The sequence below is a fragment of the Zootermopsis nevadensis genome, unplaced genomic scaffold, assembly GCF_977971745.1.
Source record: "Zootermopsis nevadensis isolate Lab colony 2312 unplaced genomic scaffold, Znev_1.0 Znev_ptg000006l, whole genome shotgun sequence".
Taxonomy (NCBI): domain Eukaryota; kingdom Metazoa; phylum Arthropoda; class Insecta; order Blattodea; family Termopsidae; genus Zootermopsis; species Zootermopsis nevadensis.
The window spans coordinates 4,631,048-4,703,136 of record NW_028259138.1 but is presented as its reverse complement, the minus strand read 5'-3'; the positions used below and the strand labels follow the sequence as shown (position 1 = coordinate 4,703,136).

Here is a 72,089-nt window from a genome sequence, read left to right as displayed (position 1 = left end):
AGATGCTCACATTTTTCGGAGATTATTTAACAATATCGTATCAACAGTCATTGCCAAATGAAAGCAGATGATTGGAAACGTAAAATAATCTGCCTTGGTTCATTTCGAAGTAGGCCTACTATCTCGATCTTCACCCGGAGGGAAATCTTCAGAATAGCCGTTTAGATGACCGCGGTTAGAAAAGAGGCCTCTCCCGAATACAATTAAAAATTGTGACATTTTTTATTTGTTCGGTGTGATCACAGAAGTACAAAGCTTAACATCGATTGGGAAACGTTTGGTTTTATAAAAGAAACTGAGAGAACGCTGAGCTAGCTAAAACAAAGCTTCAGCGCTGACTGTGGTCATCAGAAGGAACCAAATGTGAACTTCATATATTGACGATACTGGCATTTTCGTATTTGAACACCAGATAGCAGCACTAACCATAAAATCCTACTGAGCGTAGAACTGCAAAACAGAGATAACTTCTATTGTCATGAGGCACTATTCCATTGCGGCCTTGTTTGACATCGATAGGCTATGTTCTGTAAAATGCATTGCACATATAATGCTAACACAAAATAAAAATTAATTGAAACACATTTGTTGAAAAAATGTTTCGGATGATGAAATCTTTCTCAAACCATTTATCTTCCTCAAGAATACCTTCAGATAGAGTTAAGTATCAGTTGACACACTTTATTAATTTACGTATTTAGATTTTATTTATTTATCAAGCTCTCAGATGTAATTTATATAATTTTTGTTACATTAGATATAAATCTACATGTTTGGTTTCAGTGTTTATGCACTTTCATATTCTAAATCGTACACTTTGGTTTCTTACATGTGTGAGGTTTTATGCTATCGCATTTAATAATTTAAGTTGCTCATCTTCTTCAGTTGCTAAGTTCGCCCCCTTTTCTACGTGAGTTAGAAAAGAATGTAAGAATTTACTTGTTCTGCAGTTGTTTAGAAATTAATGATTTTTCTAAATTTCTTTTTATTGCATTGTTTAACACTTGGGGAATTGGTAGACGGACAGATTAAGGGACGAAATGTTCGCACATGTAATGAATTTGTATCTGTCCTTAAAGGAAATGGGCGGCTTTTGTCACCGAACCCTGGGCGTAGACCAATAACGGATTTGATTCCGTATTACTTGGTTAATTCTTGTAATTTTGTTAACCAATCAGGAGTAAGAAATTTACTAAGAATGTGTCATGTTCCTAAATTGTGAGGTTAGCACGGGACATTCACGAACTAAATTTATTCTTGTTATTTCGATCTCCGAAGTAGTCGCAATGACATCGCGGCTCCGTTTAGCTGTATTTAAGTAGAAAATATTCCAAGTTTATAATCTCAGGAAACTAGGTGTAGCGAGGTGTAAGAGATATACACATACATGGCGAAACTGTAACAAATTGAAATAGACTCTGTGATCGTAGAGAGTGTTCCTATGTGTGTGTGATTTATTAAAAATTCAGTAACATCCTCCACACTCCCAGAGAGAAGGTTTTATGCTACCGGACCGACAGACGTCCGACCTGATAAATAGACTGGGAGCTAAGGAAAACTCTGTGTAAGTATAAAGTAAAGCTGTTGTAATAGTCCATTATCGCTTTATCCGCCATCCGTAATTGTTTGCTGTACGTAACAATCCTTCATTCATGTAACATAAGCATTATAGCTCATATAAATCCATTATTTTACTATTAAGAAAATAATAAAATTACATATTGATGGGAATATGCTAGCACGGCTTGAGGTACTGCGAGTTTGTGTCTTGTAAAGCGTTTCGTAATCGGAAGAATGTATTCTATTCAATTGTTTTGATAATACTGTCCAAACCCTCCGTATGCTTCATACAAAAATATGGACTATGATTGTTACAGAAATGTGAAGAATCAATAGCAAGTTTGAGGCACATATGAAATTCGCATGACTAACATAAATAAGGCATATTTACACTCCTCAAACGGAATCCGCTGGTGTTACAACTCAAACAAATTAAACAATTGGGAGGGGGGTCAAGTTTGCGTTACAGATTCACCAGGAAAACTGTCTTAAAGGGTTCAAAACACAACAAAAGATGAAACGTCGGATCGGAGAACGCAAGTAAGTGACAGAGTAAACCACAGTGTAATCGATCATTCGCCTCTACTGCTCTTGAATTCCGTAGACAGAGAAACAAAATAAATAAAACATTTCTAGGCCCAAATGAGTACTTACCTGTATTTATTAAAATAATTATTAGGAAACGGTTTAAAATTTAAAATGAATGTAAGAAATGTCCAGGAGTACCCATGAAATCGTTCAGTGGGTGCCTGAGCCCCAGGGAACTCATGTAGTTGGCTCCTATTATTCCTGACTTTTCCATTTTCATAGTTTATGATTATTTTCCGATATGTCTCCACTACATCACTTTCCAACTCATATGCATGTTTGTTTTTATTTTTTGTGTATGCATAAAATCTCCAACTTTAACCCCCTCACCTACTCTATTGCTCTCTCCAGTTGCAAAGCAATTCTGTCCTCATTTATCGGTGTTAGCTTTTGCACTTTTTTCGTACGTTGTCTACTACTACTACTACTACTACTACTACTACTACTACTACCACCACCACCACCACCACCACCACCACCACCACCACCACCACCACCACCACCACCACCACCACCACCATCACCACCACCACCACCACCACCACCACCGCCGCCGCCGCCGCCGCCACCGCCGCCGCCACCGCCGCCACCGCCGCCGCCACCGCCGCCGCCACCACCGCCACCGCCACCACCACCACCGCCACCACCACCACCACCACCACCACCGCCACCACCACCACCACCACCCAGATCTACCGATCAACGCAACACAAACTCTCCGTTCCCTTACCTGTTTGGTATGACAAGTTGGATACAATGTAACAACTTCTGTTCTACTTCATCGTCTTATGATTTACTCCGTGTAGGCCTACTGGTGTATGGCCGAATATTAATTTGGCAATACACGGAGCCAGTCTGACCATAGCCTTTCTGAGTCTAAACTAATCGAAAGGCGCTATGAAATTTTTTCAACCACCACCACCACCACCACCCAGATCTACCGATCAACGCAACACAAACTCTCCGTTCCCTTACCTGTTTGGTATGACAAGTTGGATACAATGTAACAACTTCTGTTCTACTTCATCGTCTTATGATTTACTCCGTGTAGGCCTACTGGTGTATGGCCGAATATTAATTTGGCAATACACGGAGCCAGTCTGACCATAGCCTTTCTGAGTCTAAACTAATCGAAAGGCGCTATGAAATTTTTTCAACCACCACCACCACCACCACCCAGATCTACCGATCAACGCAACACAAACTCTCCGTTCCCTTACCTGTTTGGTATGACAAGTTGGATACAATGTAACAACTTCTGTTCTACTTCATCGTCTTATGATTTACTCCGTGTAGGCCTACTGGTGTATGGCCGAATATTAATTTGGCAATACACGGAGCCAGTCTGACCATAGCCTTTCTGAGTCTAAACTAATCGAAAGGCGCTATGAAATTTTTTCAACTGTATTGCCCCCTACATAGCGGGTGGAATAAAACTTTTTGCAAGCTTGAAAGAGCTTCATTAGAAGTTCCGGAAAAATAACTTTGGCTCCTCGATTATCGGCTGACTAATTACTTTCGCGTATCTCTCACCCACATTTGGATGTCAGCCACTTCTCTGGCTGCAGGCAATGATTGATTGATCGTGAATCCCTGGTGGGAAATAGCAGCTGCTTGCAGTAAGTGCTGCTATCTTGGGTATTATAATCGCGTCGTCAGTCTGAGGCAAATGGAGGAGGAACACAACTCCTCATTTCCAGTACTGAACAGTGATAAAAAAACTGTTATGAGAGGCTAAGACGCACACTACGCGTAATGCTATATCTTTGTGAATGTTGTTACAGAACGCTTTACTATACTCAGACAGCAGTATCAGAGGTAGCCGTCAATTTCAGTACAAACCTGCCACTTGGAACTCAAAATAATTAAACTGTTGAGCCGAGGAAAAGAGTTTTGTTTCTTCAATTAAGCACCACGCCGTATGTAGTAGTAGAGCTCTGGCTCCACGTATTCTTAACCTCGGCACTAGATGGAGGGCCTCCGCTTGATGGGCCACGATCGTCCAGCCATTAGCCCAGTCACTGTCCTGACTGAGCCGATCCAGCTCCTGTAATTAAGTCAATGAAGAGTTTAATAATGTGCCTTTGTGTAATTTACTTGCATTGTCATATCAAATAATTTACACAATATTATAATTTCCTTCCTTACTTACTTACCTCATGGAGCTGAGTCATTTCTGACAAGCCAACAGTCGCTCAACCATTCAATAAGTTCCCAAGACTTTATGGAACCCGAAGGTTCGTTACCGTGATCACAAGAGCCTGCCACTGATCCCTATCACAGGCCAAATAAGTTCAGTCCATACCAACCCATACTATTTCTAAGACCCATTTAATATTATCATCCCACTTGCGTCTAGGTCTTCTTACTGATCTCTTTTCTTCTGGCTTGCCCTCCAAAACCCAGTATGCTTTCCTCTTCTCTTCCACGCTGTCTGCATGCCCTGTCCATCTGATTAGTAGTTGACCTATTACGTCGAAACCCACACTGACGGTCCCCAATAATTTCGTCTACGTAAGGACTTAATTGAGAGAAGGATCTTGGATAAAATTTGGTATGAAGTTGATGACAGTGATATACCTCGATAATTACTAGTCAGTTTTATCTCTTTCCGCCTAGCACTGTTATGGATATCGGCAAGATTGTTGGTTGCTTAAACTAAACGAGGACAAAGAAAACTACTGTGGTGTCAGTTCATAAGAAAAACCTGACATTGCAAGACGTACTTTGTGCAGTTATGTAAAATTGATTCGTACCTTGTAAAACAATATAAAAGTGTTGGAAGTGATACCTGTGTATTGGGAGCAACCAGTTCTACAGAAAATGGTTCTCCTGTAGAAAAAAGGTAAGAAAATATCAAATGAACTTCCCTACATTGGTTTTACTTATTAACTCGTACACGAGAAAGAGCGTTTCCAGTATGGTGAAGTTCTCGCAAACAATAGTTTCAATCCAAGAAATTTGCACTTAGCAACAAAATGCACATCTCTTACGAATAAACTATTACAAGTTTTTGAAGAAAGCTACTACAAATTTGTAAATATACTCAATGAGAACTAAAATCACTACTTCGACAAAAACGCAGAATCATTTGAGTTTTTATATTTAATAGTCGATAATAAGAAGCTTCATATCATCGGGGAGATATTACTTCAAGCATTCATAAAAATGTGGAAACTTAGGTATAGTAAAAGTATGGCAAAGCTCGAAAAAAGTTCCTCTCGCAAATAATAACAGTAAAGCGACACAATGAGTCAGTGTCAGAAGACATCAAGGAACTGCTGCTGACCAGGATTAAATGAGTCCAAAATCGATTAATCAACAGACGTTGCAGGATTAACCCGACTACTTGTATTTGTCAGATACTGTTTCGAAGAAAACATCTGAAGAAAATTAATTCGAAGAAAAGAGTTCATGTTCCGTGTATCGCTTTCAGAGATATATGTAGAGATTAATATAAACTATTCAGCGCATTAAATTACTGTTTCACAACAGAAAATATTTCTTGGGCAAAATTAGTCGGCATCTGTACAAACGAAGCAGCGACACAAGAAAGAAATTGGTTCCCACGTGAACTTCATATATATTGTATCATTCATAAACGGGTTTAAGCATCATGTGACCTTGAACCAAAATTGCATTCTGTGCTACATGAGGTGGTGGAAGTCATTAAATTTGCGGAAGTTCGCCCTTTACATTCTCGCTTATTTTCAGTTTTGTTAGGAAATGCAGCCACAAGTCCTTTCTCCTGCATTCGGGGGAATAGTGGTTATCAAGGGGTAACTTTCAAAACCGATTAGTTGAGCTAAAAAAAATTATAGGCAGTGTCGGACACTGCCGCAGTTATTTTTGTGAAAAGGTCAATCGTGTATAGTATATTGAAATTAAATAAAATTTTCGTTTGGAATCGTTTAATTCATTTGCAACTTACATTTATTGAATACAGGGTAGTGGTATGAGAAGTAGGATACAGATGGCTTTGAAATTATTTGAATACCTCTTGCAAATGTCAAATCTATACAAGTTTTCCCTTGCGTGGTTGGTTTGTCCAAATCATTCACTAGTACAAGTTTAAAGAATTTCTAAAGGTATGCACGTATGAGTTCTAAATTTTCGTCACTAGTGTTGAAATCGCCCATCAATACGAGCGGTAATTCAAAATTTCATCTATCGAACTATACCTTTCTATTACATATGAAGAAAAAATTCATAAATCTTATTTTATATTATTTTTTCTTAAGGAAAATATTAGTTAATAATTAATAGTTTAACTTAGGGATATTGTAAATATAATCATTTTTATAAATGATTATTTCTTAATTGGTACACATCCATACTTGACCCAGGCTCGTCAGATGCCGCCTGAGTTGTCCGAGCGCGCTTACGTTGCCTATATTCGCGGCAGTACTGCGCGTTGGTTTTGGGTCCGGGCCCGGCGTTTTCGGTGTCATTCTCTTTGGAATTTTATGCTCTACACATTCGTGCCCGATTTTTGTAATTCTGCCTTTACTTTGCCCTCATATATCGCGACATTTTAAGAAAATTGGGAAATTTTCAAACTTTTTCAAATCCACAGCCACGTATCTTTTTGAGTTTTGAGATACCCACTTGGAGGCCTGGAAGAGTTGTAAAATATACACTTCTCTTCAAAACAACACTTGGTTCACTCGGATCGGATAATTAGTCTCTGAGGTATGATCCCGTTTATGGACACGTGTCGAATCCGGAAAGTTGAAAATCGTGGGTTCATTTTGCGCGTGCGCAGTTCGTGACTTCCGGTCGCCACGAATGTCGGAGCAATACTGGCACAAACTTTCATCCTTCCTCTTTAAAACGACACTAAGATGGCGGCGCTATGTCTATTTTTAGCCGAGTTATTACAGTTTGAAATTACTTCGACAGAAACTGTCGCTCATTTGGGCGCGATTGCCTCCCCACACCCGGCATCGATTTTAAAGACGTTTTCACGTCAAAAGGAAGTACGCAGATTTTTACAGGACTTTGGTTCTCCACAGCATCAACACTTTTTAGATAAGAAGTAGCTTTTTCTTCTGCTATCTCTACGAGGGGTTTTCAGAAACCTGATGTCACGAGGAATTTTCTGTCATGCGACAACAGAAAACACGGACAAGAAGGTCTATTCACTTCTAGAGTACGATTCAGATCTTCAATCCGATTGCCGGTCATGTTTGGTTCAGGGTCATATGACCACAGCAGTTAAAATGCTCTCATTTAACAGCCTTCCAGTGCACTCAGACATCAAAGGTTCTGTTATTATGTTATTAGCCCCACTGCTGAATAGCCTTTGCTCGTGCTGCATGCCTACTACATGCCTACTTACTTAGAGGCTGATTGTCACTCAGCTAGCCATAACATTATGATTCTCTCTTATGGAACCCGAAGGTTAATTACCGTGTCCACAAGCATCCTCTACTAGTCCCTATACTGAACCAATTAAATTCCTTCCACATCCTCTTATCTTACTTCTGTAATATGAATGATAGTGTATTCTCTTATCTACGCCTAGGTTTTACAACCGGTCACTTTCCTTCAGGTTTTCTGACTAAAATGTTGAATGCATTGCCATTTGTACAACATTTCAGGCTCATCGCATCCTCCTTGGTTTGGTCGTCCTACTATTTAAATATTAAATAAAAGAAACCGTTTGCATTCATTTTATCAGTCTGGAAAACTACAATATATAGGGAACGCCTATGCTAACCGCAAATCTGAACAATGTATGGATCTAATTGTGAATGGTAACAGAGTACAACTGTACTCATCCCAATCGAGTAATGTTTATATTAGTAGCAGCTATCACACCCTTCAATTACTATCCAATTACACGGTAATCACAATGTGTCTGTGACATTCTCATTTTGTACCCTTCATAAACACTGCCACGCGACGCAATAGTAGTCACTGGCACGCACAGTGGAGAGTGTTGCCAAAAACAAGGCCTCCGTCACTTGCCAACTTAAATACTGATATAATTACACGCATCATGGAATTAGGTAATCGAAAATGTTTTCAGGAAGAGTAATGAGTAGGGTTCGGATGTTCATGGCATGTCATATTTTTATTTGGGCTTCTATTTTGATTCTAAACTGAAATTAAACACTAACTGAGTCATTCTCATCACAATTATGCTGTTTTTATTTTGCATATAAATGCATATTTCGGCCATGTTTATATTTCTGGTCATATTTGTAGTTAAATGCATATTTTGGTTATATTTTGAGGTTAAATGCATATTTTGGTTATATTTTTAGTATAAAATTCTTACTGGAAACTACATTCCTCAGGCATTTACAGGACGTTTGTGAAATGATGCCGTCTGCCAACTGAACAAATTGAACAATGAGCAGTTCAAATTTTTCTTGGAGAAATACATGACTCAGTTAATTCCAGACGAATCAACACTACGAAGAAACTATGTGCCTGCCGGTTATGTCGTTATTGGCACGCTCTATGCTGACCGCCCTGGTGTCTTATTCCTTCTTGATGCAGTAAACCACTCCTCTATCGCTGTAATTTTCGATAACGCCATGAAACGTTTGTGATGTCTCAAGTTACAAGACCATATTGTGCGACAATCGAAGAAGATTTTCATTTGAGACCTTGAAAATACACATCGTTATATATTGCAATGCTGTCAAGAAAGGAGAGTGAAGAAAGGTACTTAATATTTTGAATTTTGTTTATTTATTTATTTGTAATTAATGAATTTGAAATGCATGAAAGTCTCTTTCTTAAAATTTATATTATTTTTCAAGGAGCGCTTATTGTTAACATCTGATGCTGATCCAAAACGAGGCATTTACAACTTAAAGCGACTGAGAGTTTTGATTAAAATTGCTAGGAAATCAAGTAATGTAATAGTTGTACATGCATATGTAAATAAATAACATGACTGAAATACAAAACGCCTTTTTTAATTTTAGCGAATATTTTTTCATAACAAATTAGGTCATACTTTGCCTTTTGGGTCATATTTCGATATTTTTTGGGCATATTTGCATGCATATTTCTCGGTTTTTTAGGTCATAAACATCCGAACCCTAGTAATGAGTAATGAAGGGTAATAATACTCCACTGTTATAATTTACTGTTATTGGCTGTGTTTTACACAAAATGGCGTATCTTTACGTTCGAGTGAATTGGTGTTTTTAAAGATGCAACTTTAGCCGTCACCAGTACATTTTTTTAAAAATTTCTTTATCTGTCATGGATTAAACCCCATGGAATTTTGTGTAATGGACAGTCCTGCTAGCTACAATTTCTCACCACATTTATGAAAAATGAATCTAAAAAACAAAAATTAATTTTCGTCGAAGTTTAGATAATTTATTTCAGAGTATGCAAGATCCAATAGTGACCAGAGGTTCCCAACCTGCTAACCGTACGTGGCCCACCGATGTTTTTGTGCGGCCTGCTTACATTTGTTATAACAAGCCTACTTTGACAATCTGTATGGTGACAAATACTTCCCTTTTATCAGGAATCACGCTTCTTAAAAATGTCGTCAGTATAAGGCAGTAACTATAGCTGTGAGCAGGTATGAGCTACCGCTCAGTGATGAGCATCAAATTATGACTTGGGATGCGTTTGACTGATGAATACTTGGACAGATGCATGAGAATCTCGAGGACAGGATCAAACCTGATATTGAAACATTACTCAACAAAAGTAGTGTCGAACACCTCTCTGACTGGTTTTGTTAAAAAAAATGTGAGTGAAAAGTGAACCTGTCAGCATGTTTTTATTGAACTGGCATAAAGAATTTTAATAAAGTTATAATTTATAAACTTATTGCCCGCGAATGAATGTTTATCAAGTGTGAATTTGGCCCTCGATCTGTAAGAGGTTGATTACTCCTGGTCTACACCATGTCCGTCAAGCTAACCGACCTGAGTGGCATTGCTTTGGTCTACATAATGAGGTTTTCACGGCTGTGAGTCTGAAGATGGCTGTCTTCAAATAATTTGTTCTTTAAGCACGGGAATGGAAAAGAATTTAACAGAAAATAGGAACGGAGTCAACGGGACATAAAAATATCAATACTGGCCTCATATCAGTTAACATTACCCATTCGGTCGCTACAGGAATGTTAATACAACAAAGAATGAAGTCATGAAGTATAAGTAGTTAGGAAATAATTTTCAAAGTGGACTCATTCTTGAAAAAGGAAACGGGACAAGAAATAAGAGAAAATTTTCAATCTACCTGCTATGGGTCTTAGTGAAGGACTTTATTGCTTTAACGTTAATGATGTTTGAAAATAGCGGAAGAAACATTTAGATTTATAAACAAAGGGGATTGGACAGCCCGTGGATGCACGTGAAGAAGAAGAATTTCTGAAACTGGAATTGGCCGTTCATGAACAGTTGATTGTTAGCCTAAAGAATATATTTTATGTAAATCTGGTGACAGGAAGAAGGGACAAACCCATTCTCGGGAGTAGCGTAATTAGGATACATTTCGTGTGTATATGCAATACATATATGATTTGAAGCTTTCGCGGTGACATAAACTCAGGAATATATATATATATATATATATATATATATATATATATACATATATAAAGCGTTGTAAATTAATTAGATGAGAAGGCAATGCAAGAGACTGAATAGCGCTTTCGATTGCTCACACATAATTAGTATTACGAGATGTGATATTCTGAAATATGACAGTGTAATTCTTGTATATGGCCACTATATTTCAAAGGAACGTATCTTCATCGTACATCATTACCTTAATGATGAAGGTAGTATATTCTTCCGTAACTTTGGTGAAAACCCACAAGAATACACGACGCAAAATTCCAAGAAACCATAATCCACACTTTTCCTACCATGAAAAATGTAACTGGTACTGTTATTATTTACGTAATTTAATATATATCAGTAGGACATAACAACAGAAATATTTAGTACAAGCACAGTCCAGTGGCTACAGCGTTAATAGCATTACATAACTTTATGTGCACAATCTGTATTGTAATTGACGGTCTTGTGACTAATTGGACGTACGATAAATTAGGCGTGTGTTATGAATGACGTTATAGATTATAAATATGTTACAGTTTTAGTTACCAGTTTCTTGTTGAATCTGCATCATAAAAGCGTTGCTCCGTAAATTTATTTTCTCTTTGATCATTAATGAAGACAATGCGTATTATTAATCTTAATTGTGAGCATCTTGCTGTGTAATATACTTCAATAATATTAATGATAAAAGATGTTAAAAAACATGTTTTTCAATACTCGTTGTTTTAATGTATTTAATTTTAGACATGACAGAAAACACTGTATATGTGAGAGGCTAATCGCGTTAAAGTTTAAAGTTTTATTCTTTAACCATAGACATAATGCGTAGCATAAAAATAATTTATGTATGTATATATATTAACCATAGAAGATAATAAGTCACGCAACGGTCACTAGCAAATGATTCGAAATCTCTATTTAATTATAATTAAAATAATATTTAATTATAAATTTAATATTTTTTTTTTAATTATAATCGAATATCGTCTGTTCCTTAAAGAAGCTCCTCACCATCTAATAATTAGTAGCCTTCGAGGCATAAAATACATCCTACAGAACTGCATAACATAGGTCTACCACAAATATTTGAGGCATATGTCGATTTAATTAAGGTTGAAACATATATAAGGGAACTGATTTTTCACATTAAAATATATAATAAAATTCAGGTCAATACACAAACTTTATTTAGATGTTAAAATTTAAAATTTAAATGTTAAAATTTAAAATTTAAATTTGCGCCATTCATCGCTATAACGATGTTACAATAGAGCGCCTTCATTCATTTCACTACATGTTTCGATGCTAGCGATAAAAAAAAATAACCTTAAACTGATTTTTCACAGTTCATTGCGATTCCTTTCTAACGATACATCTGCTTCTGAAACAAATTGACAACAATGCAAAGACCTCTGGAAAATGTAATACAGCCTGTATTAATAAATATCATCTGCCTAAACAGCTTTATTATTTCCAGTGTCTTATCATTACAACGTGTCTCCATCAATTTCAACCATTAGTTGGTATATAAAGGCTTTTATTGAGCTGCGTTCGAGTGTATAATACTCCTGCTTTGTCTCCGGGAGTTCCTGGTTTAATATTTATGTCCAGAGAGCGACTGCACTTACACAGATTGTTCGCGGTCTTCTTCGGTTCCTCCAGGAAAATGCCAATATAGAAAAATCAAACCCCGTTAGAGCCATCATTTTTTCACCAACAGTATTCTTTTCAGAGCGGAGTTGGCGATAAATTTAAACTTCTTTCACACAAAATATCTCCAGCACAGCGCCTACTGATGGGTTTACTCCACAAAAGGGAAAAATTGTTGGCAATATTTTGCCGGCTTGCACCGAGGTATCGTACTTTGTAGTTACACACTTTCTTTGTCCACCAACAATCAACACTGACCATTTCTCCACTTCATACGAAAACAACTGACGGTAATTATAGAGTACGCTCCTTCTCTGTATAGAACTCACCTGCTTTAGTGGATTTCAGTTTCTCACGGCTGTGACTAAGAAGATGCCTGTCTTCTAGATTATAGGGCCTTGTATTCTGGTAGAAGTTAACCAGCGTTTCAGAGGTTCTTACTGCCTCCTCCAACAGGGTGCCTAATTTTGGAGACAACAAAGACTTCCAAAACGTCGGTAAATTTGCACTAGAGTACACGGCGCCTCAACCCAGAAGACAGCCATCTTCGTACTTGCCGCCGTAAAAAACTCAAATCGTACTTATGATACTCTGGCTAACAAATAAGTTTCAATATTCACTACGGATAATTTTAACGCATATGTAGATTGCTATAAAGCCGTTCTTTTAGAGGAAATAGAATATTCTCAAAACACGTTTCTAAAATTGTTAATGCATTCAATTATCTTATCGGTACATTCTGTAAATTTATGGAACAGTTTTCATTTGCAATTCATTATCTCCAAAATCTTTGGATGGTTGTTGATATATTACCTACGTCTTACAAATAAGATGGACCAGACGGGGGATAGAAATGCCTTGAGGGACGTTTCTTACGTAGGAATTTATGTAAATAGATACATGTTAAAACAACTTTGGTGAGGTGCAGGACAACTGATTAATAAAACTCTGAATTCAGCTAATAAGATACCAGATATGTTTTCAACAATTCTGTGTATATTGCTTAATCTGTAATTAAAAATTGTCTCAGACATGAACTGCCATATGTGTGTCCAGTATACGGTTTCATGATATTAACTGACAAGATAAATGCATCGTCGGCCTCAAATATGATTTTAACCGGCACTGCTCTTCCGGATAAAGGTTTAGCCGACGGTAGACACAACTCTTTAATTCCATCTCCTTGTAAGAGGGTGTATGTTGTAAAATACCACTGTCAGAAACGCAGCCTTGACAACCAACTTACTGCATACATTACATTATAATGCACATCCACTACTGTGAATACTACTATAGTGGCTGTCATCAAATTGCATGCTGCAAGGTCACAGCAAAATTGTATTACGTTTGCACTAAAAGAAGAACCGAGGAAAGTGAACATAGCTCAAAACTTGCAGCGTAGCAAAAATAGAACCTCCATACTGGTGATCTACAGCCACGTGGTGAGGATAGGTGAAGTCCTTCCTTGGCCTTGCAATTTTGTGACGACTGTGATTTCAATTTAATGTACTCACATGAATGATTGTTCTCAGTCTTTTCAGGCAAATTCTGGCATAGTACCTTGAGAAGGTCATGAACATCTCCTTCAAAATCAGTATGTACTAACCCATAGGTTCCCAAACTTTTATACCTTGCGCCCCCCATAAAACATTTCATAAATTTCACGCCCCCTTCCAGACCAAGTGCAAGCAAACAGATTTGACATAAAATTTAGCTGTGAGTAGACATTTTTTATAATTTAGTATATATTATTTAATTAATTTAATTTAAAAAAACTGTAATAAAATATACGCTTCATACCTGGATTAATAGGACGGATGTGGTTGCTTCTGTGAACATATCTTATCATACCGAGTTTGGAGTTTTGAAATGGCCGCTCTAAGGTCCTTTTCCAGGTTAATCGTAGGTATAATTAGACTTATATTGTCGTTTACTTCCTAAAACCGCCGATGGTCTACGAGTCTGAATTCTACAGCACTATAAGACAACTAAACTGCCTCAATCAAGCAAAGGATATTAAAAATGTTTCTCCATATTTCGTTAAATAAAGTTTTTCATACAAACAACACGCCCCACCAGAAAACCACTTATGCTGCCTCGGGGGGGGGGGGGGGGCACACTTTGGGAACCTCTGTACTAACCATTTATGATCATATAATTTCATGCTATATAAACTCTGAAGAAGAAATAAAGAACATGTGGATAAATTAACCAGTCAATTAATAAGAATAAATTTTACTTTTTTTCCCCCCATAACTTCTCCTACCAAATTTTCTCTGGTCTGTTCCTTCTGTCTGCATGATTTTCTTCATTACACCATATTATTACGACATTTACGCATAATCTAAATCTTATAGTTTCACATTCAAAGTGGCCTCCAAAACAAAATACATATTTTTATTTCATTTATATCATTTTATAATTAATTCCTTAAAACTTAAATGACAAGTTAGTCAGCTATGCAATGCAGATTTGCACATATGTTAGGCACAGTTATGAAATACTGTGAACCTTTTGTGAAGAGCAGCAATTCTTTGCAGAGAATATTTGAAACTTAGCTTTAGTATTAGACATTTATACAGAGGGTTGCTAAAAGTGAAAAGGTCTTTGAACGATGGATGCGGATGAAATAAATGCCAAATGTTTATATAATTCCTCTATAATAAGAGAGGAATCTGAAATTTAAAAGAATTATCCAAATTACTGCAATCATAAGCACTGTTATCTTTCACTGCAAAAGCATTCAGTTCCCATGTAACTGAATTGTTTCACACGCTGTCATTTTTTGTATTTCATTTGGTTATCTTCTGTTCCCCTCCATATGTTCTCATGCATCATCAAGTCGAACAGCATAGAAGATAAAGACTTCCCCAACTATCACCTTTGTATGTTTGTAAACATAATTACACTCATTTCACATTTTTTATAAACAATCTTTATTCTGTCTGTTAGTCCTTTGGATACATTTGCCTTGTGTAGTGGTTTCTAAATTTCCAGTCTGCTTATTTTGTTGATGCCTTTTCAATATTAATAAAAGCCAAACATGTATGTCTGTCAAATTCCCACCTTTTTTCTGATATCTGCCTCATTATGAAAATTTAAGCAGCCATTGATCTGTTTTCTCTTAAACCATACTGTTCTTCTCTCAATTTACTTCCATCTGTCCTCTCATAAAGCACAACCCTTCATCCATGTTGCAAGAATATGACAATGTTGAAGCATGGAAATGTTTCTCAGAGTGATACACAGCAGCAGTCTAATCTGTGGCACTTTCAGTGTAGCTGAGAAGGTTTGGTAAGAACTCTGAGAATAGGGCTATAGTAAAACTACATTAGGTCCAGCAAACTTAAACCGAATTTAGAAGACCTAGCAATGTTGGTCTCCCAAAACTTATTATTGTCCAAATGTCAGACCAAACTATGGTTTTCTGAAGAATGATGACAATTAACAATTCTTAACGACATCATATTTTACTTCTCATGCAAATTCCACAGCTCATAAAACAGTTAGGCTAAATTAGTAATGGAAGGCAGTAGACATGACTGAAACCATCTACACATCATTAAAACTAAAACTACGGGTTGTTTCCCTGAAAGTTTGTAGTTTTGAACTTGTACAAAACGTGTAAGTGCCTCTCATAAGATTATTTCCTTCAAACATCTAATCTGCCTAGGGACTGTCCTATCTCAGTCATTGCCAAAACATTTACCACAAAAGTAGATACAATTATGCAAGAAGAGATTTCTCACTTCTTAAGAAGCCTTGAAGCACTGTTTGTATAAAGAAGACACTTCTGGAACCTTGGTTCAAACTTCTTCTTTTTTTAATTAATTCCATTCAGTTCATTCAAAACCCAAGATGACTCCTTAAGTAGAACTCTTTACATACAGATATTGTATTCAGATAAATCAATCACATGGAGTTTCTTTCAAACTCAATGAAAATGTTATTTAAAAAGTGTGACACTTATCTATTTTTCAAACTTTATAATTAAAAGGCCCATACATGATACCAGTCTGCAATGTAAACAAGTGACAGTACAAATTAGGCTAGCTTACACACTACAGCAGCCACTTGCAATATTCATTTTCTAAAGAATTTCAAAGAGTTAAGTTTGGTGTTTTTATGTGAGTGATTCAGCATGCTTAACTATAATTTCTCTATTTATATCTAGAGTTTCATAACCTTCAACCTTTGAATTGTTTGTTTTTGTATAATTCACTTTTTACGTGCTAAAGAACTGACTATATTCAGGAAAGATCGATAAATTTCGACTAATGGTCTTTGTTACTACTTGGTGATGCCATGATAATTGTTATTTCACGTTCCACCTATTGATGTTACATAAGTTACAACATATATAACACAAATATGGATGCACAGGTTCATGATTGCACGAACAATATCAAAACCTTTTGATATTTTTCAAGCTGCAACAACTTGTGCATACAGGCTGGTTCCGTGTGTGGGATCATTTAGGAAAATCCCTAATCTGAAATATGGAAAACGAATACAGGACACGAAGTTTATCTTAATAAAACAACTAAGAATCGAACGGGTATTTACACAAAAAATGTGGCACAAAGGTTATTATAAAAAATCACTAGGATTTTGTGGACTGTTTTTAGTTTTGCGTCAACAGCAAATTCAATTTTCGCGCGCCTCCTGGATATGCATTGTGTTTATCTACTAGTCCGGTGATTCTACCAGTTTGTCTGAATCAGCTGTTGGTGCGTTGGTTTCGTAGTTGTTGCAGACATGTAAAATGAGTTTCATTAATAGAGTTTATGTTACTTACCGAGCCTTTGTCGAAAATGCGAAACAAATTCCAGTCAGTGTTATGCAAAATTAAACATAAGATTTGCCTTTAATCTGAATCTGCATATAATCGGAATCCATTAATTGAATGTTTTGCAGGTTTGTAATTTCATTATATTTGTTCGTTTGTCACGTGGGCTTTTGCAGTCACATACTGGTTTGCTGTATTGTATTTATTATATTTCATGAGGGAGAGACGATTATAAAATCAGGTTCTTAAAGCATGGTAATTGCAGAGAATTACGAAAAATCCATAATCGTTTTCTCTGATAATTCATTCGTGATTCGTGAGGTTAGATGTGACATACATACACATACCATACACACACATCAGTGTATTAAGTTCTAACTGGTGAGATATTTTTTTATTATGAATAATGTTTGTTATGTTTATCTCATTCTAAACCTATACTCTTTGGTGGCGATACTAATATTATTATTTCACATCCAGAAATTGACTGTCTTCAAAATTGCATAAATGGTGTCTTTGCTAGATTGAACAAATGGCTTAAAGCCAATAAACTCACATTAGTTTCTCACAAAACAAATTTCATGAAATTGTGTACTAACAACAGAACTTATGTGAATCTAAATATAGGGTATGATGATAAAATAATCAAGGAAATAGAAACAACTAAATTCCTTGGCCTACAAATTGACAACTTAAACTGGAAAACACATATTCAATACATTATCCCTAAACTAAGCTCAGCATGTTTCGCTATGAGGACAGTTGCAGCACATGAAAATAGAAACTCTAAAATTAGTTTATTTTGCTTACTTCCATTCCATGATGTCATATAGAATCATTTTCTGGGGAAATTTAATGGACAGCAAAAGAGTATTGTACATTCAAAAGAGGATCATTAGAATAATGGCAGGCACTAAAAGGAGAGACTCTTGTAGGGAATTATTTAAGAAGTTTAATATTCTTTCGTTACCCAGTGAATTCTTGCCCTCACTATTATCATTTATAGTGGATAAAATGGAAAAATTTCATACAAATACAGATATCCACATTATAAGAACAAGATACAACTTTCATGTGCCAATTTCTAGCCTCAGTAAATATCAAAAAGGAGTTTGCTATACTGGAATTAAGTTATTCAATAATCTTCCACCTACTATAAAAAGTTTAAACCACGATATAAAAATGTTTAAGCCAGCGTTAAAAGAGGATCTCCTATCTCACCCCTTCTACTCAGTAGAAAAATTTATAAGTACATGTAGATAATAATAGTGATGGTTCTCATCATAATTATTTTCCTGTGATAATGTAGTTCCAAAAATCTGTGAATAGCTATTATAACTATGTATTTATATTTCTACTAGAAACAAGTATTGTATTTGTGCTATGACCTGTTTTACATCCTTGGCTTAGGCCTATAAAGGATCTATGGAATGTAAATAAATTCTATTCTATTCTATGACCTTAGCCCAGTTTTGCACACCAGTCCTGTCACATGAATGCTCACCAAGAGTTGATTAAATTCCTTAGATGCCTTGGGAGTCGGTAGGGTACAGTGTGGGATGTAGGAAAAATCCAGGGACAGTAATATGACCTGCTGAATTGAATTTATTAAAGGTTAGAAATACTGCGCTGGCGCAGTGTCATGGACCAAGTGGAGATCCTTTAGTGTTGTGTGTAGAGTTCATATGCTCCTAGTGCAAGCTTTATTACATTTGAAATATCAGACTCCTCCAGTGCAATTTCTGTGAAGTTAAGGGTAAGTGAAGACTGTTTTGTTCTATTCATGTTGGGGAAGAAGGTTGGTGAACGTACAGAAACATGTCATTTGTAAATTATCTGCATAACTGTAGACTTCCATAATCTTTATATTTACCAAATTATTCAGATGTGTATGTGTAGACATAATATATTCACTCAAAGTAAATTATTTATTAGATTTGCATGTGTCTGTTATTCACAATTCTATTATATCATAACTTGGAACCTGTAGTCATATTTAATATGTGATAATGATATGGCAGTTCATCATCAAAAATTGATGTGTATACAGACTGTCAACCTAACAATCAACATACAATAAGATGTATCCCTTAAAACTAATTTGCTAGAAATTATGACATGTCATCAGCAAATATGAAATTATATATGATATTTATTGTTGGAGGAATGTTATTTGTGTATACAACGAAGAGCAATTGCCATAGAATTGGCCTTTGGGGAAGTCCATATTTTATTCTTCCCCAGTTTAAGAACAAATTCTGAGTGTTATTAGATGATTTTATTTCAACCTTTTGTTTTATGTGTGTTAGATAGGATATGAACCAGTTATTGCTGAAAATTCTACAGTAATTTGCTGTATAATGTTTGTTGCAAGTTCAAAAATTGTTGTAAGTTTTGTGTCACTGAATCTTAATTGTCAAGACTGAAACTGCCTTTGTTTTACTTCACTCAAACTAATATTCTGTTTTGCTGACATGGCCAATAATGTTTTTCATGAATAGAGAAAATTTTAAGATAGTCACATTTATTAGGTTGTAGTCTGTATCTGTTTATTGGTAAAGAATCATGATTTTGAGTTTTACTTTAAATTTATAATTGAAGAACAAACTTGTATGAACTTGCATAACAGATTAAGTAGTATTTATTTCTACCATGAACACATATAATATTGTAATAATATGTTTATACATTTAAATTTGTAAATTTTTTTCAGCCAACATTGGCTTCCATTTAATGACATTTTATCTTATTATCCTATCTTTCATGTAATATCTATTTCTCTTCAGAGACAGTATAATAACAAAATGGGCCTTAGAAAGTTGGTTATGAGAATATCAGATTGAACTAGCAGAGCATAGTATCCAGTGTCATGATCTTGTTTCATTTGTGTAAAATCTTTAGATTCCAGTGTCAGAGATCCACTTTACATTTTATGGCTGTCTTCTGTCATTATCAGGGTGATCATCACCCTGATGATGGAGGCAGCAAGGACTTTTGAAATGTTGGTAAATGTCTACCAGGCTGCATGGCACTACAGCTCAGAAGACAGCCATCTTCGAACACACTGCCATGAAAACCTCAAATACCACTTCACATTTCTCCATTCGAAGAAATGCATTAGATCACCATATGTTCACATTTTCTTGAGTGTTACTGGGCTAAGGAAAAATTACATGTTTACTCTTGGTACTTAAGACATATATTCTTGTCTGTAAGACCGTAATGCATGTAATAAAATTATCAACAAACTTAGAAAGCTTTTGAAATTGTTGCAGACCTGTTACAACATGGAAAATATCACTCTCCTCTCTGTAAATGCTGTACAGCCTCAACCTTCTGGTGACATTGCTGTGGATAACCTGTATCCAGCATTAATAGAATGTTTCGCAGTTATCCTTTGTGGGTAAGAAGTTTCATACAAGTTGTTCTTGATTGTGTGTGGGTGTATTGCACACATTTATCAGTGATATTCATGGAATAATAAATTGTTGAATGTTCTTGTTTCATTAATGTGTTACAGTCTTTCATTATTGATCAAATTTGTGCTGTACTGGTACTTGTTTTTGTACAAGAATTTTTACTGATGACTTGACAATTAGTACTTAAATTTTAGGATTTTATATAGTATAGTTGCTTCTGAGTTATTGGTTACGTGGCTAACACAGTATACAACTTTGATACAGTGAGAATAAAGGAGGTTAGGTTGTCTGATGACAGTAATTTTGATAGATTTCATTACTAAACATTGACAGAGGATATTATCAAACCCAGTAAGTAAAATTAGAGGTTACATGGAAATATTACTGATATTGGGGTGTCATTTGCCACTGCAAGAATTCTGATTATTATGTACTTGTACTTCTGTTGGAATGGCACATTTTTAACTTCATATTTTGTTTGACAGGTACGATTGATACCTAATCTTACAGAGGAACTGACAGACACTGGCCACTATTTAATGATTGAAAAACTATGAGAAAGACTCTCAATCAAAAGAAACATGCAGAAATTGTTTGGGATGGGTGCATTTATGTAAATGACTAGTGATAGTGGGTAGTCAGTATAGTAACTGTGCTTTGAGCAGGATGACCAGGGTTAGATTCCTGGCTCGGCAGAGCTTTTTTCTACTATGTCCAGCCCATCTCTGACTGTACCCATCTCATCCACTGGGTACCAAAGCAATTTGAGAATGAAGCTGGTCATTCATGGCAATTGGCCCTGAGGTTAAGAATGCATATTGCAATGCCTTCACTCCCTCTTACATCTTCATAGCATGGTGCTTGATTAAGCACCAGGGAAGACTTTACCTTACCTTAACAGAATTTAAATAAGAATACCAAGTCTCTTGTTTAACTGCTGTTATTATTTGTTGATTACTATATTTTTGCTGCTATGATTTTGGAAGGTATTATTTGAACTTAATTTTTTGGGGGCTCATTGATAAAGTATTTCCAAACAGATATGATAATGCTTTTATATTGCTTCATTATGGGTGTCTGTTTTATCTCCATTTCACTTTAGAAATATTGCTTTACATAATAAGTCCCATTTTCAGACACTTTCTGTAACTTCTATTAAACATTGCTGACCATTATATTAATGTAGGTATACCATCAATTCAGTGCCATTATTATTATTCTTAGACATAGTTGTTACCATAACAATGTATTGTATTCAGTTTCTACTGTAATCTTTCTTTTGGTATGCCTGCTTCTTAGAACAATTAAGAATAGCTGTTGTGTTTCTAACTAATATAACTAATAACACGTTTATCTTATTAAAACACCTGACTGACAAACTCATTTCAAAAAATATCTTGTGCCAGTAATGGATTTAGCAGAAATTTGATGTTTGCCTTCTTGTTGCAGATATGTGGCTGGACGAATGAGACTTGTTTCTCAAGCAGAATCAAAGGGTCTCAACACTTTTGTTGGCTCATTCTCCCTGCCAGCACTTATCTTTCTTTCTCTTGCTGAACTGGATCTTACCTCTGTCAACTGGATGTTCTTGTTATCTGTTCTGGTGGCAAAGACTGTCGTGTTTCTTATAGTAGTGGCCGTTACCCTGCTTGTCAGTCGTCCCGTCAACACAGGACGTGCAGGGCTATTTGCTATTTTCTGCACACAAAGCAATGATTTTGCTATTGGTTATCCTATAGGTAAGTGGTAAGGAATGGTAGGTTTACCTTCTCTGAGAATGATATTCCCTTTTATAGTAAGCAGGAGACATTTATCAAGATGTTTCCATATACTGTTGATTCCAAAGTGTGGACAAAATTCTGCCACCAGAAATGTGAATGTTAGAAGAAGTCAGTAGTTATTTTATTTAAGGTATTATCAAATGTCATTTCTGTTTTAAGATTTCTTTCTGCATACCCTGAACAGATCCAGTCTCTGGTGGGTTTTTTGCATGCAAAATGGCTAGTATTTTATATTTTCAAACATTAAATTAATATGTTACTATATTTGCTAGTTTCCTCTGTCATATAATTTTATTATTACTAGTTGCAACATTTCAGAAAGAATGGATTTTCCTTTATGTTCAGGAGGTCTATACAGGACACCAGAAGACAGGAAAATCTATCCTTTGAAATGTTGTAATTAGTAATAACAGTAATCAACTGATGGTGATAAGGTCCAAAACAAGTAAATTACTAATTACTACTATTTATGTTACATACAAGTGAATCTATATATATAATAAAAATATCAACATAATATATGTTTGGGTCAATTTTTAGGTCTCATTTTGACATAGTACTTGAGAGTTTCATTTAACCTGCTGATGGTGGTTTCACTGAATCCTTTAATAGTTACTTGGACATTACTGCTCTGTAGTAAGTCTAACTGACTGTGTGAGACCAGGGAAGCTAATTGTGATCTCAATCAAGAAATTCCACATTTTGTACAGAACCTGGAGGTTCATAACTGTGTTCAAAAGGCCTATTAAATAAATCTTAATTGTATTATATATTTAAACAAAAAGGAGTTTGTGTTTTCCAAATTTTGAAGTTATTTTTATTTGTTCATTTATATACACATTCATTCCTTTTGAGTCAGGGTTTTTTAATTATAATTGGGCATATTATAAACTGCTGAGTGGTACAAACATTGAAACTAAATTAGAATGGCCCCTAATACTGATGGGATAACTGCATTCAGCAGGGTTTTTAATCACCTAGTCAAATTCTGTACCTTGTATGGAACTGTTTGTGGACCTTAGGAAGGCATAAGACTCAGTTAGAAGAGAGGTACTGTATGACATTTTTGGCATTTTGGAATACCAAAGAAACTTGTTAGGCTAATTAAGATGTGTATGGATGGGGTATCTAGTAGAATTCATATGAGTAACCTTCTGTTGGATCCCTTCCCATTGCTTTTAATTTTGCTCCAGAATATGTCATCAGGAAGGTCAGAGGGAATCAGGAATGGCTCAAATTGAATGGTTTGCACCAAGTACTTGCCTATGCTGATATGTCAATTTGCTGGGGGATGATGTGGTTACCGTAACCAAGAATGCAAAAACTCTCCTATAGGCTAGTATTTGAAATAGGTCTGGAAGTAAATGTGTACAGTACTAAATACATGGGCATAATACTGGATCAACATAAGCAACAGTGACAGAACGTAATTATAAGTAACACATTATTTGAAAATGTTTCAAAATTTAAGTATCTGGGAATGACAATAACAAATAGAAATGATGAAATTAACAGTAGAATACATTTGGGAAATGCTTGTTTTTATTCAATTCAAAAACTGTTATCATCTCATTTGCTATCCAGAACACTAAAGATCAGGATATATAAAAAATAATTTTGCCATTTGTCATATTTGGTTGTGAAACATGGTCTCTTACCTTGAATGAAGAACATAAATTAAAAGTGTTTGGAAACAAAGTGCTCAGGAAGATATTTGGACTTAGGAAGGATGAAATAAGTGGGTAATTTAGGATATTGCATAGCAAGGTGCTGCATGAATTGTACAGGTCACCTAGCGTAGTGAGGATAGTGAAATTTAGGAGGCATCAATAGGCTGGGCATGTAGCACACATGGGTGGGAAGCAATGGGTGCATACAGAATTTTGGTAGGGAACCCTTCTGGAAAACGACCACTGGGCAGACCAAGAAGGAGATGGGAGGATAATATCAAGATTGATCTTAGGGAGGTGGGATGTGAGGATGGTAATGTTATGGAGTTGGTTCAGGATCATGGCTGGTGGTGGGCTTTGGTGTTGTTCGTGTTGGACCTAACAGTTCTGCTACCAGGGAGTTAGTATGGAACATGAAGGCTCATTACCAGGTTTACAAGAGCTTGCTATTAGTGATGAGACATAAAGGAAAAGTTAATGCACCAGGATAGCTTAGTCATTGAAGTGACTGGTTATAGGCTGGAAAACAGGATTTGATACCCAGCAGGATCAGGGATTTTTCTCATTTCTGCTGCACCCAGACCAGGTCTGATGTCCACCCAACCTCCTGATTGGGACTGGGGTTCTTTTCATGGGGTAAGATGGTTAGATCATGAAGCTGGTCACTTTCCTCTGTCCAGTGCTCAGGTTAAGAATATGTGAAATTTTGCCTCCACTTTCCACCTTCATGGTGAGGTGTTTAGGCACCTTCACATTTACCTGTAAGATTTGAGGTTTTCACAGCGGTGAGTATGAAGATTTCTGTCTTCTGGGTTGTTGTGCTATGTAGTCTGGTCAATGTTTACCAACGTTTCAGAGGTCATACTGCCTCCGTCATCATTACGATGAATCACCCTGATGACGGAGGCAGTATCTCTGAAATGTTGGTAAACATTGACCAGACTACACAGCGCAACAACCCGGAAGACAGAAATCTTCACATTTAATATTTTAAGAACAGAACGTATTAAAATAAAGGCTACATGTAATCTATCGTAGCTTTCATGAAAAGTAGAATTGTATTTTATAAGTGTTTACATGTTCATGGGAGCAATGCTTAGCCTTTTAAGATAATTTTTGTTTTGTTTACAGTGGTAGCACTGTATCAGAAGACTCATCCTGATTATGCAAGTTACCTGTATTTGATGGCTCCCATTTCTCTTGTGATTCTGAACCCTATTGGCTTCATTCTCATGGAGCTTAGCAAATGTAACAACAGTATTAATCAACCAGGTAGTCATGAAAACATTGGTGGGACAGAATTGTCAAGGAGTAACAGCAAGCTGCAAGTGACTGGTGCTGTAATAAAAAGTATAATCCTCAATCCAATTGTGTTGATGACAGCACTTGGCGTTATTGGAAACCTGGTGTTCAACCACAGGCTGCCAGTAGCTCTATCTGGAATTCTCAAGGTATGCTGAAACTAAGATATACAATGCAGTTAATTTTGTCAGTATAGTAAGTGGAATATAAATAATACTTTTTGAAATGGAAACTTTTAAAAACTGTTTTTATTGTATTGAACTGAAACTAGAATTTTTAGAATAGATTCATCTGAAATCGTATCAGGAATATGTGATTTTTGGCAGTCGTCTAAGATTGTGTCTTGGGAGTTTTAGAGGCTGCGTCAGGTATCATGTATTTGTCTGTTGCCACTAACAGTGAACTACTGACCCTTATATGTGTGACACTTGACCACTCCTGCTTTGTAATGCTATGCTGAGAAACTTTATACAAAATTAAATGAGAAGTAACAAATATAATGAATGTGTTGTTTATGTGGTTTATACCTCCCGTTATGTTCTTTGGTCATTCTGACCTCTGCATGCCTGTTTAAAGTGAAGGCATGAATCTAAATTGCAGATGCGGAGAACCCAGCGAAGTGGTACTTTTATACTTCATATTGTTGGCAGGTCTTTGGCTCAGCATTTTCTGCCACAGCTCTGTTCCTTCTGGGACTTTGTATGGTGGGGAAAGTTCATACACTGCAAGGAGCAGCTCTAGTTGTTCCAGGAATACTTATTGCTGTCAAACTGCAAGTTTCATAGGATTTATCTTGTACTCAAACATATTTCATTTAGGATTGTGTTTAAAAATCTCTGTTTGTGGAAATTTCATTTTATTACAGGGATCAAATTTAGATTGGTATTAATATTGGTTCCTTCATCACAAAATATTCTTTTAATTATATTTAGAACATATGTTAGTTTAGTACATTTATATTATATTAAATTATGATAAATATATAAGGCATAACTTCAGGGTGTGGCATAAATGTAATGGTGAGTTCTGCACACCATAACACTAAAGGACTTCATATGTTCATGCATCTGAAAAAGCCTTCTTTCCAAGTTATAGCATTCTTTTACTTTCTGAAATTTCTGAGGTGCTGTCAGATTTTTGTTTCTTCCCCCATCCTTGCAGCGAAAACTTCATAGCAGGTGTTCAAAGTACCTGTTTGGGACATTACAGAAGTATGTATAATGTAACTTGTAGTCTTTTGTCACACACAACAGTAATATTTATTTGTTTATTAACTTAGAAAATATTTCTGATGATTGCATTTTGGTCTAGTAGACCGTCTTCAGGCTCTTATATTACAATGTACAAAATTCATGAAACATTAGGTTAACTAAATTTTTTTGATTATATTGCAGACATGACTTCCTATGTGCATGCATCTGAGAAAGTGTTAAAGTATTATAAATGCACAGTCTAGAAGTATTTTGTTGGATCCAACATTACAAAGTTATTCTCTCATTCAGTGTATGGATAAAATATGTCACTGTTTAAAATCACATGTGTTGATGTCATTGTGATGGGGGGGTGTGTGTGTGTGTGTGTGTGAAACTAATGCATTTCAACACATAGGGAGGAGCATTCATGGCATTTGACATTTTTGATCCTGTGTTGATTGTTTCAAGATTGAGGTGGTAATTGTGGCCAGTTGTTTTAACTTATAGAATGGAAATGTAATATTAAACAAATTTTCTAAATTTTCTGCATTAATGAATGAAATATATAATGTATGAAGTGAAGCTTTCGCGGCGACTGAAGTTGTTGAAAGACTCTAAGGTTCCAAGCTTTGTCAGATGTTTGAATGGTGAATAAACCATATCTTTTGCCAACGTTTCAAGAACAACCTCTGCTCTCATCTTCAGGGCTGCTGCATAACAAATTGAAATATAATGTGTTATTTTCTCAATTAAAGATGGTATATATCTTGAGTAAGCTGTGTTAACTTCAACATACTTAGAAACATCTGGACTTGAACTGAAACCACTTAGGAAACATTTTGTAATGTCTCCATTATTTCCAAAAAATTAGGAATTTGTTATCAGTAAAATAATTTCTGAATGCCAATATATTATAAGATATCAAAAGATGAATATAAAGTAAGAAACTGCAGTTATGGTTATGGCTTCCAAGCAACCAGGCAGATGGAAACATAATGAAACCAATGAACAAAATAATTCTCTATGATATAAAATAATTAATGGAACTGCATTTCAGTCCATTTTTCTGCCATCAAAATTTACAGGTATCCAATGGCAGATATATGAATTGCTCATAATTTTCTGAAATCTGTCTAGCCCCCCCCCCCAAGTACTTTTGCAAGCATATTTTTACAGTACTATTTGCACACTTTCTCTTTATTTTCCTCAATTCTCTGCTATTAGAGAAATTTTAGTGATCAAATTTAGCAGTAGGCCTGTAGATTTTTTATACTAAATCTCATGTCATGATGAGTAGTTTGATGCAATGTTTAATCTCCCTCTCATGATAGGGTCACCCAAGTCGGACAGGTCTAAGGCGATGCGCTAGACTAAGAGTGATACCCTGGTCCTCCAGGCTGGGGCTTGGGCGTAAGGCTAACAACCTTTCACCTTTAAAAGAAAGCATTGTTACGAAAAAATCAACCGAACTTCGGATCAGGATGGACCCTTTGGCACGACCATGGCAATTGAAAAGGGATATGAGATTTGGTACTTGGAACATTAGGAGCCTCTATAGGGCTGGGGCACTGAAATCAGTGAGTAGGGAATTAGAGAATTATAAGTTAGACTTAGTGGAAGTGCGATGGGAGGGGGAGGGCACGATCCCAGTGGACAATTTTACATTTTTCTGTGGAAAAGGGAATGACAATCATCAGTTAGGGACAGGTTTTCTTGTTCATAGCAGAATTAGGGCAGCAGTTAATAGAGTATAATTTGTGAGTGACAGATTGGCTTACGTAATTTTGGAAGGACGTTGGTGCGACATCATTGTCCTTAATGTTCATGCCCCAACTGAGGACAAAAGCGATGATATCAAGGATAGCTTTTATGAAGAATTGGAATCAGTATTTGATACATTTGGCAAGTATCACATGAAAATTCTGCTAGGAGATTTCAATGCCAAAATTGGGAGGAGGGTATTTTCAAACCCAAAATAGGCAGGGAGAGTCTGCATGCACTTAGTAATGATAACGGTGTTAGAGCAGTAAACTTCGCTACGTTAAACGATTTAATTATAAAAGGAAAAAATTTCCATATCGCGATATTCTTAAATACACTTGGGCTTCTCTAGATGGTAGCACACACAATCAAATAGATCATGTTTTAGTAGATAAGAGAAGGCAGACAAATGTAATTGATGTGAGATCATTCAGAGGAGCAGATTGTGACACTGATCATTATCTGCTGGTACCAAAGGTGAGGGAGCGACTTTCAGTAAGTAGACGAACTAAACAAAATTTTGACACAGAAAGATTTTATTTGAAAAAATTAAGTGAGGGAGATGTGAAGGAAAAATATCAAGTGGAAATTTTGAATAGGTTTCAAATTTTAGAGACAAATGAAGGTAATGAAAGTGTGGACATCAACAGGGAGTGGGGAAATGTCAGAAACTGCATCAAAATTTCAGCCAAAGAGAAACTAGGATACTACAGGAGAAAGCAAAATAAACCGTGGTTTGATGAAGAATGTTCCAAATTAATAGATCGAAGGAAGCAAACAAAATTTCAATGGTTTCAGGACCCAAACAAAACAAATGCGGATAATCTATGTAATGTGAGACGTGAAGCTAGTAGAACCTTTAGGAATAAGAAAAGGGAATAACTGAAGGGCAAAATTGCTGAACATGAGATAAATAATAAGGAAAAAAATATCAGAGACCTGTACAGAGGCATTAATAACTTTAAGAAAGGATATCAACCCCAGACCAATTTGGTAAAGGATGATAATGGCAATTTGCTTGCAGATCCAATAAAAATTGTGAATAGGTGGAAAAATTTCTTTAGCGAGCTCTTAAATGTTCATGAGACTGGTGATATTAGACAGATTAAAATACATACAGCTGAACTGTTGGTGCCAGAACCTAGTTTAGATTAAGTTGAACTAGCCATTTGGAAGTTGAAAAGTTATGAATCTCCAGGTATTGATCAGATTCCAGCACAATTAATTAAAGCAGGTGGCAAAGGGTTGCATATGAGGATCCATAAGCTTATTCAGTTAATTTGGGATAAGGAAGAGATGCCACAACAATGGAAGGAATCCATAATTATTCCTATTCATAAGAAGGGGGACAAGACTGAGTGTGGTAATTACTGAGGAATTTCTCTGCTATCAACCTCATACAAAATTCTATCAAAGATTCTTTTGGCAAGATTAATCCCATATGCGAATGAAATTATTGGGGATCATCAGTGTGGGTTCAGACGAAACAGATACACAAATTGATCAGATCTTTTGTATTCATCAGATACTAGAGAAAAAATGGGAGTGCGGTGGGACCGTACATTAATTATTTATAGATTTCAAAAAAGCCTATGACTCTGTGAAGAGAGAAGTGTTATATAATATTCTTACTGAATTTGTTATACCAAAGAAGCTAGTGAGTCTAATAAAAATGTGCTTAAATGAAACCTGTGGCAAAATTTGAGTAGATAAATATGTATCTGAAACATTCTTCATCAAGAACGGTCTGAAACAAGGAGATGCTTTGTCTCCCTTGCTCTTTAACTTTGTGCTAGAATATGCCATCAGGAAAGTTGAAGATAGGCAGGAGGGTTTGCAATTGAATGGGACACATCAGCTATTGGCATATGCTGATGATGTTAATTTATTGGGGGACGACAAATACAATAAAGAGGAATGCAGAAGTTTTACTAGAGGCTAGTAGACAGGTGGGGCTAGAAGTAAATTCAGAAGAAACTAAGTACATGTTAGTATCTCGTCGTCAGCAGACAGGCAGACAAAATTATCTTAGGGTAGCTAATAAGTCCTTTGAAAGGGTTACAAAGTTCAAATATCAGGGAACAACAATAACAAATCAAAATGACACTCATGAGGAAGTTAGGAGGAGATTAATATTTTGTATTCCCGTCTGATTTCTAAGAACCTGAAAATTAAAGTATACAAAACAATAATCTTGCCTGTTGTTTTGTATGGGTGCGAAACATGGTCTCTCACTCAGAGGGAGGAACACAGATTGCAGGTGTTTGAGAACAGGGTGTTGAGGAGGATATTTGGGCCTAAGAGGGAAGACGATGGGGCATGGAGAACACTGCGTAATGATGAGCTTAAAAATCTGTACTCCTCCCCCAGTATTGTCAGGGTGATTAAGTCGAGAAGAATGAGATGGGCTGGGCATGTAGCGCGCATAGATGGGACAAGAGGTGTGCACCGGGTACTGGTTGGGAAACCTGAGGGGAAGAGACTGCTGGGGAGACCTGGACGTAGATGGGAGGATAATCTCAGGCAGGATCTATGGGAGATAGGAGGCGAAGGAGACTGGATTTTGTTGGCCCATGACAGGGTCCGATGGAGGGCCTTGGTTAATTCGGTGTTGAACCTTCGGGTTCGGTAAGCCATCTAGTTAGTTAGTTAGTTTAATCTCCCACTTGAGAAATGTCTCCAGAGTAAAATTTAAAACAAACTGTTATAAGTATTGGTAGTTTTTGTAGAAACCAAACACTATAAATCATGCAGATCTGTTCACAGTACCTAAGTACATCATATTTTCATCAACCCAAGTATCTGGGTCAGTTATGGAGACTGAAAGAAAATGTTTGTATACCATTTTATTTGTGTGTCTTGAGGATATTTAGATTTTTATGACTCATGAAGATGAAATAGAAGACATTCTCATTGAAATTTTAAGTATTATAAATATATTAATGTTTATGTCATTCTAATATTGAAGTAGAAAATTAAAAGTAGAACACAGATAAAATTTAATCTCAGTTTAAGAAAAAGTGTGTATCACATACAGTCTTTATTTATAATTTATGAGGGTGGTCGTGATTGATCTGGACTTTTTTTTTTACATAAATCTCATACATATCGTAACACTAGACAACAAGTTTTAATGAGTTGTATTTATCAGAAATGAAACTAATCAATTCTTATGTATTTTCGTCCGCTAAATTAGAAAATGACAGTAAAAAAGCTTAGTTAGTTCGTGTTTTGAAGATATTTAGTGCTTTTGTAAAATATCACCAATAAATTCGTCAATATGATATGCAAATGTTTAAAAAATTTCACCTACCTTATAGACGTTGTCTTTTGGCCTTTCTTCTGTATTTTACCTCAGGGGCATCTCTTACCACCGACCAGCAGTAATCAGCTATCATTGATGCACTCCATTTCCCCTGATAACGCCTTTCAAGAGTACAAATATCTTGGTGAAATTGTTCGCCATGTTCATCACTAACCGATCCAAGATTATCAAGGAAAAAGTCCAAGTGAGAGTGGAGGAAATGCATTTTAAGAGACATATTGCACCCCATTTTACTGTATGCTTTCAACAATTTGTCTACTAATTCCCTATAGTTTGGCGCCCTGTTGTTTCCAAGAAAATTCCTAACAACTGACTTGAAGGATTCCCATGCAATTTTATCCTCTCCCGTTAAAATGTCAACAAAATGTTTATCAACAATCAGGTTTCTTATTAGGGGGCCTACGAAAACTCCTTTGATTTTAGCCTCACTTAGGAGGGGAAATTTGTGAAAGAGGTACCTAAAGGCTTCTCCATTTCGGTCCATTCCTTTTACAAAATTTTTCATCAGACCCAATTTAATGTGCAATGCTGGCAGTATTATTTTACTTTGATCTACCAGTGGTTCACGGACAATATTTTTATTACCTGGTTCCAAGTTCTGTCGAAGGGGCCACTGTTTAGTTTCATAATGCATGACTGTCCCACTCACACAGGAAGCAGCAATATTTTGTGCAACCCTGCTGAAGGCCTAGTATGATAGCTATCACTTTTAAATCTGCACTTATACACCACTTATATTTGTCATAATTCACCCTGTTAATTAATTGTTTAATGTTATCGTATGTCTCTTTCATATGAACCGCATGAGCTATAGGAATACTGGGTATAAAAAGCCGCCACTCATTTCGGTTATGTTCTATATGCAGGGCATCCATAAGACCATCTACGTCATCACAAAATACAAGATCATCTTGCATGGAAAACATTTTTGTAAAGGAATCTGATGAACGCGATAACAGGATATTTTAACATTTTCTTCAAGTACATTCCATTGCTTAATTCGTGATCCTAGCAACTCTGCCTTATACTTAGGCAATTCTATCTCTCTCGCTAGATCATTCAGTTTACTTTGAATTACTCTGTGAGATGTAGAAGGTAACATTTCTGGCACAAACTCCTTATCTTGAGATGCCGATGATCTTGGAATGGCGTCATCTGATGGTGGTGATGGTGAGCATTCTTTGCTGCAATCAGCTGTGTAGGAGATAGGAGGGACAGGTACAGGTAGTTCATGATTGTGGGGTATAGGACGAATAGCTGAGGGAATGTTTGGATAGATCAAAGCATGTTTTTTCTTATTGTTTATGCCGATGACAGGAGGAATCATGCATCGCTGTTCCACACTTAGAATAACAGGGTCTGATGCCATCTTGTAGTGCTTCTATTATGATATAGAGCAGTGGTATTCAACCTGAGGTACGCGTACCCCCGGGGGTACGTGAAATTTAAAAAATATATTATTTTATGATAAACACTGAATAATCAGTATTGTAATTTATTTAATTTATTTTAGATGTAGATTATATACTATGTATAACTTGAATTATACACCAACAACTTTGGGGGTACAAAGTTGAAGAGAAATTAACAAAAAAGGTTGAATACCACTGATGTAGAGCTTATGGCTATGATTTTGGGAGTGAGAGCATTGTTCCAACCATTTACCATGAATAATATTTTGTCACTCTGGTGCAGACACCTTTTATGAAGAAAAGTTCACATCAACCTTGAACCACCCTCAGTTATTGGTGACATGGTAGAAAAGTGATAGAATACCTTAGAAATAACTATAAAAATTCTGCTTCAGTAACAACTTTTATTACACTGGAGCATATTTGAATTGTTCAAGATCCACAAGTGTTTTATGTGGAAATATCAACTGCAAAGACAAAGGTTCTGGCAGTCCAAGGTATGTCATCTAACACACAAAATCTGTTGAATTTTAAATCAATTGAACAAGTCATTACTTGTAAGTACCTGCATGAAAGCATGTTTGCTAAAATATTTTACTACTGTACACCAAAAAGCAAGAGGAGAGTAGTACATACAAAAGGTAAACATAGGAGCTGGAACAGTCTCGTAAAACTTCCTTTTGACTGATGACCACTATGTAAATCTTGTGATTTTAAACAGTCTTTTAATTGGATTTTCTAGGTGTCACTGAATAAAATCTTCCAAATCTGTATAAACTTGGTGAGATTCATCACCCTGATGATGACAGTAACCTCATCTGAAATATCACACTTCAAGTACACAAATATTACTATCACTCTTGGAATGAAAATTAAAGACTATTCTTATTCCCGAATTTTCTGTTGAAGGTGTTAGTTTCAATTTCTTGGATTTGCTCCATTATCTTATGTCCTTAAAATGTGTTAGAGACAGGTTCAATTTCAGAGAATTTCAGAACCAGTTTCTGAAACATTTTGTTTATAAACAATTAAGATGATGGATAAGATCCAAAGAATTGAAACTAATTAAAATCCTTTTGTTGTTGTGAGACCCTACATACTTTCAGAGTACTTAAAAGAAATTTACATTGTCACTTAACTGGTTATTACATGCAGATGATTGAAAATTCATTGCACCCACAAATGTACATAAGCATTTTATATTGCAGTAGTGAAGCAACGATTTAGGAATAGCGTAAAGGATGTGACAACAGTGCCATCAGCGGACATCGACTCAGATCATAATATGTTAGTTGCAAACGTCAGCACCAGAATGAAGAAAATCAGGAGTAGGGGGTGAGGAAGAAGAGATGGGACCTGGAGAACCTGAAGAGCGCACGAGACGAAGTAAGAGCAGAATTGGAAGGAAAATTAAGTGAAAGTGAAGGCGAAAGCATTGAAGAGGAATGGACGAATGTCAAGAAGTGCCTAACAGTGGCACTAGAAGAAAAGGTTGGTAGGATGAAAAGGATACCAAGGAAGGCATGGATTACACAGGCTATGCTCGATAAGATGGATGAGAGGAGGAGATGGAAGAATATCAACAGTGAAGAGGGAAGACAGAAATACCGAAGACTGAACAACGAACTGAGAAGAGAAACAGACAAGGCAAGAGAAGATTACATCAATGAAGTATGTGATGAGATAATGACACTCCAGAGAATTGGCAGATATGCAAAGGCGAAAGAACTAGGATGGAAAGAGAACATCGGAATTCGAACACAGGAAATAGAAGACTCATCAGGAAAGATAGTCAGTGATCAGAATGAAGTTAAAGCTGTGTGGGAAAATTATATTGAAGAGCTCTATGACAAGGCCATTCGACAGGATGAGATGGAGATGGAATTGGAGCCAGAAGAAGAAGTAGAGGAGGACGACAAAGGTCCAGAGATACTGAAGAGCGAGGTAGAGAGGGCCATAAAGGATATGAGAAGAAGAAAAGCTATGGGAGATGATGAAATCCCATCGGACTTATTGAAAGAACTTGGAGAGAAAGGAGTGAAGGTTCTTACTAAACTCGCTAACAAGGTATACACCTCCGGTGAGTGGCCCAAGGACTTTCTGGAAGTAACAATGATTCCATTACAGAAGAAAAAGAATTCCAAGAAGTGCGGCGATTACAGGACCATCAGCTTAATCTCACATGCGGCTAAGAAAATGACTAGAATACTGACTAAAAGACTAGAAAAGAAGATAGAGGAAGTGATGGGAGATGACCAATTTGGATTCAGGAGAGGAAGAGGAACCAGAGATGCCATCGGAGTTATGAGCATAATTTCAGAGAGAGTTCTTGATGTCAAGGAAGAAGTATGTGCCTGCTTCATCGACTGGAAGAAGGCTTTCGATCGAGTAAAATGGAAGAAATTAATGAGGATCCTACAGAGAATTGGAATTGATTGGAGAGATAGAAGACTAATCGAAAACCTGTACATGCAGCAAAAAGTCAAAGTGAGACTGGACTCAGGAGACACCAACAGCGTTGAGATAGGTAGAGGTGTAAGACAGGGATGCTGCTTATCACCAATTCTTTTTAACCTGTACGGGGCATGGCTTGCCAAGGAAGCTCTGGAGGGAACAGGAGACTTCAAAATTGGAGGAAGAGTGATAAAGACTGTAAAGTATGCAGACGACTTAGTAGTATTGGCGAAGGAAGAGGAGGAATTACAGAACATGATGGACAAGTTAGTGGAAACAGGTAGAGAGTATGGAATGGAAATCAACATTGAAAAATCAAAGGTAATGAGGATAGCACCGAGAGCAGAACCATTGAACATTGTAATTGGAAACCAACAGATGGAGAATGTGGAGCATTTCAAGTACTTGGGAAGCATAGTCACGACGGACGCCCTATGCACCAAGGAAGTAAAAGCAAGGATAGCCATGGCCAAGGCAGCTTTCGTCAAGAAGAGGATACTTCTCAGTAGCAAGTTGGGCTTGGAGATGAAGAAGAAACTAGTGAAGTGTTACGTATGGAGTGTCGCGCTGTATGGAGCAGAGACTTGGACACTCAGGAAGAAGGAACAGAAATACCTGGAGAGTTTTGAAATGTGGTGTTGGAGAAGAATAGAGAAGATCAGGTGGACGGATCGAGTGACCAACGAAGAAGTATTGAGGAGAGTCAACGAGCAAAGAAACATTCTGCAGGCGATTACACGAAGGAAAGCTAACTGGCTGGGACATATTATGAGAAGGAATGGATTACTGAGTGACATCACCAAAGGCCAGGTTGAAGGAAAGAGAGGACTAGGAAGAAGATTGATACAGCTAACCGACGATCTTAAACAAGGAAAGAAGATGACGTTCCAGGAATTAAAACGAGAAGCCAAGAATATGGAAAACTGGAGAGCTCTTTTTGGGCAGAGCAATGGACCTGTCGTAAGACAGAACACTAAATAATAATAATAATAAGATGAATACCTGAATGTGGCTGTCTTCTGGGTTGTTCTGCCATGTAGTCTGGTAGAAGTTTACCGACGTTTAAGAGGTGGTTGCTGCCTCCACCATCAGAACCTCTGAAATGTCGGTAAACTTCTACCAGACTACAGACCACAACAACCCAGGAGGCAGCCATCTTCAGACTCACCGCTATGATAACCTCAAATCCTACAGATAAATGCCTGCAGTATTAAAGTATCATGACTCACAATTTCCAGTAGAATGTAATTTTTGAGCCTTCATTTTTTGTTATAGGCTAGTTCTTCCCCTAGTGATACATGAAGTTGTGAGCTTATTTCATCCTGGCACTAACGTGAGTGAAACTCTAGACCTCAGTACATACGGGTTTCTGTATGGAGTGTTTCCAGCTGCTCCAGGTGTGTTTGTGTTTGCCACACAGTATTCAATTGACATAGATCTGGTAAGTGAATATCCCTGTTTTTTAATTCATTATCACATAATTTTGTACCAATTTCTTAGAATTTATTGATTATATACAGTTTATTATACAGTATTTTATTTGTTAGGAAGGAAACCTGTTTAACTGCATAGCTAATTGTATTTGTTACTTATACTGTTAATTGCTGTGTTTCAAATACATTTCTACTTTTTTGAGTATTTTCTTGTATGGTAATCACTGAGCTGTCCCAGTTTTAATGACTATGTTTTATTATAATTATAGTGTGTGTGAAAAGTTTTAAAGTGCATGAGAAATATGATGCTTTTTGGTAACATCCTTTAATTCTATCAGTATATTCTTCAACATTTAAAGATATTTACCTCCTTGTTTGTGGCACAATTTGACTCAACATCAGGTCTAGTTATTAACATTTTCTATTTTATGAAAACAATCAATAGAATGCATACCGTCAATTTATTTGGAACTGGAGAGCCTGTATATATGCATTTTGGCTGTCTGTATAAGATTAATTGGTTAACATAATACTTTAACAATGAACATGTGCTGTTGTTACAAATAACTCATCATTCCTGATGATGGTGTTTTACTGGGTTGTGATGCCATGTGGACTCATAGGTAAATACCAACAGTTTAGATAAACATACTCTCTCCATCTTCAGGCTGAAAATGCTATCACAGTCCAGCAGAACAATGTCATATTGACACCTTGGGAACCTCAAATCTCTAAGCTCATTATTACTGTTAAGTATTTTATATATAAATGAAACTGGTAGACAGCTGAAGTTTGTGCACCCAGCCTACTCTTTATGTTTCAGAATACCAGTACTGATCTTACATTTATTGTATAAATACTTTGTGTCTTTTTCTTTCTTTCCTTTCTTTTCTTGTTTTTGTTTTGTTTTGTGAAAGTGTTTTGTAACTTTTTGGTGAACCTGTTTCCCTAGACAACTATGGACATAATTCTGTTATTTTTTTTACCAGATTGCAAGCTCAATGGTAGCATGCACATTCATATCAGCTCCACTGATGTTCATATCAGCCAAAATGATCACAATCAACAAGCTGAAACCCTCAGATTATCTTCAGGAATTAGATTCATTTTCTCTGGATACCAGCATTGCTGGTATTGTTGCCTGTGTAAGTATAATTTAATGGCAAATACAAACCCTTTCATGGTTATGATTCAGATTTCTGCATCTAGTTAGATATACAGAGTGATTCATCGTTAAATTTAAATTTTATTGGTGAGTTGTACATTCAAAAGCAATGATATACTTGTATATAAATATGGGTTTGCAAACCTTAATATTATTGTTATGGCCCTTCTTACATGGTGCAATTGGACATGCAAAGCATGTGATTAGTATAAGTAATAATTATACACATATTGCACAGGTAAAAAAAAAGTAAAGTTTGTCCCACTACACGCCATGTAGGCGTTTGGGGTGAGCGGAGGTATAGCTCCTCTCTTCCTTGACCTCGGCACTAGATGGGGGTGAGTGGTCAGCATCACGCCCCGGCCGGCTTTACCCCCGGGAAAGGTCCCCGGTACCCATTGTAGAAGAGGCTGGGTGGGTCCCAGAGCCGGTCTGGACGCAGAGGCTAGAGGAAAAATCCTCTGCCCCCATCGGGGATCGAACCCCGGTCGTCCAGCCCGTAGATAGTCACTATACTGACTGAGCTATCCTGGCTCATATTGCACAGGAGTATGTCAAATTAGCTACTGTATAATGATGGTAAAATGATGTACGCAAACAACATCATAAGTGTATCAGATGGCACTAATCACAATCACCAAGTAAGTGCACTAACTTCCAATCTGTGTATGGCAAAGTCAGAGACCTGTCAAATGTACAGATGAAAACTGGTTAGGGTAAACGTAGTTATTGACACAGTAGTGCTAGACAGACAGTACTGCACATAATAGTGCAGTTAGAGGCTGAGTGTAACAGTGCAATCTGTTACACTTTTGATGTGCTATTTGCATATGAAGTGTCGATAATATTAGTAATTGCCAACACTGTGCCATGTAATTTGATGCAGCATGTTTTTGGCTACTACTTATGCTCACCAGAAGCTTTGTCCATCAAATTGCAGCATTAAGAAAACTAAGAATTTTGTGGACCCATGTTTATGTGAACTCATGTCATTATACGCGGTGTGATTGGAAAGTTTCTAGACTGCGCCTATAAAAATCTGTACACTTATCTCAGGTATTAAATTCATCCATCACCCTCGAAGTAGTTCCCCTGGGAGTGAACACAACGATCCCAGCGCCGCTGCCAAGCCTGGAAGCATCCCTGGAAATCTTTCTTTGTCAGCCTGTCAAGCACCATCTGCGATTCAGCCTGAATCTCTTCTATCGTCTCAAATCTCCTTCCCTTTAGCTGAATTTTCATCTTTGGGAAGAGGAAGAAGTCACACGGCGAATAAGGAGGCTGCGGGATGACGGCCATGGTGTTTGAGGCCAAAAACTGCCGAACTTTGAGGGCGGTGTGCGCTGGCGCGTTGTCATGATGCGTCGCATGTGGAGTTCTTCCTTTAGAAACAGCTGACAGGTCCCATAGCCTATCCCAACAATGTCGCACAAGTCGTTGATGGTACGACGTCGATCTTCGTGAATGGCCTGCCGAATCTTTGTAACATTTTCGGGCGTTGTGCTCGAAGATGGTCGTCCAGAATGCTCGTCATCATCGACAGAGGTTCGGCCATTTTTAAAACGTGAATGCCACACAAAAGTTTATGCACGACCCATTGCGGACTCCCCAAATGCTTGCTTTAGCATTTCATAGGTTTCCGTAGCCGTTTTGGCGAGTCTTTGGCAAAATTTGATGCACACGCCATTCCGAAATCGCAGGAGGGTCGGTGTAATGCACTACCAAAACGCCCGTAACTAAGAAACAAATGCTAATTCGATGATGCCGGCTGGCACACTGATTCACTATGAATGTAGGCCGCACCCCCTAGCGGCAGAAGCTCGTACTACATCCGGTTCGCCCAATATTGACACAGTCTGTAAACTTTCCGATCGCACCTCGTATATGGTTGTACAACTCGCCAGTAAAATTTTGTTTGTCTAATATTGAATCACACTCTATGCACTGGGCATCACTTTGTGACATAACTGTCTGTCAGCTACACTAAAAATGTTCTTGGTATTGCATCTGCTAGATAGAGGTCTTTCTGAGCTGGCAATGCTAATTTTCCCCCAAAATATTGCAAGAATGTAGCTACAAGTGTTGTATTTTCTGTCTATTATATTGTGTAGAACACAGCATAGACACTGGAAACTTGATTTTTAACAAGAAAATAATTTAAGTTATGAGAAATAAATAGTTGTGAAGTGCACTTGAAGTTGATTTTTACTTAACATGCTGGAAATCTTTACTGTAAAAGGTCAAAATGAATTAAACATTTTTGTTTCTTCATTGTTTTCTTTTCCTTTCAGGTTTGGATTCTAGTCATATTTATATGCAGCAAGAAATATAAAAGAATACCTCACAAAATGACATTTTGTTTGGTTGTATCTCAGGTATGTTTCATTGAATGTTTATTGACAAAACAACAAAACCAACTTCAACTTATCATTAGAAAATTCACTGTAATATAATGAAAATCATTCCACAGGAAATAGTCCTGTAGCATTTACTGACAACAGAATGTACATCATACTACTAAATGAGTGCAAAAAATTCATAAACAATTAGAAAACTATGCAATTTTCCTCACAGATGTCACTGTAATGGAATCTCCATGTACTATTATTAAGTTGGAAGATACATCAGTCATAAAAGTAATAAGAATCAATATAATTGACATATTAGTACCTTTAATAAAAAAAGTGAACTGACTGAAAATTTTAAGTAAAAATTAATACAATATTGATGTTGATTACAAGTGAAATCATTATAATTGTGTCTTTTTTTGTTATACTTGTTACTTTAATGTTATATTATACAATGCACGACTTTCCTTTATACAGACTCTTTATATTTAATCTATTTGCTCTCTGTTCTTGTGTTATTTATAGTTCTTATTGTATTTTTGTACCTTGTCTACTTTCCAGTACTTACTTGTAATTGGCTTTCTTGCTGTTATGAATTACTTAAAGTAATTGAATTGGATTGATGGAATGCGAGGAGCTTATGTAGAACAGGGGCATAGGGTACATTAGCTATGGGCGTAGTAAAGTATAGGTTGGATATTGCAGGGATACAGGAGTTTAGATGGCCTGATGATGGACACCTAACAAAGGCGAACTACATATTACACAATGGAAAATGGAATATGGACCATTGCCTGGGAACAGGTCTTTTAGTGAAAAAATATTTTCAGTGAGCAGTTAAAAGAGTAGAATTTGTTAATGATAGGCTGTTATACTTAATCATGTGAGGTTGATGGTGTGATATTATTATTATAAATGTGCACGTACCATCTAAAGATAAGGGTGATAAGATGAAAGATAGTTTTGTGGAGAATTAGAGTGTATATTTGATCAGTTTAGTAGATACAACATGAAAATTCTACTAGGAGAATTCAGTGCCAAAATTGGTCTGTAGGATATTTCAAAACCAACTATAGGGAGTGAGAGTTTACATTATTTTAGTAATGAGAATGGGGTGAGATTAGTTAACGTTGCCACATCCAAAAATCAGATCATCAAAATCAAATTAATTATGTTCTAAACAATTGGAGGAGACGATCAATCATTGTAGTATCAGGTAAACATTTTGAGTAGATTTGCAATCCTAGAAAACGTTGAGAAGAATACAGACAGTAGGTAAGTAGACGTCAATGAGGCCTGGAAAAATATATGGGATAACAAAATTTCAGCTGAGGAGAGTGTAAGGTATCATAAAATGTCACAAAATAAAGCATGGTTTGATGAAGAATGCTCTATCTTGGTAAGACGGAGGAAGCACGCTAGATTGCAATGGCTGCAGGCCCGTATACGAATAAACAGGAAAAGATATGTCAGAGTAAGGCACGAAAGCTGCAGAACTTTGAGGAATAAGAAGAGGGAGTATTTCCAAGATCACACAGGGGAGATGGAAACTGATAGCAAAAATAAATCATCAGAGAGTTATATAGACTCATAATTGAATTTAAGAAAGGGTACAAACGTAGGACACATTTTATCAAGGATAAGAGTGGGGATCTCCTCGCGGGCTCACATGGCATCGTATATAAATGGAAAGATTACTTTAGTACATTATTAAACTTTCACGTAGCTGATCAACTTAAAGAGCCTGAAGTACATACAGTAGAGCCCTTCATCCCAAAACCGAGCCCTAATGAAGCTGAAATTGCCATTGGGGAAATTAAAACTTTATAAATCTCCAGGTATTGACTCAATTCCAGCATAACTAATCCATGCAGGTGGTAGGACGCTGCACTCAGAGATACATAAGCTTATAGTCTTGATTTGGAACCAGGAAGTACTACCACAAAGTGAAAAGAACCAAGAATGCAGAAACTCTCCTACAGGCTAGCAGGGAAGTAGGCCTAGAAGTAAATGTAGACAAAACTGAATACATGGGAAAAATATGGGATCAACATCAGCAACAACAGTGGTAAATAATTACAGTCAAAATCGTTATAACGAGATTCAAGAGACTGAGGAAAAGTGCTTGTTCAATTCTAAAGGGTTTTGACGACGGTAGTTTACACTTAAAATTATTCATTGTCAGGATTTTTTCCATCATCTGTTCTTTAAAACCACGACGTTTCGGAGGCTGGTTCTGTCTCCATCTTCAGGTGAGAGGTACCTACTCTGTTGGATTCCTTAGATAGAGCTAGTCTTTGTCACTGTCCAGTGACCCAACAGAGTAGGTACCTCTCACCTGGAGATGGATACTGAACCAGCCTCCGAAACGTCATGGTTTTAAAGAACAGTTGATGGAAAAAGTCCTGACAATGAATAATTTTAAAAGTGCTTGTTATAACCATTACTCATTATATCCGTTATTGTAGCCAAATGTTACTTTTGCTATTACTCATTACATTTATCATGCACATGCACACACACAAATATATACTTCTGGAACAGGGATAAAAACCACAGTGAATAAACACAGCACGACAAACCCAAACCACAGAAGTAAAATTGTTTTTAGAAGTTCCAAGTGTTTGTCCCAAGTTTTAAAAAGACATGTTCACTAACAAAGATTTGAAATTGCACTGAATTCTTCATTTCGACTGATTTTGACAGCTGAATGTTTCATACCGATACAGAAATATGTTATTGGTTATTTTGTCAGGTAATTTCTCTCCGTAGGTCTTCCAAAAATCCATAACATTAGGGAAGAGCTAGAAGAGAGGATTAAAAGATTGGGGGAAAAAAGCTCAATACCATGTGCACTCACAGCATAGAACACTCTCTATTCAAACAAGGCAGCAGTGTAGTGGAATCATTCTGCCCTCCCTTGCCATGGGTAACCGTTTTGATCACTTGATCACTATACATTTGCCCTGATACCTGAGAGCCCCCGTAGGCCCTCGGCCAACCCCCCCCCCCCCCCCCCCACACACACACACAAGGTCTGTGGGGATTTCTGCTACACCATTGGAACAAGGACTATGCTCTTCGTGAGTAGCGTACTGCACTAAATGAGATCTAGAGAATGGAAATCGAACTAAACACGCTATGAATGTTGACCTTAAATATCGTTAAAAGAGTTAGAAATTGTTATCAGCAGGGATGTGGAAAGAGACAATAATTTTGCCTGTTGTCTTGTATGGTTGTGAAACATGGTCTATTACCTTGAAGGAAGAACATAAATTACAAGTGTTTGAAAATGAGTTGCTCAGGAAGATATTTGGACCTAGGGAGGATGAAATAAGTGGGGAATTTAGAATATTGCATAACAAGGAGCTGCATAAATTGTACAGGTCACCTAGAATAGTGAGGATGATGAAGTCTAGGAGGTTCCGATAGCGTGAATGTATAACAGGTTTTTATCTACAATTTTCTGTATAAAATCTGGATGTCTGATACTCCAGTACATCTTATAGCCCAGAAAAGTTATTAAGAATCAAAAAGAATTCAGTAGGATTTGAGGTTTTCATGGCAGTGAGTATTGTTAGAAGTTTACTGGTGTTTCTGAGTTCTATGCTGCCTTCATCTTCATCCTGATGATGGAGGCAGCAAGGACGTCTGAACTTCTACCAGACTACGAGGCTAAACAATCCAGAAGACAGCCATCTTCATAAAACAATTTGTTTTCAGCACCAACAAGAAATTAAAATAAATTAACCTGGTACAGAACCTAATGTCCCAATACTACAAACAGGAATAGACATCTCACTGAATAATATACAAGATCAGAACACATACAGATTTAACACCAATGACAATACTTAAATAATAAATCACTATTAATACATGCAAATGTTATATAACTTAGACTCAGCTAGTTGAGACAGTATTTTATACAGTTTTAGCGAGAAAATTATAATGTACTGAAGTAGAAAGTCCTGCAATATTTGGAATATAACATAGTGATAGAGCTCATACATACACACATGTTAATTTTCATACTCTATTCATAATCCCTCCATTGTGGGTGTGGAATTTTACAAATCATGTTTAGGAAGTGAAACATGAGGTGCTTGAGTGTTGTTGTGTTTTTTTTTGAAACTTTTACATGTCATAACCACTCTTGAGAGTGTTTATGGTATGTAAAAGTTCACCTAGTCAGTTTCATATCATTGTGCTTCACTTACTGTCGTGCTTAGTTTTGACTCTATTCTTTCCCTGTTGCCTACCAGGCAGCATATGAAACACAGATTCATTCAGCTTGTTTTCCACATCTGATGGGGATCCCTTAGTTTGCTCTCTGGGGTTATGCCATGTGGGAAGATTCCAACTTGTTAGGTTTATCTTCTTGGTTTCTGTGATCTCCATATTCAATTCTGATGTTAGCCTGTGAAGGATAAGCTCCAACCAACATTATCATAATCATAATAGTTATTAATACCACTGCCACTATCATTATCATCATTATTTATTGTTTGCATGAATATCATAAAGGAACGCATAAGTAAGCTCCAAATTATAACTGTTTAATATCCATAATGTCAACATAAAATTCAATTCATTTATTTGTTTGCCAACAGCAAGAAGCCAATAACAGACAAACACTGATAATACATACAATAATAATGAAAAATATTACACTAACAGATTAACTAAACTTATACATGTACAGTATTAAATATAACAGCCAAATACAGGCAAGCCCAAAATAGAAACAATATTATACACAAAAAAAATAAATGAAGAAATATAAATAAAAACAAATAATCCACCTAGGGAACACTAATATAAATGTAAAACATTAAATAAATAAAAAAAATAACCAAGCTAGATCATCTATCAAGACAACCTATCTAGATCATTTCCCTTATTGAGAACGTGCCCTCAAGGGAGACAATGTTTTTGCTAAATACGTTCAAAGATTTACATACGTTATTTGCAGCGATAACGCACGTGGCTAAAGGACTATGTCTTAATGCACTGCTCACACTAAAAGTAGAAAATTCTCTTATTTGCCTCGCCGGCACACGTATACCAACAGTGTCCATAATGAAATTGCAATTTATTTTGCCCTTAAAGACATTAACAAGAAATAATGCATCGAGATGTCATCTGGAATAGAGTGTTCTCAGATTTAAAGTTGAATTAAGAATAGTTGGATGTTGTTTATAGGCATGTGATCATACTCATGGCCATATGAATTTAGTTCATATCCTGTTTCTTTCAAACTCATATTAATATTATCCTCTGATTTATATCGGGGTCTTCCAAGTGGTCTGTTACCTTCAGGTTTTCTGATCAATATTTTGTGTACATTTCTCTTCTCCTATGTATGTTACATGTCCCACCCATCTAACCTTGAGTTTATCACTATGATAATATTTAACAAAGAGAACAAATTAGAAGCTTCTCATTATACAATTGTCTTCATCCTCCTCTTACTTCATTCTTGGGTACAAATATTGTACTCAGCACCCTTTTCCCAAAAACCCTCAATCTTTGTTCTTCTGTTAGAAGAAAGGATGAAGTTTTGTAATCTCATAGAAAGGAATGTTTGAAATTATAGTTTTGTATATTTTAATCTTCAAATTTAATGAAAGACAAAATATTTTGAATTACATAGTGGCAATATTTCAGGAATGCAATGAATGTAATTTTTATTGATTATCATTCCCAAATATTTGGAATTACAACCTTTTTAAGGATTTACTAGCTACTGTTAAGTTTGCTGATGAGTCCAGAACATAACTAAATTTTTATAAACACTGCACATATTTTCTTTACACAAGTGTCATGAACATTGCCATATAATATCTCATCCTTCTTGCTAAGATGTTACATTTTAAGTGGGTTGTCTGACAGCCAAGCCTCTCCATCTGTCTCTCTTCTTGCACCTCCTCTAATTTTCTTCCCATGCTGTATCTTCCTTGTGTGTGACCTTTCTTAACCTGTTGTTGCCATCTTGGTCTCCTGCTTGGACATTTTTGTTTTAATTTAATCTTCAAAACCTTCTTTGGAACTCTCTCTCTCTCTCTCTCTCTCTCTCTCTCTCTCTCTCTCTCTCTCTGTTCATTCAAAAATATGATCACATTATCTCATTCTTTTATTTGTTAGTTTGCCTTTCAAGGTCTTTGTCTTTGGTTTCTCTGTAATTGTATGTTTCTTATTGTCTCTTCTGCCATTAGTCTACTTCTAAGTTTCTGTTCCATACATTAATTTGGGTACATAGTAAATTTTTAAAGGTTTATTTCCACATTTTAGAGAATTTCCTATTTCCATAGAATGTCCCTTACTATTTTGTAAAATTTTCCTTCATTTTTTATTCTTCCCATAATTTCTTCCTCACCACTTCCATGCCTCCTGTTCTGTAAAATTGACTGTAATGGTTTAATTTTAATTCTTTCAGTTAATTGGTTGTGTTGGGATCATTTTGTGGTCTCTGCTAGACCGGACTCAGGCCTTGACATTTTACCTGCAGTTTGTTGTATATACCATTGGTGTGTACAGCTCAAGACTTTGGACAGCATTCCTAGCCATTGCACTTCTATTTCTGCAGTGCCGCAGTCTCTGCTTTGTCCTTAAGTTGCAGCCTCTATTTATTGTCCTTGGTTGGGGGTGAGTTCAAGTTCAAGCTATGTCAAGATGGTTTAAAATATGTGACTTCTGTATGTTCATGAGTAAATAGTGTTATAAACAAGTCCAGTATTACAGGTGTTTAAAACATCCGGAACAAATGACATTGTGTCAAACACTCATAGGGAACTAAACATCTGGAAAGGTAAAATTTGCCTCCAGAATCAAACATCTATACCACAACAATTTTAATGAAATTTGTGTGTATTGCATAATACTGAAATATTATATTTATCTTATTGGCAGTTTACACTCAGCTCACAAAAGAAAGACATTTACACTAGTCTAATAACTGCTGAAATCCATACTTTGAAAGCGTTAGTGTGAACCTTTATGCAAATATGGTGTCTGCATAGTGTGGTGGTAATATATTCTCTAATCTGGGTTGTGACAACAGATATATCAAAACATTTTATTACTTTTCTTGCGCATGGTGAATAGTAGGGGGCTGGAAATTTAATTCATTGTCGAGTATCAATCTATTACAGAACATAAACATGAATTCAGTAGCAAAGATAGAACTGATGAAAAAGCCAAAATACAATTTATTGAGTGTGGTTGCAATTGCAGTTAAGGGATGATAAAGTAGTGAGAATATTTCAGATTAACCTTGTCAATCAACAGCCCATGTTGGAATTTCTGCAAAAGTGCTGCTTTAACCCCATCACTACTACATGGCTCATCACCATTAAAGTGTGTAAACATTTGAATTTTCTTCCTCTTGCATTTCTCAGTCATATCAGAAACTGAATGGAACATAAATACTGTTTAATAGTTGAGTGAAACTGTAATCAGAAATTATGTAATAATTGGACATTTTTCATTTGATGGTGACCATTGGAAAAAGTAATGTTGCCAGTGGGGACTTTGCTGACTCAGAATGGCAGTAGCAACTGAGCCATATTGCCAGAATTTTTTTGGAGTTGCAGAGAATGGTCAAACTTGTTTTGAAAAGTAATGAAGTAACTGCACCACATTGGCAGATATATTTACATGATCAAATGATGTGATCAGAAACACTGGCATTCTCATTACAACTTAAAAGTATTTTTTCTGTATCTAACATTATTACATTGTGCATAAAGAAACACCCAAAAATGGACTTGTCATTATAGACCATACCCATTTCATCTTTCTTTTTTCCATACATAATAATCAAAATAATAATAAAAAGTGCAAACTTTTGGTGTAAGAGCATGCACAAGTCATACAATAACAGAATCCCACCTATTTAGCTTTAATTTAGCAGGTTATCTAGTATGCAGAGTGTACAAAAATAAAGATTAAACACATACTTTTAAAATGTGACTGAATTACTGAAGCTGTACATATAATGCATGGAGCTTTACATCTTTCATATCTTCATGGGGTGGGGCTTAGGTACAGAGCCATCTTTAGCTTTACCACCTTTGTTCCATAATTCTCACGGTCATATAATCAGGGCTGTGGAGTCGGTACTAACACCTCCAACTCCTTCATAAAAGCTCAATATGTATTAATAATGGTAAACCTACCAAAGTGGTAAATGGTGCCATAAGAGATTTTATCACCACCACGTGAATCATCAGGCTACTTTTTAGACTTATAACCTATATTTAAATATAAGTCTAATGATTATTGCAGAATCGGTTGATTTGTAGACAGTTCGTATTCTTAAGGTACCGGAGCCAAAGTTACAAAGCATTATTCCAACACCATGTGGCTCAACGCATCATTGAATCTCCCTAAGCGTGAGGCTGCCGGCGGCTCACATGGTAGCAAAAGTGTTAAAATACTATTTTGTTAAGATTTTATATCGGAGTCGGTACATTTTTACTGACTCCGACTCCAACTACACAGCCCTGCATATAATCCTTAGAAACTGTTTTCAAAATTAATAAGGTGTTTTTTCTTCATGGGAGATGCAATTCATGGAAGAATCCCAAAATTGGTAATGAGTGAATATGATGAATAAAGGACACAGATGTCTGTGCCCTGTACATTATTTCAACATGTGACCCTAGAATTCACTCTGTTTAAGACTGTGAAATCACTATTAAACATTCTGTAAGAATAACTGATGCAAACACATATACAGTATATTGTATGGACCTAGATGCTTGATTTCATCTCTAAGAATCACTTGAATGCAAAAAGAAGTACATAGTTAAAAATAAATACTGTTTAATATAAATATCTGCTTAGTGCATCTACTGTAAAATTGGCATGTATCTAGCAGAGCAAGGAGTCACAGGGAACTGATAGGTGTATTGTGGACTTCGGTATAATCTCATCACTAATTATGATTACATTAATTAGTGATAACTGTATGGAAGTGAGTGGTCAGCCTTATACTTTTGCTGCTTTGTCTCATTGAAAAACCATCTGGAACTATTTAGATAGGTGACTTATTAGGCACCAGAACCATTCTGGATGTAAAATGAATTCTTCTTGGGCTACCTCCCAGGTAAGGTGGTTTAATGGTGTTTCCTACTTTGAACCACCTTACACGACTGGTAGCCAGATAAGAATTAATTATACTCAGGTACTGTGAAAGTGTCAGATCATACATTCTGGATGTAGTACTGAAAAGGAAAATCTCTGCCCATACAAAAAATATTAGTATGTGTTACATAACTGTAGTAACTTATGCATTCTGATTATTCATGTTACCATCATCTCAGATGATCATGAATGCTCTTGTAATACAATTCATTGCGCTGCAATTTTTGTTGCTTCTTTTTATCAGACAAGTGTCTAAATTTGGTTTTAACTGCAAGATGTTTAACTGTTTCCAAGTATAATATTATTTTTTACATTGTGATATTCTGTATTGTGACACCATGTAGCCATTTGGCAGTTAATTGCCTACATTACTATGTCGTGTTTGCAATCCAGGAGATCACAATCAAAATTGTTTACACTGTGAAACCCTAAGACCTCAGTAAACTTTCCTCTGGCTCATGTACTTGTTACCAAACTTGAACTGTTATTCTGTACATTTCACTAGTTTTCACACCATTTGACCACAGAAATTGAATCACAGGGTATCGTTGGTGCATTCTGTTAATGGAGTAGCCATGTTAAATATGTCACAATACTGAAGAGAGAATGAAAAGCAACTTGGTGTTTACATCAACTATCTTTCAGTGGTACAAAATCACTTTTCAGGTAATATAAATTGCCCATAAATTTTAGGCATATTGACAAAAGTTGCAAAAGTGCACTTATTAGGTTTGTTCTGTTTGTGTGTCTATAGGTCTGTCTTCCTGCATATATCAAGAATGGTTGAATAGAATTTAATGAAATTTGATACTGGGGAGTTTTATTAAAATTTGACAGCAGTAATGGCCACTTGACATGAAAACCTGCATGGTTGCCTTCATGGCTGTTGTTACCAGACTGTCACTTAAACAGTTTTGATTTCACTGGCAGCATTCACTGAAGTCAAAGGTTAAATATTGGCAGATATGTCAAAATGGTTGTGTTATGTAAATATTTCCTCATTTATTTTTTGCATTACCATCCTTCTTCAAATACAGTGATATTGCTATCTAGTCTTCATTATCTGAAACCCAAATAAATGTAGTAGAGAAATGTTCTGAAAATGACACTAAATGACTACAGAATATACCTTAAATGGTGTAGAAAGAGTAATTGCCTATGCAGTAGTTTTGAAGAAAAAAAAAGAGAAGGATACTGTAAAATTAACATTTTGCTAAATGGTACGTGGCCAGTCAAGTGTGTGACATTTGTCATATATATGATAGGAAAAATAGGAATTGTATGACCTAGTATAGACTATTAATTTTGAAAGTGAAAGAGTTGTGTCCCAAGTGTGTAAAGTGGGAAAATGCTAAACACTTTGTTTTATACTGTATTTAAATAATAATAATAAGCCTTTACCTCACCATAATCAGGAACAGTGTGTATAGGTCACTCAACTTTCATACATGAACAAGCATTTTATGGATTAGTCTACATTACATTAAGTTTGTACTTAATATTGAATATAGTATGTAATCTCTCCCCCCCCCCCCCCCCCCCCAATTCTGTTATATATCTGTTGCTTTATGCTGGCCCTTGGCTGGCACCTGAAGAAAAGAAAAGAGAAGAAAAATAAGCATAGTGTGGGAAAGTGTAACTGGATCTGATGGACAGTATCAGCCATTCATTGCCATGAGAGACAGCACCATTATAGAATTGTGCAAGATTTTTATCTTTATTTTATTAAACTGTTGAATATAACTGAGAGATTTATATTTAAAATTGATTCACTGTATCTGTACTCTATAAGTGGCATACTAAGAACCAATTTTTCATGCTTCCATGTATCACCTCGTTAAAATTTCAAAAGTAGCCTCACTTACAGCTGTAGGCAAACGGGCCCATGTGCCCCCATAAAGAACATGACTATTCCAAATTTACTGTGTGACCAAACGCAAAGACCTCAACAGAGTAATAGACCAGTATGTCATGTGGAAAGTTTAACATTTATTTTTCTTGATAATGTTCACAGAGGTCCATTGGTAGTGGTAACTGCCCTGATACTTTCTGTACATCCAGACTCCATGATTATTGAGAAGAGAAACCCAAATTTTCAGTATGGAGAAGTGCAAGCAGCTATTGCTGTTTTCATTCTACTCATTTGTTTCATTGGTGAGTTTCAAAAAGAACACAAATATATGTTTTCATTCTAAATCCAACCAATACTTTTCTTATTGCGAAAGCAATTTTAGTCAGTAGCAAACCATATTATTCATAATACATTTTCTCCATCTGTTATGTTAGAATTCATGATAGCATTTTCTTTGCACTGGGATTCTGGCAACAGTTTCAGGCACTCCTTATTTCCCCAATGTTTTTCTATTTCATCTAAATTCAGCTGCCTGTAGTATTCAGGCAAACATTGCCTTTGCCTGCATCAGAATGATAGTTTTGAATGATCCAAGACCAGATGTTAGACAGGATGGGTTCTGAAAGTAATGGCCTGTGAAATCCATCCTGTAGAAGTCAAGTCTGAAATTTTGAATGTTGTTGCTATGAAGTGGTTCATGCTCCTGTGTTCTTTCTTCTCTGTTGATGATTTTAGGTCATTTATAAATTACTTCTCTAACAGATTACTTGACTTTTTTATAACTTGATTTGTGTAAGTTGTTAATTATATGACCAGCTATCAGTCTCATTTCATCTGCTGAAGTGAAGTAAAGTGGTAATTACTAAGTACAGTCTCTAACTTGGACACTTGCAGTTCCACGATAATGTGTTCAACTTACAGAGGTGTCCAGGATAGAAGGAAAGGGGAAAATCATCCTTTCAAATTGTGGTGTAATGACAATGTGGTAATTGTAAAGTATTATGGAGCCCTTCCCAAAAAGGAGATTACTGATAAGAAAAATCAAAAGGGTATGTTCAATTTTTACAAATTTTGTTTTCACTAAATTAAAGTTGCATGAATAAGCTCAAAGAGATGGGCACCATTACTTTACATTTACCGACAATGTAATCTATTTACTTACATAATCTAACTACTGTAGGCTTGCTTGAATTAAGAATTAATGACAATAATAATAATCTTTTGAAACCCACTCTCAGGGTTGCAATGTTCAGAATGTATTTTTTTAATTGTACTTACGGCATTAGCTCAACATATGATGTCACTTATTTCTTGTAAAAAAGTCCGTCACAAGACACTGTTTTTTTACTTTTATCTTGAAACTTGCCCATTCTCTTTCTAATTTTCGCCACAATCCGAATAAAGTTTCAAACCATTCCTGGTTGATTATGACCGAAAGCATACCTTTCTAATTCTTCTATGCATTGCAAAGCCCTCTGATGTATAGGTGGTTCTTTGTACGCAGATAACTCTTCTTCCTCCAAGGATTCTTTACACACAACGTCACTTGAAGTCATCACTTTGTCTAGCACATTATCGACCGTTCCAGCAACATCGTTGTGAACCTCTAGAATGTTGTTGAATGTTGAAAGAGCTTTGACATCAGGAATTTGGTTGCGATACTCCTCAGAAGGACAGTTTATTTCTTCATTAAAATTGTCTTCTTCCATCTCTTCCCCTTCCCCTTCATCCTCAATGGAATCTGCCATAAATCCTGCATGTCAGAAACACTTTGCAACGCTTCGTGAAAATTCAGTCACGTCTTTGCACTTATCTGCAGCATTGATTAGTGAATGCATTAGTTACTTCCTGTAGAGCAGTTTTACAGATTGAATAATACCCTTATCTAGTGGCTGGTCAGATTTAGTGGCAGAAATTGTATAATGACATTTGAAGGATTTGAATTGACGTGGCTTGTAGCATTGTCGACAAACAATAATATATTTTGATTAGCCCGCTTCATTTTAAGGTTGACCTCGTTCAACCACTCAGAAATTTTTTTAGATGTCATTCAAGCCTTCTTGTTGTAACACCAAATTACGGGAAGGTCGTCCAGTTTCACATTGTTCGTTTTGAAAGCTCTAGGAAGTGCAGCATTTCCAGTAACTAATGGCTTTAATCTCTCTCCTCGCGAATTGCAGCATAACAAAACAGTAATCCGTTCCTTAGATTTCTTCCCTCCTTTACATGTATCTCTCATTTCTATTAAGGATCGCGTTGGAAGTTGACGGTAGAATAATACACTTTCATCCGCGTTGAAAATGTCTTCTTCTGCGTATCCCAACAAAAGGCATGGAAGTTTGCATTTCCAATCTTCAGCAGCTTGAATATCAGCAGAAGCTGATTTGCCAGAAAGGACGTGCAGACTTACGTTGTTTCGTTTACGGAAATGATCCAACCACCCATTGCTCACCGAGAAATCTTCGATGTGGAGTCTATTTGCAATTTCTCTAGCCTTCTCCTGTAAAAGTGTGGCACTAATGGGAATGTTCTTTACACGACAGCACTGGAAAACTCTAACACTTTGTCATTTAGTTCATCATGAGGTGTTTTTCGTAGTCTTTTTCTGTCTGGATTACAATTCTTTTCCCACGCATCGATAATAGCGGCTCTGTTGCTGTTGATGTTGGAAACAGTAGATTTTGAGATGCCGTATTTCTCTACCAGCCTCCTGCAACTTTCTCCTATCTTCAGAAGATCCAAAACTTCTTTCTTCTTTTCCAAAGTTAATTCCACCAATTTTGCTTCCCCATTGCAAAAAGAAAAATCCAATTTCTGTTAACACTGTTTAACTCAGTTGCAATCACAGTACTGACAAAGTTAAAACAGCAATACCTACTGTAGTCCAGTGAAGGGTTCAACAAAAGAATAACTATACACTTTGACTGCATTCCAATGATGTGTTCAATGTCTCACACCCTCAACCATAAGCAAATCTTTGGGTAGAAGGTATTCGTCAGTCAGAAATTTGAAACAAAAAAATATGTAACTGTAAACGTTTCCCATAAAAGCATTGAAGCTGAGTGCATGCATGCACCTGTCCAACTTACAACAAAAGGAGTGACCAAGTTCCAGGATAAAAGGATGTCCAAGATATAGGTTATTGTGGATATGTAAAATTATAAGATATTCCAATTAAAAGTTTCCAATATAGAGGGGTGTCCAACTAGAGGGGTTTTACTGTAATAGTGAAAGGAACATGGCAACAGAGCATAGACATGTAGCATATAATTTCAAGTTGTAAGTTAGGAAAGGAAGAAGCACTATGGATGCCATATTTACACTTCAACAAATTATCAAAAAAAAAGAGAAGATAGTTCAACCTACCAACATTTATATTATTCATTGATTGTGAGACAGTATATGACGATTTAAATCGTGAGAAACTATGGCAAAGATTTGATTTCAAAAGATTGAATGAGGTCCAGGTATAGGAGCAATATCAAGCTGATATTTCGAATAGGTTTCAAATTTTAGATACAGATAAAGATAATGAAAGTGTGGATATCAACAGGGAGTGGGAAAATGTCAGAAACTTTATCAAAATTTCAGCCAAAGAGAAATTAGAATACTGGAGGAGAAATCAAAATAAACCATGGTTTGATGAAGCATGTTCAAAATTGATAGATTGAACGAAGCTAACAAAATTTCAATGGTTCCAGGACCCAAAGAAAATGAATATGGATAATCTATGTAACATGATATGTGAAAATAGTAGAACCTTTAGGAACAAGTAAATAGAATATCTGAAAGGCAAAATTAATGAGCTTGAGACAAATAATAGTAAAGACAAAAATATCAGAGATCTGTACAGAGGCATAAATGATGTTAAGAAAGGATATCATCCTCAGACTAATTTGGCAAACGATGATAATGGCAATTTCCTTGAAGATCCAATCAAAATTTTGAATAGGTGTAAAAATTTCTTTAACCAGCTCTTAAATGTTCTTGGGACTGATGATGTTAGGCAGATTAAAATACAGAAGGCTGAACTGTTAGTGCCAGAACCTAGTTTAGACGAAGTTGAACTAGCCATTGGAAAGTTGAGAAGTTATAAATCTCTGGGTATTGATCAAATTCCATCAAAATTGATGGATGCAGATGGCAAAAAGTTGCATATGAAGAACCATAAGCTTATTCATTTAATTTAGGACAAGAAAGAGATGCCACAACAATGGAAGGAATCCATTATTATTCTTATTCATAAGAAGTGGGAGAAGACTGAGTGTGGTAATTACTGAGAAATTTCTCTACTTTCAGCCTCTTACAAAATTCTTTCAAACATTTTTCTGGCGAACTCCAAATGGGGATCATCAGTGTGGGTTCAGACGTAACAGATCAACAAAGGATCAGATCTTTTGCATCTGTCAGATACTTGAGAAAAAATGGGAATACAGTACATCAATTGTTTATAGATTTAAAAAAAAGCCTATGACTCTGTTAAGAGAAATGTTATACAGTATTCTAAGTGAATTTGGTATACCAAAGAAGCTAGTTCAGCTAATAAAAATGTGCTTAAATGAAACCTGTAGCAAAATTTGTATAGGTAAATATTTATTTGGCTCATTGTCCATTAAGAACAGTCTGAAACAAGGAGATGCTTGTCTGCATTGCTCTTTAAACTTTGTGCTAGAATACACCATCATGAAAGTCCAAGATAGGCAGGTGGGTTTGAAATTGAATGGGACACATCAGCTATTGGCATGTGCTGATGATGTTAATTCATTGGGTGATGATATAAATACAGTAAAGGGGAACACAAAAGTTTTACTAGAAGGTAGTAGAAAGGTTGGGCTAGAAGTAAATCCAGAAAAAACTAAGTACATCAGGAGACAGACAGGCAAAATCATATTAGGGTGGCTAATAAATTCTTTGAAATTTAGACAAAGTTCAAATATTTGGGAACAACAGTAACCATTCAAAATGTTATTCATGAGGAAGTTAGGAGGAGATTAAGTTATGGAAATGCTTGCTACTTCTCAGTTCAAAATATTTTGACTTCCTGTCTGATTTCTAAGAACCTGAAGATTAAAATATGCAAAACAATAATTTTGCCTTTTGTTTTAAATAGATGCAAAACATGATCTCTCATTTTGAGGGAGGAACAAAACAAATTCTCCTCTTCTCCCATTCCTTTTGAAACTTGTTTTGTAAATTTACTGTCTGTCCTGCAAATGTTTGCTGCTATCACTCTAATGCTTCCTCTGTTATTGAAATGCTGTCTGCCTACTGCACTCTATAAATATGTGGACAGTTGTTTTCAAAACTAACAAACAAACTCTTATGTGATAAATGTGACTTGAAAAGAATTACTGTTATGAGTCACACAACAAATGAAAGATTGTTTTCTTCATGGGTAGTCCATAAAGTTGTGGGCCAACATGCTGTTATAATAAATATATACCCAGTTATGTGCACTATGTTGTTTGTACAAGTAGAACTTAAGCACCATCTTTGACTGTTCCATTTAACAGTATTTATGATATGAATACTAACCAATATGATACTTTGTTTGTTTGTCATCACTCTTCCGACTGGTTTGATGTGATCCTCCATTTTTGCTTATCTTGCGCAAATCTCTTAATTTCCACATATTTTTTACAGCCCACATCCTCAAAAATCTGTCACATATTCCAATCTTAGTCTCCCCCTACAATTTTTCCCTTCAACTGTTCCTTCCATTACCAAATTAACCAATCCTGGGTGCCTCAGAATGTGTCCTGCCATCCTATCTCTTCTTCTCGTAAGATTTTTCCATAGACTTCTTCCTTCACCTATCCTGTCTAAGACCAGCTCATTTCGTACTTTATCAGTCCACTTAATTTGCAACATCCTTTTATAGCACCAAATTTCAAATGCTTCTATCCTTCTTCTTTCTGGCTTTCCCACTGACCATTTTTCGCTTCCGTACAGCGCTCTGTTCCAAACATATAACTTCAGAAAAATCTTTCTTAATTCCAGGTCAATGTTTGACACTAATAGACTTATCTTTTTGAAGAAGACTCTTTTTGCTTGTGCCAATCTGTTTTTAATGTCTTCCTTGCTTCGTCCATTTTGCTTCCTAAATAACAGAATTCCTTCACTTCTTCTACTGTGTCTTTCCCAATTTTGATATTTAATGGATCATTATTCTCATTTTTGCTGCTTCTCATAACTTTTGTCTTGCTTTTATTTATCCTTAAGCCAAATTGCTCACTGAGTAATCTATTAATAGCATTCAGTAATTTCTCTACATCTTCCTTCCTTTCGGCCAGAAGGGAAATATCATCAGCGAACCTTAACATTGCTATCTTCTCCCCTTGAACCTTTATTCCTATCCTGAACTTTTCTTTCACTTCCTTCATTGCTTCCTCAACATACAAGTTAAACAGCAGGGGCGATAGGCTGCATCCTTGTCTTACTCCCTTTTTAATAAATGCCTGTCTTTCTTGATGCTCCGCTTTTATTATGGCAATCTGATGCTTATAAATACTGTAAATAACTCGTCTATCTTTATACTTCAGCCCTACCGTCCTCAAGATTTCAAACATCTTATTCTACTTTACGTTGTCAAAAGCCTTCTCCAAGTCTATAAATGCCATAATTGTATCTTTATTTTTCTTAATCCATCCTTCTATTAATATAATAATATGACATAATGTCAGAATTGCCTCTCGAGTACCCATCCTTTTTCTAAAACCAAACTGATCCTCATCTAGTGTCTCTTCAACTTTCCTTTCTATTCTTCTGTATATTATTCTAGTCAATAATTTTGATGCATGAGATATCACATCACCCTTGGTGGACTAGTGGTTAGCATGCTCGCCACTGGACCCAAGGTTTGCGGGTTCAATCCCGGTCGAGGTCGATGGATTTTTTAAGGGTGATAAAAATCCGTAGTACAACTTCCTTCGGAGGGGAAGTACAGCCGGCGGTCCCATGTCGTAGATTTACATCATGTAAAAGAGCCTTGCGAGCATGATACGAGATGTTTTGTAAGCAAAATTCAGTGGCCATTTCTCACCCAAGTCTCTCCTTATTCACTACTTCACTGCTAGATGGCTGTAGCAGTCAAATCAGGAGTGAGTAGAAATTGTGCTGAGTCACTCACTACTCTTAAATGCACGCTTTAAAGACTGTGAAACCTCCGAAAGGAGACCCTATGCTCCACTTAGGAGTTACAGAAACTGTCTATCTATCTATCTCTCTATGAGATATCACACATTATTGCAGTACTCTTAATTCATACCAGAATAACAGTAAAACAGAAAGAAACATTTGTTATTTTTGTTGTAGGCCTAACAGGTTTCAGCATATTAAGATCATCTTCAGGGCATCTTTTAATTTACTTGTAGTGTGAAACCTCAAGTGGCTTGGTCTCCAAGTAAATAAAAGAAATTACCTTTAGAGGTTGAAAGATGTCAGCCTACAATAAGGTAACTCGAATTTTTCATGTGATTTCATCATTATTTTGGAATGAAAAGGAAAGTACATGCTGCAAGAATATCTTGCATTTTCATGACATTCTGTACTTTTATTTATTTTTGATTTTTTTCATTTTAGTAACCATTGGTTGTTTGGTTCTCCATCAACGGTACCAACGGCGGTATGCCCGCTACTTGCTGCTGGTGCAGGATGTAAGCAGTAGGGAACTTGCCAGTGATGCAGAATATGATGATGATGATACAAGTCCTAAAATTGTTCATACTACTAATATCAATGGGTGTGGGACATCAGAAGGTGAGCTACTTGTATGACTAAGTAAGTCAGCTAAGCTGTACTGGATATGACTGGCAACACATCAGACATCAAATCACAAACAAAATTTTAAAACTACACAAAATTTAACCTAATCTATCTTTTGGTATTGACAGTTCCCTTTTGGTACCACTCAGTTCAGAACAATTTGTCTTCCCATCCATCCCCTATCTAAAAACATAAAGATTAAAATACACATCTTTCCTGGTTTTTGAACTTCAACTTATGAGTTTTTACTATAACAAACCATGTAAATTTATACCTACAGACCATCTTCCTAAAGTGACCAAAATTCAGCAGACCTGGCGAGAATGATATCCATATGTACAGTATATTTATTGCATATAGTGATGATATGCCTATTGTGTAATGTGACCACTTTGATGTATTTGAAGTTAAAGATATTCAAGCATCAAGTGAATGGTTCAACAATTTTAAGAACATAAATTAAATTTCACAAAATGCTCTGAGTGGGGAATCAAATGAAGAGTTACAAGATATAGCAAATTTCTTCAAACAAAGGTTTGCTGAAATGATTTTGGGCTATGAAGAAAAAGACATTTTTAATGCAGTTGACTGTGTACTCCTCTTTCAAGTGATGGTTGAAAAAACACTAGCAGTGAAAGGAGACAAATGCAAAAGTGGCAGAAACTCTAAGGAGAGATTAACAGTTCTCTTACCAGCAAGTGTTATGAGTGAGACGCTACCCAGTAAGGCAAATAAATCAAGATGTTTTAAAAATGTCAGTGTAAACATATTGGGATTTTTTTGGACAGCTAATAAAGTGACATGGATGACCTGTAAGGTGTTCATTGAATGGATGAATATTATTAACAAGATGACGAAACAACAAAATAGAGATATGTTATTGATAACGGTTAACTGTCTGACCCATCCATAAGTAGAAAACTTGTCAACTGTGACAGTAAAATTTCATATGCCAGAAGCCACTTTGGTTTTGTAGCGACTTGACTGGTGCATTATAAACAGTGTTAAGATACTATACAGAAAACTACGAGGGTGTTTCAAAAAGTAAGAGCAAATTAAATATTTTGATATATAATTTAATTAGAGATACAAATGATATGTCATTTTTCTACATAATCACCCTCCTTTTCTATACACTTCTCACAACGTTGCACCAACTTCTTTATTCCATCAGAAAAAAATGTTTTTGGTTGTGCCTTCAGCCAGGAATGCACCACCCCGTTGACCTCGTCAACATTCCCAAATCAACGCGTCCTTCAGATCTGAAATCTCAATCTCCGAATGGTGTGAGGGCGTGCGTTATCATGGATGACCGGAATGTTGGTCATCACAGATTGATGTTTGCCCATTTTTAAATGCATCTACCCACTCGTACACTCTTCTCTCGCCAATGCAGCATTCTTCTATGAATTTCACGAGGTTTCACACCCTCCGACCACAAAAATCTGATGATTGCTCGCTGCTCCTCTATGGTGCAAACAGCTAAGGGCGCCGCCATTTCGTTTATGCATCCCTTCCAATTAAGTATGCCACGCCATTTATTGGGCAGTGTCAAAACCTTCTCTAAGAATGTATCTTCCCTGTGCGGGAATTTGAAATGCCTGCGGTATTCGTTTCATGAAATATTGTCAATTTGCTCTTACTTTTTTAAACGCCCTCATATTAACCTCTATTGTAGCAGATTCTGAAAGTCTCTAGTCTGTAATTGAACTTTTGAATGTGGTAGCTGCTGTTTTATGGATTTCTAATGCATGAGATAAAGTTAATCCCAAATCAGTCACAAAATGCCTTGCCAAAGCAGGTTTTGTGGTTGACTGTTTTACATCAGACCAACAAGAAAACACTATCAAAGATTTATTACAACTTGAAATTGTCTCTTTGTTAGAATTGTTATCAAGGTGCAGGGTCATTTCAAGTGAACTTATTTAGATGGGCAATGATATTTCAGTATTCACTACTACTGAAAAAGGACATGATAACCAGCATATTAAATGAACTGAGTGACAAAAACACAACAGGACAAAGACAGTGACAAAGATCAGGCAGAAATGAAAGCAGTGTTCAGCCTGTGCAAGATACATTAGGCAGCATAGAAGCTTTTGATATGTTACAGAAACTTAAGTGTTTTGCCATTAAAAATAATATTTAAATGTTAAAATATGTAGCTGATGCCAAAAACTGTTTGAACACATAATTAAAACAGGAAAAAATAAACTACTCAACAAACATTAGATTTGTTTGTGTAACAAAGATGTTAAAGGAATGTACTGTAGCTCATGTAAGTACTGTAGTAGTTTCTCAGATATTTTCCTTGAAATTAAGAAATATTGTTTTATAATTAGAAAAATATATACTTCTTCAGTTAGTTACCTTCATAATTCACATACTGTGTATCTAGAATGGTAGTGTTGCAACATTACCATCATTTTTTCCATTGATGATGTAAAGAGTGAAACACTGTAGTGGCTCATCCAGGTACAAAATTCTGACACTTGGGATTTAAAACTTAATTTACAACTTTACCCTCTTTACATTTCTCTGTTTTGCCAAATAGCCAAATTTTCCTCTGGCCTTAGACTTGTGGGATACCTCATATTTTGAGGTGGAAGTTAACAAAATAACTATATGGATGTACTTATACAATGTGAGTTCTTTCCTGTAGGAAGTAATGCTCCCATGCGTCAGGCAGGGCCACAGCAGCAAGTGGTGGATATTGAAGAGATAGTTTCAGATAGGGGCCGTACTTTCTGTGGTTTACATGAAGAACAAGATGGCACAAATCCAGGTGACATCTGTCCTGCCAGGTTTGGCTGCCCTTCTGCTCAGCGGGACCAGTGCCATAATGTTGTGAAACACTACCACATTCAAGAGGCTATGGAAGAAGAACAAGACAATGATGAAGATCACCAGACCCTTAGGCATATAGTGTTGCTAATCCTGCTTGCCTGCTCTATGTTTGTGGTATGTCAGTAGAAGAAACTTATTATTTCAGAGTTGAAAAGGTTTTGTTCAATTCTTGTAAATACAGTGAAAACTTATCCATCATTCCACGAACTATCATTTTCCCAGATGCATAGTCTGGTTTGTTTGGTCCCTGATAAGTCCCATATAAAATGATGTTACATTTTCTCACTTCTAGGGTTCCTCGAACTGTCCTGGCCCACAATTTTCCCGCATTGATCATCTCTGAGATATCACAATGAAATTTACGCAATGGTTTTTAGAATTTAGAATGGTTGCTTTGGCGATAGATCAATATCAAAAGACTGACTACTGACTGATTCATAGAACGAGACAGCTTCCTATATATGTTGCCTGGCAAATGACCAGATTTCACAGCACTGGTTGGTTGGTATGTGACAGTGTGATTCATCATTTCTGTGTCAGGCACTGGAATTCAGTTTTTTATTGCTGTAAGTGTTCTGCTGGCACAGTGTTTTGTTTTAAGATGGCTGTTTCCTGGGTTGTTGCACCATGTAGTCTTGGTAGAAGTTTACTGATGTTTTAGAGGTCCTTACAGTCCCCATCATCAGGGTGATGAGTAAGCTGTGCAAGTGGAAACACTAGAGTTATAGGAAACTAGCAGCTGAGGAAAGGCTAAACCTAACCAGTGGGGACTGGCACATTCATTGCGCTGATGATGGAGGCGGTATGACCTCTGAAACATTGGTGGAAATCTACCAGACTACACGACACAATAACCCAGAAGACAGCAACCTTCAGACTTACCCTATGAAAACCTCAAATCCTACATTTGTAGAAATCATTACGAACATAAATACTGGCTGTATTTTATTTATTAACAATAATGGATACTTGCAACATTTTATGAAACTGTTACAGGGTATAGCATTGTCTATCTGGACACTAGTGATGGAGGAGATGTCTGGCATTTATGTAGAGTTGGCATTCCTGGATGCAAGCCTCAACTTTGGTCAATCACTTATTGTGTTTGCTGTATTTGGACTGGACCCCAAGTGTGTGATTCATCCTCTTGTTAAGAGATGGCGATGCTTATTGTATGGAGCTGCTGAGCTGAAGCTTCCTGCATGGGAGGAGCTTGGCTTTGAAACTAAGCATGTTTGTGATCAATTTGTGACCCATCACTTGGAGAAATGCCGACATGACATAGCTACTGATAGGAGGTTGGTATCATTTGTGTGTGTGTGTGTGTGCATGCATGAAAGTAATGCCTTCTAATTTTTGTCTCATAGTGTGGCACTGAGAAACACATTTGTTGAATCTCCAGCAAAAGTCCACATCACTCAGATATATCAGTATCTGTTTGAGATATCTGTTTTGAAATATGTAAGATAATTATATTTCCATCACACACAACAATATTATTCAATTTACTGACATAATTGAATGCTTATGATCAACATGTTTTAGCCTGAAGGGCCGTCCACTAGCTCTGTATAATGTGCAGAATATTAGAAACAGGCGTTATGTAACATAAAGTGATATTGCAAACATACCTATTTATTTGTGAGTGTCTTTGGTAAAAATGTCAAAATCTTATAATCTAAAGTATCTGAATTAAATGTGCAGTGATAGGTCCAACATTATATAAAATATTATTTTTTTAAAATATATATTATTGGAACATTGTGGGATGTACAGTGTGTCCATAAAATAATGGTGGGGTAACAAACCGTCATAGTTTTGGAACAAAGCACGATAGAGACATGAAATAAGCGTCAAAATAAAGAGAAACTCTCCAAGAATCTTACCTGTTCGGTAGATTTCAATATGCGCTCCTTTAGTTGCCCTGCAGACATCAAGACGATATTCAAGCTCTTGCCATACATGACTGAGAACATCCGGTGTGATAGATGAAACAGCTTCAGTGATCCGTTCTTTCAAATGGTCCAAATTTGTTATTTGGACAGAGAACACTTGTTGCTTCAGATAACCCCACAAATAAAAATCCATAGGGGTAAGATCTGGAGAGCGTGGAGGCCAGGCTATCCACCCTCCTCGTCTGACCTATCGCTGAGGAAATGTTTGGTTTAGGTAATCCCGCACAAATGTGGCAAAATGTGGAGGAGCTCCATCTAACTGGAGAATGAAATTCTCCGGTATTTGGGGCACTTCATACCCTTCTAACATATCCAGGAAGTTCTTTCCCATCACAGTTTGTTCAGCAAAAATGGAGGGGCCAATAACTCTGTCTCGTCCAATTGCGCACCACACATTAACTTTTGGGCTATCACGTTGATGTTCCATAATGACATATGGAGGTTCATTACCCATATTCTAACATTATACTGATGGACTCGTCCCGAAACATGAAACGTAGCCTCATCACTGAACATAAACTTGTCTAAAAATTCCCCATCCTATCCAGAATGTCTGTAGCAAATTCGAATCGTTTAATTTTGTCCTGTGGATAAATTTTATGTAATACCTGAATTTTATAACCAGTAAAGCGTAGTTGTTTCTTTAAAATGTTGTGAACAGTTGTTTTTGAAACGCCTAACTACAGAACACTTCCGCACTGATTTCTTCGGGCTACGCAGATAACTTGCTCGCACAGCTTCAATGTTATCGTCAGACACTGATGGTCATCCTGGACGTGACTGCTTCAGTAAGCTGCCCGTTTCTCTGATTTGTTTGTCCCAACAGCAAACGTTATGTTCGTGTGGTGGTTCTTCATTAAACACATGACGGTATTCACGCCTAACAGTTGTAACTGACTCAAACTTAGCAAGCCACAAAACACATTGAACTTTCCTCTGCACCGTAATCATGACAACTAACAAGCTTCACGAGGCTATTGATCTTGTAACACAGCGTGCATGCGCTTGCGCTAGAACCTTTTTATGTATCGAAAAATTGGAGAGTTTCTCTTTATTTTGACGTTTATTTCATGTCTTTGTCGTGCTTTGTTCCAAAACTATGTTTGTTACCCCACCATTATTTTACGGACACACTGTATTATTATACGTCTATAATATGGAGACATAATCAATAACACAAGATCTGTCCACAAGGATAGTTGTGTGGGTGGATCTTGATTTATTGATTGAGTCATCACACAATAGGAAGTTTCTAATTAAGAGTGGAGACACAGTGTTGGAACCAACAGTATATATAATTATCTTATTTCAGTTGTCTAGGTAAAATGTGTTTTGATGACATGTTTGTAATGAAGATTTCTGTCTTCTGGGTTGTTGCACTGTGTAGACTGGTCGATGTTAACCAACGTTTCAGAGGTCATACCCAGAAGACAGAAATCTTCATACTCACCGCTGTGAAAACCTCAAATCTTACATGTTTTTTAATATTGGTGTGAAGCAGAGAGATACAGGAAGGAGCTTATGTATAGGAAACCTATCATTTTTAGTCCATAGTCTTGTGTTGCCAATATCTAGATTGTGATTGTGGTTATATGAGATTTTAGTGGAGGATTGTAATAATGACATAATTTTTCTAGGTGTTTTTATTAGTTGAAAGAAAACATTAGATAAAAATAAACTTGTTTAGAAGTGTGAGAATTTGGTGAATCAGATGTTTTATTGCATTTTGGAAACATTTTGGCAGATTTTCTTGGTATTTTTATGACAGTTGTAATTATTTAAAAACTGTGAATGAAGTATAATATTTCAGAAGGCTAATACATTGTTGTACAGTTCACTTATAAATTGACATTTTCCCTGCAGCTTTTTAGGTCAGTCATGTGCCCACAAATGTCTCAAGAAGGCCAGATCACATATCCAACCTTCATCTTCAAATTGACTGATTGGTTTTCCTCTTTCAATAAGGAAAACTTTGATCTTTTGTAGTAATGATGGCACACATTACAGAACCTTGCCTTCATAGTCATATATAATATCACCATATTCACTTTTGATTTCATCAAGGAATTCCTTGAACTGTGATTTAGCACACATGATCTAATAAAATTAACTACACTGACTATATCACCCTTAATTTGTTTAAATCCCAGAACTTTGCCATTTATGTTTTTTGATGAACAGTGCCATGATATTGTATTAATTCATTCTGGAGATCTAACTATTGAATATACTTGTAAAGAAGAGATGCTATACCATTATTAGAGGCAATCATAGAGGGAGTGATAGCAGTTACTGTACCCACAAGCTTATGTAGTTCAAAATTATGTTTCTAAAGACTACATATTAATGCCTGAATGAAATCTGATCCCTTTGTCTAGCTTTGCATTGAATAAAAATCAACATGGAAGATGGCTGCCTTTTGAGTTGTAGTCTGGCAGAAGATTACCAGTTTTTTATAGGTCCTTGCTGCCTCCATCATCACGGTTATGAGTAAGCCATGTGCAGCGCCTTAGCCAGACCAGTAGGGAGTGGAGTCAGGAATGGGCCTAGGAGCCAATAGGATGTAGGGGACATGCCACAGCCTGCTTAGTAGGAGGGGGGAGGACATGAAAAAGAGTGAGGTCTGAGAAAGTGACCCTTATAAGAGCCCCTTGGGGTCCAGAAGGTGAATCACTGGACATAAGAGAGGTGTATGGACATGATGAGGAGAAACAAGGAGATTGGAAATGAGGACTGACCATGACCAAGTGATATCCTGAAAAGGACAATGTAGTGACATAGTGGCCAGTCAGGACTGGCAGTGCTGTATCAGATGCTTCCAATGTCCTTTGAGAGAGTGGATGAGGGGCTTCCATGATGGCTCAGGTGAAGGCCATCCTCCCTATTCATGTTGTTTAGATGTAGCTCGATCTTGATGGCCTCCCTGATCATCTGATCCATGTATCTAGATTTGGTGGGCAGTTGTGCCCTGTCACCCTCGGTGGACTAGTGGTTAGTGTGTTTGCCACTGGACCCAAGGTTCGCAGGTTCAAACCCGGCCAAGGTTGATGGATTTTTAAGGGTGATAAAAATCTGTATTATAACTTTCTTTGGAGGGGAAGTAAAGCCCGTGGTCCCATCTCGTAGATTTATGGCATTGAACAAGATGTTTCGTAAGCAAAATTCAGTGGCCATTCTCACCCATGTCTCTCCTGATTTTCTACTAGATGGCTGTTGAAAGTGATTATCAGCTAGATATCTGCTGTGCCACAAAATAAACATGCAGATTAACTGAAAAAAACTTCAAAGATTTTTATTTAGTTTAACCTTATTGTAAGTGTGATGCAGCTTACACATGCTTCAGCTGGTTTTGTGTCATACTAGCACTATCATATAAAGTCTGATGTATATATGGAAGCTTTCACTGCAGCTGTCCTTAATTAAATCTTCTAGGGCTGTCAGTCATGTCAGGTGATTAAAACTTGCCATTGTTTCAAGGACCATCTCTGTCCTCATACTGTATATTGTGCTATTGTTGACTTTATCATAAATATAATTTATGACTGTATTTACTATGAAAATGATAGGTGTGTCACTGTAAGAAAACACAAGACCTTGTGTGAACAGAAGTTGGAAATGTGTTGTGCTTGGAGTCAGATGTTGCAGCAATGTATAATGTTGAAGGATATGTCCAAACTTATAGTGATTTACTTCAATTTATTTTATTGTATGGGAGATGCAGAGTCGCAACAACACATTTTAGAAGTATGTGTTTTGATTGGCAGTGCATATTGCTTTTAGGAAAGTGTGTTTTTATTAGTATAACACTGAATATGTACAGAAATGAATCTGAAGTCACTAGAACATAAAGTAGTCCATTGCTGGCAGCACAGGCAACCCCCTTTTTTACATATACAGTAAAACCTCTCTAAGTTGGACACTTGGGGTTCCACGAAAATGTGTCCAACTTACAGAGGTGTCCAAGATATAGGGAAAGAGAAAAATCAGATTGTGGTCTAATTACAATATAATCTATTTACTTACATACACTAACTACTGTAGGCTTACTTGAATTAAGAATTATATTCAATTTATTTAAGTGTTTGCCAACAGCAAGAAACCAATAACAGGCAAACACTGATAATACATACAATAATAATGAAAAATATTACACAAACAGATTAACTAAACTTATACATGTACAGTATTAAATATAACAGCCAAATACAGGCAAGCCCAAAATAGAAACAATACTATACACAAAGAAAAATAAATGAAGAAATATAAATAAAACAAATAATCCACCTAGGGAACACTAATATAAATGTAAAACGTTAAAGAAATACAAAAAACAGATAACCAAGCTAGATCATCTATCAAGACAATAGTATTAATAATAATCTTCTGAAGCCCACTCCCATGCATTGCACATTACAGCCCAGCCTCAATAACATTTTCTAAAGTTAATTCCACCAATCTTCACTTCCCCATCGCAAAAAAAAAATCCATTTCTGTTAACACAGTCTGAACTCAAATGCAAGCACAGTACTGAAGGAGTTAAAACTATGTCTTCTGCAATACTGTAGTCCAGTTAAGGGTTCAGCAAAAGAATAGTTAAACACTTGCAATGCATTCCAATGATGGGTTCAATGTCCATAAGATAATCCTCCAGAGAGGAGGCATTCATCAGTCAGAAATTCAAAATAACAAAATATGTAACTGAAAAAGTTTCCTTGAAAAGCATTGAAGTTAAGTGCATGAACCTGCCCATCATACAACAAAAGGGGTATTCGAGTTCCAGGATAAAGGGGTGTCAAAGATATAGGGTATTGTGGACGTGTAAAATTATAGGATATTCGCCGGTTCCAATTAAAAGTGTCCTATATAAAGAGGTGTCCAGGATATAGGGTTGTCCAACTTGAGGGGTTTTACTGTACTTAAATGTAGTTAACTATATGATATGATTCCTAAATGTATGGGTTGACTTTTTAGCTTATTAAATAAGATTATTTCTCAGAAACACACAAATCACATTATCCTATAATTAATTACATGATATTTGTGTTTTTTCTCCAGAAAATTCCATCAAGAGTGCCCAAAAAATGTGAAATTATTTTAATTTAGTGGCTTAAATTAGGTACTTTTTTATGCTAATTACATTTATTTCTAGGGAGAAATTATGGATGTAATGGGACAGAGGAAGAAATTAGTTTACAGGCTACCAAAGAAACTGTCTGAATTTAGGCCTACAGCAGTGTCATGTGTAATAAATTATTTGATTGTATAAAGTGAAGCCTTCGTGGCAACTGAAGTTGATGAAAGACTTTTGGGTTACAAGATTTGTCAGGTGGCTGATATGGTTTATTCACTATTCAGCCATCTGATGTGGCTTGTAACCCGAGAGTCTTTCATCAAATTATTTGAATATCTATCAACATGGAAATAATAATAAAGAGACATGTGGTTTAAGCTGTATAAACAGTAATATGTCAAGCAGTTACGTTAGGTCCTAGGAAGTAGTCTCTTAGGGTGAATAACACAGATTACAAGTTTATGGAGGTAAAGTGTTCAGGGAGATGTCTGAATGACATTGCATAATGAGTTACTTTGTTATTTATATAGGCCACACAGTAGACCATTCTTATTATGGTAATGGAATTGTGGAAATTCTGGTGCTCATGAAATTGGTCAGTAAATGAATGCATACAGAATGTTCATGGAGAAACATTCAAAAGTTGACCAAGGAGGAGAGGACTGGATACTAAGTTATTCAGTGACACTGCAGTCTTTGAGATTTTAGGTTCTCATAGCAGCTAGTATGAAGATTATTATCTTCTGGGATATTGCTTCATGTAGACTGATTATAGTTTACTGATGTGTCAGAAGTTCTTACTGCCTCCATCATCAGGGTGACAACTCATCGCCCTGATGATGGATGCAATAAGCATCTGTGAAACATCAGTAAAATGCTACCACACTATACATCTTCAACTGCAATCATTATTAAACACTGAATAGTGTCAAAGGATGATCATGTTCAGTGAACTTGAAATAGACAAGGAGGAACCAGTTGTGGTCTACCTCAAGCTTCTTGCTGGAATTCATTTGAAGAGGTTAAGGAAAACATGTCAGGACAGTTCATGTTCAGGCCAAGATTTGAAGCAGGCACCTCCCAGTACATTGCTACCACTTGAACTAATTTGCTCAATTCCAAAATGAAACAAGTTTGAAAACAGTTTTGCTCGTATTTGTAATTGTTTTACTTTCATATAACCTGTTATGTACAGTTGAGAAGATATAATCTGATTGGAAATGTTTGCCAAATCAAATATTTTTACATGAAAGCCTATAAACCAAATTTGCAGTCTTCTTGTGTACTGAAGAAAGGGCCCATCAGCATTCTATCCACTAAGTATCCTTGTGTGGTAATATTGTACTCCTTAGAGGTTAGTTTTTCATACAGTTTTAAAATAATCTTGGGGAAGTGTGGGGTGATGTAAACTGAAATGAATGACTCAGGAAATGGTTTAATTTTGCATCACCAATTATGAATCATGTTCCATAACAGAATTCACTATACATGAGATTATTTTATACATGTGTACTATGTCATAAATATAATAATAAAGTAGAGAACTGGTTTTCTACATTTCAAGGTGGCGTCTGAAACATTACAAGGAGACCTTCTTGGGTTCCGCACTTGTGGACTGGCTGCTGGGAGTTGGATTAGCCAGGGATCGAATTCAAGCTTCCCAGTATGCAAGCCACCTGGTGGAGGGTCGAGTTATACGTCACATTGAAAATCTGCACCATTTCCACGATAAAGCTATGCTGTATACCTTCATGGCTGTAGAAAATACTGATTGAAGATTCCTAACATAAACTTTCAGTTTAGGCTTGTGCAGGTATCAAATATTTTAGAGGAAGCTAAACAGACATTTTCAGTTTGCTCTGAAGATTTTACAAGATGTCAGTCAAAATTGTGTTTCTAACAGGAAATGCTTTTATCTGACACGACAACTGTTGGTTAAAGCACTGTTTGTTGTGTTTACACTTTCTGCCACATGACTGTTTATTCAGGTATAAGACAAGATTGTATCCATAATCATTGTTTACAAACACTGCATCACATCACATTTTCTTGCTTATATCTGTTTTACTTAATTGTTTGTAGCACTCAATTTTCCATATGGATTTTGTCAAAAGAGTTTAATTACATACATATATACATCTTTATTACATTTCATGGATCCATAAGTTAGTCAGATGACAATAGATGTAGAATAAGTCATAATAATACAATACATGTTGTACAAATACAAGTCATACTATTATATAAATGTCACAAAATACAAACAAAGGGTTTACATAAAGTAGAGATAAGTTACAAATAAATCCGCCCATTATGTACAATAGATAAATTACGACTTACATGTAAACATTAGAAATTCATCGACAGAGTAAAAGGAGTGTGTAATTAAGTATCTTTTCAATGCTGGTTTAAATTGTGCCTTTTTATTTACAAGACTTGTGAGACTTGATGGTAGACTGTTGAAAATTTTGATTCCTGCATAATATGCACTCTTCTGAAAACATGAGAGGTTGGCAATTGGTCTATGAAGCTGAATTATAATAACTACAATATCACTAGACCCCAAAAGAAATTCATAGTATGAGGCGGTTACAACTGAAGTATTCAAGAATAAAAGCAGTAGTAATATTTTATTTTCATGAAACAATGCATGACAACAGGAGAAAACAGTCCAGTCACTTGTATAAAAAAATACAGTTGAGCTTTCTGTTTGTAACCATTGTCTTTTCACCCTTTCATTGTTTATAAAGAAAAATACATGTTGACTGTGTATTAGCCTAAATCTGTTTGAGTATAAGAATTTTAAGAACACTGCACATTTAAATAAATTATTTTCTAACTTTAAAACTCAGGAGGTGGAGTAGCTCAGTTGGTATAGTTACCAGGTTATGGGCTGGATAACCAGGGTTTAGTTCCCACTAGGGGCAAAGATTTTTCTCATCACCACTATGTCCATACCAGGTCTGGGGCCCACCCCTCATCCTATATAATGGATAATGCAGATTCTTTCCCTGGTGGTAAAGCAGTCAAAGTGTGAAGCTGACCACT

The 72,089-nt window shown here is 36.3% G+C and overlaps 1 protein-coding gene across 4 annotated transcripts; it reads left to right on the top strand.

The window, feature by feature from the left end:
• Window positions 1-17,050: 17,050 nt before the first annotated feature.
• Window positions 17,051-71,855, top strand: anchor (integral membrane protein GPR155 homolog anchor). 4 transcript variants are annotated; one of them, XM_022059243.2, is made up of 15 exons: window positions 17,051-17,267; window positions 18,754-18,895; window positions 20,415-20,542; window positions 22,008-22,297; window positions 25,141-25,460; window positions 25,962-26,083; window positions 36,732-36,897; window positions 37,879-38,034; window positions 40,346-40,429; window positions 46,842-47,050; window positions 51,567-51,706; window positions 58,986-59,162; window positions 61,831-62,129; window positions 63,012-63,313; window positions 70,606-71,855. In XM_022059243.2, exons 3-15 carry the CDS (start codon window positions 20,427-20,429, stop codon window positions 70,814-70,816), a joined length of 2,592 nt encoding a protein of 863 aa, XP_021914935.2. In that variant the 5' UTR covers window positions 17,051-17,267; window positions 18,754-18,895; window positions 20,415-20,426; the 3' UTR covers window positions 70,817-71,855. The 4 variants fall into 4 exon arrangements, with proteins under 4 accessions (XP_021914935.2, XP_021914934.2, XP_021914936.2 ...); XM_022059244.2 differs by lacking the exon at window positions 17,051-17,267 and adding an exon at window positions 17,310-17,520; XM_022059242.2 differs by lacking the exon at window positions 18,754-18,895.
• The last annotated feature ends 234 nt before the right edge of the window (window positions 71,856-72,089 follow it).

Bases quoted from the DNA above. Each gene is read 5' to 3' on its own strand.
- anchor (XM_022059242.2), top strand. From the start codon at position 20,427: ATGGAAAATATCACTCTCCTCTCTGTAAATGCTGTACAGCCTCAACCT. The intron at 47,051-51,566 runs GTGAGTTCAAGT...TAATGTTCACAG, and splicing joins TTTATTGTCCTTGGTTGGGG to AGGTCCATTGGTAGTGGTAA. The intron at 62,130-63,011 runs GTATGTCAGTAG...AAACTGTTACAG, and splicing joins TTGCCTGCTCTATGTTTGTG to GGTATAGCATTGTCTATCTG.